General features: G+C 40.9%; 1 protein-coding gene across 1 annotated transcript; it reads right to left on the bottom strand.

The window, feature by feature from the left end:
• Positions 1 to 21325: 21325 nt before the first annotated feature.
• Positions 21326 to 36826, bottom strand: LOC130100465 (coiled-coil domain-containing protein 106-like). The gene is made up of 5 exons (XM_056265941.1): positions 36755 to 36826; positions 22576 to 22606; positions 22244 to 22381; positions 21933 to 22157; positions 21326 to 21639 (listed from the first exon to the last, which is right to left on the bottom strand). Exons 1-5 carry the CDS (start codon positions 36824 to 36826, stop codon positions 21326 to 21328), a joined length of 780 nt encoding a protein of 259 aa, XP_056121916.1.
• Positions 36827 to 72089: the final 35263 nt, after the last annotated feature.

Here is a 72089-nt window from a genome sequence, read left to right as displayed (position 1 = left end):
AGATTGGCGCTTTTGCTCACGTGTCTGGAGCTTCTGAAGTTACAGTAAAACACAACTTGGGGGCGCTCAAACACAAAACGGTCTTGCCGAGCACACATACGTAACGGCGAAGAAGATGCGCCAAGTAGCGTCTACTCTACAGTACACCATAGATATCCATAATAAAGGCTAGATGTCTCGTCCGCGCTGCTGGCCAAATATGGCCTTTATTATGGATATCTATGGTCTACACTGCCGGGAAAAAAATAAGACGAGGAAGATGCGAGGCAAGATGAATGTAGAGCTGCTGGTCTTGTTGATGTCGGAACATAAAGAACTATATGACAAACGCGACAGCGACTACAAAATAGGACTATTTCTGTTTTACATTAAGCGCCATCTAATGTCAGGGAATGAATTTGCATGTTCACTCGGCTCATCGTCAGCGAAAATCGCTTGGGTGTGAACACAAAAAACGCGTTGAAAAACGCTGACGAATAACGCGCGCCGATATTCGTCCCGGTGTGTACGGAGCTTTACGCATGGCGTTTATCGCGTCGGTGTGCACACTCACATTGGCGCCCTTTGTTTAGTCACGAGGCGTTAAACGTCGGCGAATATCGCGCGCGAAATTCGTCCCGGTGTGAACAGGCCTTAAGGGTGAGAGGATTATCCGTTACATTAATCATTCTAAAGGCTCGTACACACCGGGACGAATATCGGCGCGCGTTATTCGCCAGCGTTTTTTCAACGCGTTTTTTGTGTTCACACCCAAGCAATTTTCGCTGACGATGAGCCGAGTGAACATGCAAATTCATTCCCTGACATTAGATGGCGCCCATTTGCTCTGCAATACCACTCCATAACATTCTCTTTTATTAAGATTTAGGTGAAGTCGCTGTCGCGTTTGTCATATAGTTCTTTATGTTCCGACAGCAACGAGACCAGCAGCTCTACATTTATCTTGCCTTGCATCTTCCTCGTCTTATTTCTTCCCGGCAGTGTAGACGCTACTTGGCGTATATCTTCTTCGCCGTTACGTATGTGTGCTCGGCAAGACCGTTTTGTGTTTGAGCGCCCCCAAGTTGTGTTTTACTGTAACTTCAGAAGCTCCAGACACGTGAGCAAAAGCGCCAATCTCATTGGTCGGATAGTTTTTTGACGTTTTTAAAAAAATGACGCTTTTACGCGTGGCGTTTTTCGCGTCGGTGTGCACACTCACATTGACGCCCTTTGTTTAGTCACGAGGCGTTAAACGTCGGCGAATATCGCGCGCGAAATTCGTCCCGGTGTGAACAGGCCTTAACAGGAATAATCCCTTGCCCCACATTACAAACAACTTGAGCCACTAAAAGGTCACAGTGTTTTGATAAAGAGGAGGAGGGTTCCACCATCCCAGCTATCTGTCCTGCAAGGAGCGCTTCTACTACCCCAGAAATAATAGCTTCACTACGTGGCTGTACTAAGGACTGATACGCGGCTGTACCTTAGGCTGACAAGCATCCACTGATAAAATTAAGGGGAACTTCCTACCCATGACTGTACAGCACTTTTCCCTCAAATCAATTATTGCCCCATACTTCAGCAGAAAATCCATTCCCAACAAAATATCAGGGGTAGACATGTCAGCTACAAGAAAATCATTTATTAACGCTAGGGAACCAAACTGACAAATAGTTTGCCTCACATGCTGCAGAAGCTTCCCCAGCTGCAGAAGCTTCCCCCACATAATCGAACAACTGACAACGCCCCCTCTGTTAACTGTAACCACACGTTTAGGGATAATTGAGGCCTGCGTCCCTGTATCCAATAACAAATGTACATCAGACCCACCTATTTTAGCATTGAGATACACTCCAGAGCTGGGTTGGTTACACAGGGCCAATCTCGTGGACTTCACTAATGGCAGGCATTTCGCCCTCTGTGCCTGCCCCCTCTAGTTTCCCTCCAAATAGGGACAATTTCAACGTAAATGACGGTTACACCCACACTCCCAACAGGCTTCTCAATCACGAGATGACCGGTCCATAGCCCACCCCATCTGTCCCCGAGTCTCAAAGGAACCATTTCGCCTCCTAGATGGTGGCATCTCAACACAAGCCTGTAGTGACTGAATTGTCTGTTGCAGAGTTTTTACTTCCAGTATCAACCATTCTACCACTCCCAAAAGTGTCTCCATTTGTTTATTATCTTATTATTATTATTTTTATTTATTTTTACATTTCAAAATATGAAGGAAGAACAAAAACTTAACTTAGTTAAGGTTTTTATCTGACAAAATTATTTGGCAAAAAAAAAACTACAGTTTAGTAAAACTACAGATTACAAAACTAGTTTTGTTTAGAAAAACTAACACACACACACACACACACACACACAAACACACACACACACACACACACACACACACACACACACACACACACACACACACACACACACACACACACACACACACACACACACACGCGTATAGATCTATCAGATCCACAATTCTGTCATCTTCTGAGAAAAAGAGAACCACCTTGTCAAAGCCTAACAGCTAATTTAAGCTCTCATGTTTGAGTTTCTAAAGTGTTCATGAATATGATCAATGATGCTGCTTCTTTTCTTCTATGCTGTTCAAGCTGAACGAATAAAGACATTCTGTTATAGTTGGATCCTGTAACTGCCACAGAGATCATTTGTCATTGTCAGTTTAAGGCATCAGGAGTCATAACGTAAAACGGCCAGGGCGGGATTCTCCCGCTCATAAGTTCAACATCAATAATGAGTGTGTAATGGTCTGTGATGATGGATAAATGAGAGCAGCCTGTGGGCTGATATCATAAGAATGAAATAATCCAACTGTCAGGCCCCTGATAATCACGTGTGCAAAATCTGTTTCAAATAAACCATAAAACTGATTTTGGATCATGCTTGAAATGCAACTATTTCATGAGATTAATTGCATTTTATATTGGACACTCAAACTATATTTTTCCATTTTTGGAAGGTGTTCTGGGTGTTTTTTTAGCATGCTGTATCATCCTTAGGCGAACATTTTAAGAATGATCTTAATATCAATCATCATGCATGTCATTGCAGATTGATGCTGAAGTGTATACTGCCCTACAAAGGCTAAGAGCAGTATCTTCAATTTTTCACAAAATGTTTTTTTGCACAAATAAAAAGTGCAGGATCTGCTCTACAATCTGTTAAAATTTCATATGGCTACCTAATAAGTTTCTTATATAAATTTACATTTTTAGTTGCAGTATTGTATAGAAAAGTAGAGTAAAACCAAGGCAGAACGCAGTATCTGCCCGTACTGCAGTCTGTTTTACTATGATACTGCAGTTTGCCTTTGTGGGGCATGAGTCAGGTTTTATAGCATACTGTATATGTATATAGCTCATATTTCATTTATTGATATATTGATTCCCTGAATGATTAAACTTAAACTGTTTGTAATTACATGTGAAGACCTATCCCAAACTGAAATAAAACCAATACGTTAATGATTGCCATAAAAAAAACAGCACTTTTGTGATACAATTAAAATATATTAATCTAATAACGCGTGTTTTTTTTTTTTTTTTTTTTTTTTAAATATGATTATAATGCCAAAGGGGATGGAAAGTCACAGCTTAGCAGAAAGAATGAAGATGGAGAAAACGGTCAATAAAAAAAAAACAAGAAAACGGGGGTTTACATAATATGCCACATAATTTTAATAGTTTGGTTATAATTAACATATACTGTACTTTTGATGACTATAAGCAGCTGCTGCAGCTGTGTGCAAAGGTTTTGGTGATTTATGATTTATGATATAAGCAAGTGATTATGATCACTTGCTACACTTACTGCTATATGTTATTGTATGGCCATGTAAGTATACGCAGTAATGCAAAGGCAAAGCGCAGTATAGCCTATAAAACTACCAAATTTTGCCTGACTGTCAAAAAACGAAACGTTTAATATTCACCTCCCTTTGATCTATCTAATTGTACCCTTTGTTGTTAAATTTAATTCGATGCTTATATTTGGTGTAAGAAAAACACAAAAAGCTGTTTTTCTCAGTTTGGAGTTTTTGCTGATACTGCTCTTAGCCTTTGTAGGGCAGTATAGTAGTACTCTTGTTTATGGGGTTGTTGTTCAAATAATATACCCATATGCTTTCCTTGGCAAACACCACTAACAAATTATTTTTGAGTTGTAAGTGTTTACAGAAGCCAGTAGATGGTGCCATTGGGCCGTTTTGTTGTGGTGATGAACATCTTTCTTTTTATTCCAAATACAGAAATACCAAATTGGGAAGGATGATGCAAAGTGAATAAACAATGTATCAAGCAAAGCATAAAGTACATATGTGCAAGCTGATGATGATTTTTTGTCTTTCTTTGTGCAAACAAATATAGATACAACAAACCGGTGTAGATGAGGACAGAAGCAATAGTGAGCACAGTTTATCTCTGGAGTGACGGATGGACGCGCTGTCTGAAAATGTGATCTGGGATTCAAGTTTTTTTTTTTATATCAGAGAACATTAAGTCTAGCACTGATCTGATCTTAAAGTCAGCATGTTCATGCGACTGCATTCACGCTCTTAGGAGATGAAACACAACCTGGATCCACAAGAAAAGACAGAAAATGCTTGTTTCAATGTTAAAATTTAGGAAGTCCATTATCAGCCAGAGATAGTTCCAAAGTAATGTCCGTATGGCAGGGATATAGCTAATGTGTTAGTTAACTTATTGTATTCAGTTAAGTAAAAACAATGAATTTGTTAGGTAGCAATTACAACTTGTGTTCACAATGATTACAATATAAGGATAATATTACAATATTAGGATTATTTTTGAAAGTTTTGCATGTCAATGAAAAGTCGCCATCATCTGAAACCTTTGCAATTGTCTGTGTCGACAGAAAACATTGGAAAGGCTGGATATCCGTCATCACAGAAATTTCATCATATTATATTAGCTGCTTCTCTAGTGCCTAATAAAAATGCATAGGCCTATAAAATGCATAAGCTGTTTCAAGGAAATACTTAGGAAGTAAAATGGGTTGCAAATGCCTTTTCATGGTAACTTTAAATTGAAAGTTTCTGATTATGGAGTTTGAAGCAGGAGAATGGACATGTAGGCTGTAGTTCAAATGCTTGAATTTTGTCCTTTCCTGAAACGATCTTGGTGAAGTCAGGCATCTCTAATAGCTTAAACTCTGTGTACAGCAGCGTGTGATTGTGTTTGTAGCCCCGTATCGCGTGTTCGGGATTAGACGACCCTGTCGAGACAGATAGAGGGAACATTGTGAACTGTCTGCTCAGAATCTACTTGTCAAATCATCGACATCTGCCCAGCTGAACTCTCAACTGATTACACAGTCACTATTTCACTTGTGATAAGAACATTGCAAAAATATGAGTGGTGCTTTCAGTGTAAGTCTGAGAATTTTACTCTCAGTTTTCCAAACTTGCATCTTAAATTTCTGGATGTCTTGAGTGGTCTCTTGTTTCCCAGCAGCCTCCATGTACATACAGGTGTGAGATGGGCATTAGGTTCCTGTCCAGACTGTGAGATTGTATTCTGCTGCTCTTCTACATCAACAGCTCGCAAATCAGAGTCTCTAAAAGCATCAGGGGACAACATTTCTTAAAATGTCAATTCCAGCATCCTCAGATGTGTCTGGTTCTTACTCTGTTTGACCTTCAGGGATGCGGCTGTTTTTTAAAAAATATATTTTTAAAGATCTGCTCTGACATTTTCCTCTAGCATTGCGTCCCTTCTGGCACTGGTGTGGTTTACTGATCTCTCTTCCAGTGTACACAGACAAACCAATGGAAGAAAGTTTTCATAATGTTAAACTTTCATAAAGAAAAATTTCTGTAATAATGTATGTTTATTTTCCAGAACTGACAAAAGTATCTTGATTCTTCAGTGCAGCTGACAGAAAAAAATTGTTGTTTCACAGACAAGGCTTAAACCTAGTCCTGGACTAAAATGCATGTTTGAGCTGTATTAACTGAAAGCAACTTGCACTGACAAATCTTAAAATATATCAGTGCCATTGTTTTGTCTCAAGATCATGTTTTTTTTCTAAGGCACGTTTAAAAAAGCTACTTAACTTCCCTCGGGTCATTTTGAGTCAAGTTTTTTTATTTTTTATTGAGTGTTCATCAGAGGGGTCCAAGACCCTAGGACTTTTGTCGCACTTGAACCACGAATACAAACAAACTTTTTTAATGGATTCGAAGAGTTTTGTGGTTGAAATTTAAAAAACGAACAAATCCTTCCCTCGCAGGTCAATTTGACCCCTAAGGAGTGAATGGAATTTGAGGAATGCTTCAGTAGCCTATACACCTAGAAAAACTTATTTCATAAAAACATTAAAAACAAGTAGGGCTATAACATAACCCATTAAAAACTCAAAGTGTCAGCTCTATTACAAAAATTTTGATCGGATTGAAAGGGGTGGTTTATCGAGAGAACATGTAAACACTTGACCAATTGAAAACCGAAACTGAAAGAACGACATATGAACGAGCTGTTCTCCTGATGAATAAATTGTCATATAGCCTAAATGAGTGTCCTGTCATTCTATAATCCTCCTTTCACTGCGTCTGTGAAGTGGAGCAGGACTCACCAGTCCTTGTTTCAGATTCTCATCCACAGACGACTTTTTACTGCGTGATAAATACAAACAGCACGGCTCAACGGTTCATATGTTCATAGTCGACAACAGCGGGAAACTTTGTCTATATTTGTGCAGTGTGCGCATCATGTCAAAAAATCTATTCCGATTTGAATCTTTTGACTTGAACGCGCACATTAACCCGATCATGTATCACATCACGATGTTTAGCATTCATGTAAACTACAATACTTTCATATTCATCAATCGGAATGAATTGAGTCCGATTGAAACAAAAGTTGTGCATGTAAACATATCCAGTATTCTGGAAATCCTGCTTTTTTTGTCATTAAGGGAAATCATCTTGTCTCAGTTACAAATCTGACTGGTAAATCATAAAGAATGCCCCCTCCCCCCCAATTTCACTAAAAAATTGAAAAAAATATTTTCAACATGAAATAAAATAAGCTTTCTGGACAAAAAAAAATGTAAGTTGACCCATGAGGGAAAGATATACAAAATGCGAAGGAAGGATGAGGGTTAAATGTCCTTGTTGAATTTAGGCCTAATCTTGGCTTAATCTAAACCCTGTCTCTGAAACCAGGCCTACGGTACGTGTTTTGAGTACAACTAAAGCGGCTCATTTACACAGAACCAAAGACTAAACCTGAACTTATCTAAAACTTTAACATTATCCTTTTAATGCTTCGCAAGCAGTTTTATTTTCTTTGGGAAATGCAAATATAGTTGAAGCAGGTTTCTTGTTGGGTCTGAGTTTCTGGACAGTTTCTTGGCTCTGTGACTTTCTCTTCCTCTCAATGTCGCGTGTTTTATTGAATTTGGCCTACAGAAGAGCAAAAAAAGAGCATTATTAGCCTCTCACATTTGTTATCCCAGAACCTCTTATTCTGGCCCATTCATCATAGTTGAAATCCAAAACTGATATTTAGCATAAAGGAGACCTGAGCTGTCTGAGTTTACTTTTTAGCTGTTAATTATGAGGAGTACCTTCCTCAGAGGCACTGGCCAGGGGACAGTCATTTGTGCCAACTCTGGGAACCATGCTTGTGTTTTCCAGAGAGGAGCTACCAAGAGGACTGGGCACCCGTTCTCCTTGATCCGTCTGATAACCTGAGGGATCATAGAGACCGGTGGGAACGCATATAGCGGTAGACTGGGTGGGTCCTGTTCTTCGAAAAGAACGTCGTGCAAGAGGTCGACCTCTGCTCTGCCGAACATGCTCCAAATCAGACGAACCGTCTGTGCATTGAGAGACCACTCGCCTAGGGGAGTGTTGTCTTGTGACAGCATGTCCACGCCCACATTCTGGACTCCTGGGACATGTGAGGCTCTCAGAGAGCTCAAGTTGGTCTATGACCACAGAAGGAGCTTTCTGGCCATGACATACAGGCTGCCTGATCTGAGGCCGCCCTGTCGGTTTATGTAAGACACCACTGACATGTTGTCCGTGCGGACCAGTCTGGTAGAAAAGCTCTCAGGGCTAACCAAACTGCTCTCATTTCCAAGCAGTTGATGTGTACGCTCTTCTCCAGGCTCAACCAGAGGCCGGAGACAGGCTTGCCCTCGTGCAGCGCTCCCCAACCTTGGTTGGAGGCGTCTGTAAAAATCAGTTTTCTCCTGGAGGCCACGCCCACACTCACACCCGACTGGTACCAGTCTCAGGCTTTCCAAGGGACCAGAGCTTCCAAACAGCGCTGGTTCACCGTAATGTCCAGGCGGCCCGACCGCCATGCATGGGCTGGCATACGGCTTTTGAGCCAGTGCTGAAGAGGGCGCATAAACAGTATTCCTAGCTGGAGTACTGATGACACGGCCGCCATGAGACCGAGGAGCCTTTGAAACTTCCTGAGAGGTGCGCGCACGCCCGCTTTGAAGGAAGCCGTCAGCCGCTGGATAGAGAGCGTGCACTCCGGAGTGAGGCGCGCTCTCATCGTAACAGAGTCTATAACTGTGCCCAAAAAGGTTACATTCTGGCTGGGTGACAGTTTTCTCTTGGAATTATTGATCCTGAGACCCAGGCATTCCAAATGGCTGAGTATCATGGATCTGTGTGTTAATAACTCGGTCCTCGACTGTGACATAACGAGCCAATCGTCGAGATAGTTCAGCACGCGCACTCCCCGTTGTCTCAGGGGAGAAAGCGCTGCGTCCATGCACTTGGTGAATGTACGGGGTGCCAGGGACAGGCCGAACGGCAGGACCGTGTATTGATAAGCCCGCCCCTGGAAGGTGAATCTCAAGAATGGCCTGTGGCCGGGCATTATCTGAATGTGAAAGTAAGCATCTTTCAGATCCACTGTGAAAAACCAATCCCCCGGGCGAACCTGCGTGAGAATTTGTTTGGTAGTTATCATTCTGAACGGCCATCTCATGAGGGCTTTGTTCAAATGTCTCAGGTCTAAAATGGGGCGTATGCCGCCGTCTTTCTTTGGTACATGAAAATAGCGGCTGTAAACCCCTGACCGACTCAGCGCGGGAGGGACCGGTTCGATTGCCCCTTTTGCTAGTAAATATTTTGCGAGCGAATTGGAGCGAGTAGTCTCGCTTTATAATGTTCATAACCCAGTTCGACACATCGGGGATGGCTTGCCAGGCCTGGGTCTTTGTGGCTAGGGGCTGAACATATACTGGGGTTGGATCGCCTAACATAGGGGAGCCTAATACCCTTGTGTTGTGTCTTGTGCACACGTTCTCTTTTGGGTTGCTTTGATGAACCCGACAGAGAGATAGAGTGACAACTGGTGGGGGGGTCGCCTAATACATGGGGACCGGACACCCGTGTGTTGTGTGTTTGAAACATACTCTTTCTGTGCTTTATTTGGGTCGCTGTGAAAACAGAGTTTGATTGTAGGGTGTGTGCAATGCGACGGGCCCATTGACTACATTCATAAAAACTCCAGCCACCTGAGCTGAACAGGGAGTTGTGAGTGACAGTTTTTTCGAGGGCGGTCCGGCTAGCGCCTTGATGTCCGTGAGGTTAAGCCATAGGTGGCGCTCGAGCACAACAAGGTTCGCCATGCTTCTGCCGATCGCCTGGGCGGTAGCCTTTGTAGCGCGTAGCTCGTCATGAACTTCTGGGAAGAAAGGCGCTGGTTTGTGACGGGGGGCTTGCTGGCGCCCTGGCAGAAACCATCCGTTCAGCCGACTCCTAGGGTGCAGTCCATTCGAGACCGATGTCTGAAAGTAAATGTAAATATCTGAAAGTGAGAATATGACGCAGCGCCTGAAAATAGTTCCGTTGTGTTGACGGAAGGTGGCCTATTTTCAGGCGCTGCGTCATATCATTACGCCTGCTGCTCTCATGGTACGGCAGTGAAGTTTCTTGATTATTACGCAGGAATGAGAGTATAGTTCCTAGCCATATCAGCCTAGAAAATCGCAACTTTACATTTTCCGTCGGTCTTAGTGCACGATGTAACTACAGAAGAGTCAAGTTTTAAATAGGAAAAATATCGAAACTCTTTGGTCATTTTCTTTTTAGAAATGCTAATGGTCTTGTCCACTCCAATGACGTATGCTAAGCTATGCTAAAAGTGGTACCGCCAGAACCGGAGATCGGCTGAATGGATTCAAAAACGGTAAAACTCAACAGTTTAACTCTGGGGGAGTTGTAAAATGAGCCTATTTCCAAAAAAAGTGGAGTATCCCTTTAAAGATGTCTTGCCGGATGGAAGAAGAAGAAGAAGAGCGGCTTCCGGTGTGTTGAAGGTGCTGTCCGCTGTTGCAGTGCTTGCTCTAGCTGATGTTGGCTTGTTTTGATGGTGAGAAGCTTCGTGAGGAATCAGGGACGTGAAGTTTCGCTGAAGTTGAGTAAATCTGATGAATTGGCCGAAATGAGTGATATTTATAGGCCTAGGCCACGCCCATTTAGGCGCGCTCTGACGTATTCGGCGCCAAGTCTGTTCGATTGGTCGCGCGTTCAGAGGTGCTCGGCCATTGGATGTGCAGTTGCTGCAGCACAGCCAATGAGCGAGCTAGACGCTCTGCTGTGTCTCGCCGTGCAGCTGCAATGCTTCAATATTTCGAGGAAAAGGAGTTTCCCCACTGCGTATTAGCTACGCAATACGAAGTGACCGTTCTCGAAAGGGAACCTCTCGAAAGGGAACCGAAAGGGAAATATCTTAAAATTTATACGATGTTTCATAGAGAGCCAATGCAGTGTTGACAGAATTGGGGTAATACTTCCTGATCTAGTGAGAACTCTAGCTGCTGCGTTTTGGATCAGCTGGACTTTGTTTATTAAGCGTGCAGGGCAACCACCCAGTAGAGCATTACAATAATCTAGCCTTGAGGTCATGAACGCATGAACTAACTGTTCCGCATTTTTGATTGAAATGTCGTAATTTATATATATTTTTAAAGCTGCAGTCCGTAGCTTTTTGGGGTTAAAAATTATCTAAAATAAATTTTTGAGCAAATACATAACCAGCCAGTGTTCAAAACTATCTGCTTTCCTTAGCTCGATTCAAAACGGTAAGCTTATAATAATGTTTTTAATTTCAGTGGTACTGGTGGATTTCCATGGGAAATTCGAGCATGTCTTTGCGTCATTACGTCACATCTGTACACATAAAGAAGGAGTCTCGGCTAGTATAAGCTATATTGCGTGTGAGGATGTTGGAGGTGGAGATTTATAGCCTTTTCTCACAGCACTTGATATAATTAAACTTATCAATTTGATGGCGGATCCAGAAAGGTTCAAATGACAATCAGACTTCGGAGTGGCTACAGAAAAAAAGAGACTGCAACCGGCCCATGCGAAAACAAGGATACATCGGAAGGGCATTAAATGTAGTCATGCAATGCTGATGTTGAACATTAACAATTTGAGAACAAAGTAAAATTTGCATGGTTTTACGTGATATGATAAGCGATTGTTAGATTTAATCAGCGCGATTTACTGCAATGATTTTTTTTCCCTTAGTTGGTCAGAACCAGAACAAAAGTGGATGTTACTTGTTCAGATGACATTTTCCGGTGAAAATTATTATGTTGGTCATACTTCCAAAAAGAATAATCTGTGATTCTGAATGCCAGTAATATACACACCAGCGCAGCGACTGACAGCGCACACTCTCCTCTAACATTGGATTCATCCGCGCTGTGTTGTGTCGAGGCACAACCCACGTAAAGTTGATAATTCCGCGAATTACTGCAATTGCAGATTTCGAACAGAGATGGCGACAAAGAGGAAAAACTGCGGACTACAGCTTTAAGATGGAAGAATGCGGTTTTACAGATGCTAGAAATGTGCCTTTCAAATGAAAGATTGAAAAGTTAAACTGAGATAAACTTGAAGAGTACCCACTGAAGAGATGTATGTCTATCCCTTTACAGCCTTGCTTACATTCCCGTTAAAGGTCAAAGATGGGGGGCAGCTGTGAATAAGGTCTATAGACCTTCCCTGATGAGACATATAACCAAGTGAAACTGCTTCTGGATCAAGAACAAATGTAGGGCGGGACATGATTATGTCCATGTGGAATTGATTGGATGGTTGGATGGATCTCCTATGAGTGACAGGTTGTGCCGCCCTAGAGCCAGTAAACACATCATCAGAGAAGAGAAGTCACTGCAAGAGGGAGGGGAGTTATTTTGATTAGATATTGCGAGGCACATGAATTAAAAAAAATAATGTTGTGCATGTATAAATTATTTATAATAAATACTTCAATATTCCATAAAAAAACAAGAATTTTCCATTATCACCTTTTTCCATGGTGACCTTAAAAGAGAATAATTCGTCATCTTTTGTGTTTCATTAGCATTATGTCCTATACTGATCTTTCAGATTGAAGAGTCTCGTATAGTCTCGTAATTTGAACACATAAGCCAGTAGATGAACAAAATAATCTAAATCTCTCAGGACGGGGATTCATTTGTGCCACTGAGGCATGAAGCTCTTGTATGGAGCTTTAAGGGGACTCATGGGTAAAGATGTCAAGTGACAGGTATTAGATATAGGCTATAGCAGTCTTGACACAAGGGGGCATTAAAGGAGGATGATGGAAAGAGAGGAAGTGGAGTGGAGAAAGGGCAGGTGGAGATTCTGCTGCTGTCAGTTCATGCTTAAACCTAAGCAGACGCCACGTCCCCAGAGAACACTGGCCTGCAGCGATGCACCCTCACAAAATGACCTGAAATACTACAGCCATAAACTCACACACACAAGATGTTTTAGCATTTGAACAGAGACCTGCTGCAGGAAAAGGGGTGATTAAGGTGGAAGATTGAATAAATTCAGTGCATTGTTCATTTGCCTTCTTGTTTTCTTTTTGTCTTGTCTGTTTTGTTCTCAGTAGCATATAACATTATCTTGCTGCTTTGTTGCATGGCAGGAATATTATGGATAATGGTATGGTAGTTTGCTATTATGAATACAGCCAATGTGATGTATGAGCTGCAATTTTTCAAGTTAAAAGATTTTTTTAATTTAAAAAATTATTTTTCAAGTTAATAAGTGAGTACCATGACTTGAATTAAACATTTTGAATAAAAAATGTGTTAAACTTTATATATATCACTGATTCTTGAGAGTCGGGACAAAACACGTTTTAAAAAACTTTAAAAAAAAATACACACTATATCAATTAGAGTTGTATGTTTCTGCAGAGAAAGGTCTTAGCTATTTAACCATGTAAAGGAACAGGTTCTAAATAAAAACACATTTTTAACAAATAAACATGTTTCCCTTCAGAACTGGATTTGTGTCAACTCCATCAGACACACTAAAAAGTATACAATTTTAATTCTTCCAATCCAAAAAGAATCTAAATTTCTGAAGTATATTGTAATAGTGTTTAGTTACTCTGATATGTAAAAAAAATGCAATATATAAACTTAAGTTGTGATTTCACACTATTCTGAAAACTCAGATTTCTAAATATTTGCATTTCCAAACTTTGATTTTAATTTCAATATTGTAAAAACAAATTCCTTAAATAAATAAAACATAAGATGATGTAGATCAGATGGTCATTTATTACAAAAACAACATAAACTGAAGGAAGAACATTTTTTTCCCCAAAAAATTAACAAAAACAAAAACGCTTTAAATTACTACTAAAACTACTCCTTGTTATTAGAGTATTGAACTTACTGTAAAGCAAACTATAAGCACATACACCGTTTCCAACTATTATAAATGACACCGTTTCCAACTATAAAAAAAAAACAATAAGGGAAACCAGGGGCCCTCCTCCCCCTCTGTTTTCATCTACCTCCCCTATACCACTTCCTGCTCTCCTTTTTCTCATCCACCTCTTCTCCTCTTCCTTTCCTCCTTTGTAAGTAGCCATTTACTTTAAAGTGGTGTGTGTGTGTGTGTGTGTGTGTGTGTGTGTGTGTGTGTGTGTGTGTGTGTGTGTGTGTGTGTGTGCGTGCGTATGTGTGTGTTTGGGTGTGTTGGATGTGTGATTGCCCTGCACTGCCTACTTTATACTGGGTGTGATCTTAAATTGACATTCCTTGACAACAATACTGCAACACATAATCTGTAGCTTAGAATCAGGTTCAATTAGCTTACTTAAGATTTCATTTTTGTCTAACCTGCACTTATGCCTTGAACCGCAGGCGTCGGACATGCGTATGGTTAAATAATGTAATGCATGCTATGTATGTGCATTTATGTGTAAATAAAACCCTGAAATAACAGTTTAACCCTTCACTATATTCACAAATAATATTATATTCGCACATTAAGAGGTTATTGGTGGATTTGTCAACTCCGTCAGCTTACAGGTCAACTCCGTCAGACATAGAACCTGACGTAGTTGACGTCTGACGGAGTTGACGTAAGGGCATGTATTTTCCCGCCAAAACGTATTGTACACTGCATCTAGGTAGTTTTTCCTCAGTTGCTAGCTGTCCCAATTGTGGTGTAATCTATATTACATGTTACCACTAGAGGGCAACACGGGCATGTATGAGGGGGAGTACGGTTTGAACAAGCAAGATAGAAAGAGTGAGACACAATGTTATTGTGGCAATCTGTTAATAAAGCGGCTCAGTGAACACTCAAGGCATCTGTCTTTATTTGTAAAAGAACCCAACACAACATGGTGTCAGAAGTGGCTGTGCTTTGAGAAAGAAGTCAGCTTTGTGCCCGGCTAGCGATTATGAGTGAGGAAGAACAAGAGAGAGGAGCCTCAGCAGCGGGAGCAGCCGCGGCGGCGGGTCCAGTAATGGCGGCGGCAACCTTCACCATCAAACCACCGGAGCCGTTTGATTTTGCAAAGCCCCAAGAGTGGGAAAGGTGGAGTAGACGGTTCGAGCGTTTTAGACTGGCAAGTAACCTGAATAGCTCTTCGGAAGCAAACCAAGTCAATACTCTGGTTTATTGCATGGGAGACGAGGCTGACGATGTGCTAAGAGGGCTCGAGCTAACGGCCGCGCAGCGCCAGCAATACAATGCAGTGAAAACAGCTTTCGACAGACATTTTGTCCCAAGAAAGAATGTGATTTACGAGAGGGCAAAATTTAACAAGAGAGTGCAACAGCCATAGCAACCTGTGGACACATTTATTACAGCTCTTTATGCACTAGCAGAAAACTGTGAGTACGGTGCTCTTCATGATGATCTTTTGAGAGATAGGCTTGTAGTGGGTCTTAAAGATTCGTCTCTGTCAGAAAGAATGCAGCTTGACAAAGATCTTACCCTAGCTAAAGCTATCACTATGGCAAGACAATCTGAAGAAATAAAGAGACAGCAAACTGACCTGAGAGGCGAAGTTATCGCCAGCAAAACAGCTATGGATGCAGTACAAGTAAGAAAAGCCAAGCTGAACAAGTTCAAAACCAAAGAGCAAAAACAGTTTAAGTCTCTGAAGTTTCAGCAGACCAAACATGACAGTAAAGCATGTTCCAAGTGTGGCAAAGCACCCGCGCACGCAGCAGTACAATGCCCAGCAAAAAATGCAGAATGGCATAACTGTGGAAAACGCGGACACTATGGTAGAGTCTGTAAGTCCAGCACATCTGTGAATGAGGTTGCGGACAGTGCGGCTGGACTTTTTCTGGGTGAGGTGGATTCTGGAGAAGAACCATGGCTGGCGGACATAAATGTGGGCGGACATAAGGTAACCTTCAAGTTAGACTCCGGAGCAGATGTGTCCGCTATTTCCGAACAAACATTTGTGAGCTTCAAACTCAAAGACAAAACATTAGACAAGGCAGAAAAACCACTCTATGGACCGGGTGGGGCTGCGTTAACTGTTTTGGGGTCTACCACAGAGACTATTGTGTATGGGGACAGGAGCACTATGGAGAAGATCTATGTAGTCCGAAACCTCCGTGTAGCACTGCTGAGTAGAACAGCTTCGGTGAGACTGAAGCTTATCGCCAGAGTCGATACTATAAACGAAGAGACAGTGAATAAAGCATACCCCAAGTTATGCGAAGGACTTGGGTGGGTACAAAAGCCATACACCATAAAACTAAAACCTGATGCAAAGCCCTTTTCGCTAAAAGTGCCAAGGCGCGTGCCACTGCCGCTTATGGGCAAAGTTAGAAGAGCTGGACAGAATGGAAGGGTTGGGAGTTATTAGTCGTGTGGACGAGCCGACCGACTGGTGCTGCGGCATGGTTGTAGCTCCCAAAAAGGACAAAGAGAAGGTGGGTATCTGTGTGGACAACATGCCACCTTTAAATGAGTCCATGTGTCGTGAAAGATACATACTTCCTTCTGTAGACCAAACACTAGGCATGCTCACAGGTGCTCAGTATTTTTCAAAACTTGACGCGAATATGGGCTTTTGGCAAATACCACTATCCAAAGAGTCGGCACTCCTCACCACCTTCATTACGCCATTCGGCAGGTATCACTTCAACCGTTTACCATTTGGTATCTCCAGCGCGCCCGAACATTTCCAAAACATGATGGTGACAGAGGTTACAGCAGATCTCGAGGGAGTCGTCTGTCACATGGACGATATCCTGGTCTGGGGATCGACCGTAGACGAGCATGACACAAGACTGCATGCTGTCCTGCAGCGGGCAGAGAAAGCCGGCGTTACATTGAACATGTCGAAATGTGAGTTTACCAAACGAAAAGTCAAATTCCTTGGATTCATCGTCTCAGCAGATGGAATGAGTCCTGATCCAGACAAAACCCAAGCTGTTCAGGACATGAAGGAGCCAAGCAACGTGAGTGAGCTCAGGAGCTTTCTCGGTATGGTGAACCAACTGGGGAAGTTTATTCCAAATCTTTCTGAAAAGGATAAACCACTGAGAGACTTACTTTCAACCAAGAATATGTGGTACTGGGGGCACGACCAGCAAAAGGCGTTTCACAACCTTAAACAAGAACTGTCTTCTCCTCCTGTGTTACAGCTCTACAACCCGAATAAGCCACAGAAAATCTCCGCGGATGCCTCTTCATTTGGCCTGGGGGCAGTCATGCTGCAGAAAGAGGGAGATGTGTGGTCACCAGTTGCTTATGCTTCCCGATCATTAACACCTACAGAGCAGCGCTACGCTCAGGTGGAAAAAGAAGCGCTGGCTCTTACGTGGGCCTGTGAGAGGTTTAATGACTTTATCCTAGGCCTTCACTTTTAACTCGAAACTGACCACAAGCCACTAGTGAGTCTTCTGGGAGGACAAGCTTTGGATGCGCTTCCGCCGCGGATACAGAGATTCCGTATGCGCTTAATGAGGTACTCATACACAATAAAGCACATCCCCGGCAAAAGTCTCACCACAGAGCTGTTCTGAGTGTGCACAACGGACTACTACTTAGGGGCACAAGGTTAGTTATTCCTGCTAACATGAGAAACTCAGTTTTGGACAAAATACACGAGGGTCACCAGGGGGTGGTTAAGTGCAGAGAGCGTGCCCGTCAGGCAGTGTGGTGGCCAGGTTTAAGCAACCAGATCAGTGAACTTGTCCTCAAATGCAGACAGTGCATACAGGAAAGAGTCAATGCAAGAGAGCCTTTAATGCCCACAGATTTACCTGAAAGACCATGGCAGAAGTTAGGTGCTGACCTGTTCGCTCTGAAAGATAAAAACTATCTGTTACTAGTGGACTACTTCTCTAGGTATATAGAGATTGCTCAGCTCAGCCCAACTCGCTCTGCCAATGTCATTGTGCATTTGAAATCAATATTTGCACGTCATGGAATACCAGAGATACTGATCACGGACAACGGCCCGCAGTTTGGATGTCAGGAAATGAAAGACTTCGCAAGTGAATACTGTTTTGAGCATGTGACCAGTAGTCCCAGGTACCCCCAAAGCAACGGCGAGGCAGAGAGAGCTGTCCAAACAGTTAAAAATCTCCTCAAGAAAGCTAGTGATCCGTACAGAGCTCTATTAGCCTATAGGACCACAGCGCTGGCAAACGGCTACAGCCCTGCACAGCTACTCATGGGGCGTCGACTTCGTACCACCCTGCCGATGCTACCAGAGGCCTTACAGCCTTGTGTGCCAAATCTTCGACAACTTCGTCATGTGGAGAGGGAGAGTAGGATGAGACAAACACAGAACAAGAGATCTGGATAAACTGATACCCGGGAACCCTGTTTGGATTGCAAATGCAAAAGCAACAGGCACAGTGACATCTGTCCACCCAACTCCACGGTCCTATGTCATCAGTGGACCGCAGGGAACTATCAGAAGGAATCGCAGTCATCTTGTGCCTTTGCCGATATCAGAGACTCATACTGAATCACAACTGACCCAGTCTGATGAAAGAAACACTCCTGCAGAGATAGTTTCTGAGCCACAAGCACATCAAGCACCAGATGTTGTTCGAACCCGGTCTGGTAGAGAAGTGGTAAAACCAAAAAGACTGGATCTGTAAAAGAATGCATTAACATTTCTTTTATGCTTTGAATAAGTTCTGAATATGCCTTAATCTAATACGAGTTTTTGCATAGAAAATGTTCTAATGTTTTAATAACTGTTTGATAAGGGAAAAGAAAATGCTAATGGTTTGAGTTACAGCTAAGAGTAGTTAACTTACCTTCAGTAAGGGGGATGTGGTGTAATCTATATTACATGTTACCACTAGAGGGCAACACAGGCATGTATGAGGGGGAGTACGGTTTGAACAAGCAAGATAGAAAGAGTGAGACACAATGTTATTGTGGCAGTCTGTTAATAAAGCGGCTCAGTGAACACTCAAGGCATCGGTCTTTATTTGTAAAAGAACCCAACACAACACCAATAACCTCACTAAAATGCTTAAATTCAATCCACTATGGTTTAAAAAAAGTATCTTAACAGAAAGATGGTATTGACATGGTGCAGCTGTGACCATAGGAATATTGACATTGTTTGTCTAAAATATAAAAAAATGTAAAACGTACCAGAGCATGTGTGGTAGTGCTGCATTCACCACAGACAGGGAGATGAAAAGGGGTCCTCAAGGATATACCTGACCATGCTATTTCCTGATTTAAAGAGCTTTATGAAAAAATCTGACGGAGTTGACAGAAACTGAGGACACAACTTTAATAGGCAGATATTTATGGAAAATATTGTTTGATGTTCACTTCATGCATTGTTTTTTATATTTATACCCCTTATTTTTTATTTTATATATATGTTTTCACAATTGTAGAGCTTTTTAAAAGTTTTTTGGGATGGTTAATATTGTAACCTCTTGCTGAGAATAAGTGCAATAACATGGACCATCTAACCACAGACCATACATTTAAACAACTTTTCCCCAAAAAGATAAAAAAGTTTATTCTAAAAATCAGATACAATTCCTTTAGATTTAACTTTGTAAGTATGTCATACAAGATGAATTTCTTAATTTTTGCTATAAATTAGACTTTTCTTTGTGGGACATGTTTTGTCCTGACTCTCAAGAAGCAGTGATATATATATATATACAATCAATTCCACATTACTGTTGTTCTTTCAGATGTTGGCTTGTGAAACAGGAGCAGTGCAGTGTGGGTAATCACCGAACACGGTCAGGACACACACTTGGGTTCATGTTTTGGTTTCTTGGTTTCTTCGCCTCTGGGCCTCTTGACAGCCTCAGTGACACAACTAATAGATTCATTCGTTTTTCAAATGCAGTTGATGCATCACCTTAAATTGATGGTCCAGATCAAGTCATTTTTACTGCACCAGAGTGTCTTTTTGAGGCGAGATTGCGTAATGGTTGTTTTATTAGGAGAAAGGGTAACACTTTACGGTAAGGGTACATGAATTATCATGAATTCATGCATGAATTCATGCATGAATTAGGCATTAATTCATGCATTAATATCTCATGAATCATCAGAAATCATCACGAGTTCAACGTTTTTCATTCATGACTTCATCGATGAACAACACCTTAATTAAAACATTAACTAAGATGAGTACATCATCATGAATTATGATTTATTACGCATGATCATGATGTTTTCTTTGTTCACAAAAAAAAATTGTCTTTACTATCCATTGTGGATAAAGCTAGTTATGGTACCTGAATCATCATGAACTCATGCATAACAAAAAAGCATTAATTCATGCATGCAAGACTAGTCTTCGAATGATTCGTTTCAAAGCATGTTCATGTCTTCTTCATAGTCTGCAGGTAAATGGACAGACCCCAAAATTGGCCCATCACAGCAAATAGCGCACGAATTCTGTTGACATTCAAATACCGGTCATCATTAACTACGCATAATCTTTTAATGACTTCATCATGTGTGTGGCCCCTCAACTAAAGTGATGACTTGGTCCTTTGAAACGCTGATAAACAATGTGTTTTCATTGTGATCTGAGTTATCCAGCATGTTCATGTCTTCATAATAGCCTGCAGGTAAATGGACAGACCCCAAAATAGACCAATCACAGCTCATAGCACATACATTCTGTTGACATTCAAATACAGTAGTCATCATTAACTAAGCATTATCTTTAAATGACTTCATCATGTGTGTGGCCCCTCAACTAAAGTGATGACTTGGTCCTTTGAAACACTGATGAACAATGTGCTATTAATGGTGGCATAACTGTGAAATGACATGAATATGAACAAGAAAGTTCAAGCCTTTGCAAACAATGTACTGTGGACACAAATGGAGTTTGATCTGAACTTTACTGCTTTATTCTGAAACCAGATAAATCCACAGCAATACCTGGGAAGAGCTGAGGAGGAATTCAGTACATACACCATGAACTTTATTTTAAGTGCCTGTATATCTCTTTACAAAACCATGAAGCTGTTTTTCAAAAAAAGAAAAGAAAAAAAAGGTTTTAGGGTAAGGAGTCACCTTTTAATGTACAGGTGAAACTCAAAATTTGAATATCGTGCAAAAGGTAATATATTTCAATAATTCAATGTAAAATGTGAAACTAATATATTATATAGACTCATTACATGCAAAGTGAGCCTTTATTTGTTATAATTTTGATGATTATGGATTACAGCTTATGAAAACCCCAAATTCAAAATTAGAATATTGTGAAAAGGTTTGCATAGCTGTAAGCCATAATCATCAAAATTATAACAAATAAAGGCTTGAAATATCTCACTTCGCATGTAATGAGTCTATATAATATATTAGTTTCACATTTTAAATTGAATTATTGAAATAAATGAACTTTTGCACGATATTCAAATTTTTTGAGTTTCACCTGTATAAAGCTACAGCTGGACTACCCCATATCATGAAATATTTAATTCTGAACAAAACTAAACTAAACAAATACATGGCACAAACACATGGCAGTACAAACAAACTACTTGTAAAACTTGTTTACAACTACTTCTTGTAAATATCCAGTAAGGATCCATCATCCTTTTTCTTTAGGATAGCTGAAGCTGTAGGCTCCTGCTCACAAAATCCCCTGCAAGTTTCAGCAAACCTTTTCAGACTGTCCTTTCTTTTAAAAGTGGACCTCAATGTATGGAACAGATCTGGGTTAGTCGCTGCAAGTTCTGCAATCGGAGCCTGAAACACAATAGTATTCCGATCCACCCCAAGCCTTGTATATGCTTCGGCTTTGCTGATGCGTTCCTTTTTAATCTTTTCCAACACCATGTTGTAGCGGCGGATGGAGTCGTCAGGGGTTTTGACTGTAGAACAAGAGAAAGCGTTAATGGTTGAATCCAATTAAATCGAACCAGCCTAGTAATAGTGCTGTACTACAGTTCACCGTTCACAATTCCAAACCAGTTAGTTGGGAGTGGAACTAGATCTATGGCCATTTGTTTTTTAATTTTTAAAAATAAAACATGGTGTACTGTGGAATCAACTAGAGTACTTAGTGTTTGAAAAGTGCGTTAAAAGTGCTTATATAAATTTTTTTACCTACTGCACAATTAGAGACTGACCACTGATTCAATTTGAGTACGACTTTACTGCATACCTCTTAGTTTTTTGCCCATTTTCTTGGCCTTTTTGGGCTGGATCTTTGACTTCTTCTTGGCTTTCTTGGGCTCTGGGGACTCAGAATCAGGCTCAGAATCCGATGAGGAATCAGAGGATGAGGAATCGGTTACATCTGACACCTGTTTCCTCTTTCCAGGTGCCTGCTCTATTGGTGGGATATTACTGGCCACATCTACCCCCTTGTCACTTCTTACGGCAAGAGCTGAGAAAAGATAATAGGAATTGTTTGACAATTGTGTTATGACAATCAACATTTTTGAAGCTGTAATGTCCTCAAATCAGTTTTACCCTCTTTAAGTCTCTCCCGGAGGAAATCTCGATCCTCTTTCAAGATATCAACCCATTCTTTTAAGGCGGCAATCTCTGTCTTTTGGCCTTCAATGGTTTGCTTAGCCTCCTGCAGAGCTGTTTGCAGAGTGGGGGCTTCTATAATAAATTAAGACCTCATAATTAGATATGGTAATGCAGATTAACACATTTTAAAATATTAACACTTTCCATCTATAGAGTTAAATAGCAAGTGAACAAAGCAGCATAAAGGCACATGAAAAGCAATACTGAGATAAAAAAAAATCACATACTTCAAAGTTATGTTAAATGTAGTTGACTGTGAAACTTACCAGTTTCTTTAGCCTTTTCATCTACAGAGGCCTGTGGATGGTCCCACAGAGGTGAAAGCACTGTGAAGTTTCAATGACAGATGTACAATTTAATTTAGCTACAGATGTCAGTATTCTTTTTAGCAAAAAATGTATGCTAATGTCTGAGGGCTTGAGCAAGTTGCTTGACACTCAAGTCAAGTAAAGTCACCTTCATTGGTAACACTTTACTTGAAGGGGTGTGCTTAAGACTGACATGACACCTTCATAATCATGACATGGCAGATGTCATAAATATGAATGAGGTCTTATGCATGTTTATGACAACTGTCATTCGCTCAATTATGACATTTTTAATGCAAACATGACATTGTTTGAGATGTCTTTGTTATGACAACTTGACATAAAACAAAACATTATAACCTGTCAGTGTCTTTGTCATGACAACTTGACATTACCAAGACAACATGAATTGTCATAAACATGACATAGCAGATGAATTATCAAACTTAAGAAACTACTTAGCTTTTATGGGTTAACATTACATTAAACTGTCATGTGGTTGGTTTTGACATTGGCTGTCATGAGGCATTATAACTGTGTCATGAATGTATTCCTTGACCTCAACTACAGTGGTACAAATGTAATTTGTCATTAAAATGTCATAATGGCTTCATGACAGCCAATGTCAAAACCAACCACATGACAGTTTAATGACATGTTAACCCATAAAGCTAAGTGGTTTCTTAAGTTTGATAATTAATCTACTATGTCATGTTTATGACATATTTATGACAGGTTGTGTTGTCTTGGTAATGTAAAAGTTGTCATAACAAAGACATCTCACACAATGTCATATTTGCATTAAAAATGTCATAATTGAGCGAATGACACTTAATGACAGTTGTCATAAACATGCATAAAACCTCCTTCATATTCATAACATGTGTCATGTCATGATTATGACGGTGTCATGTCAGTCTTATGCACACCCCTTCATTTATATAGCGATTTTTACAATACAGATTGTTTCAAAGCAGCAAAACTAAACACACAAAACAGCTATAACTTTACATTTATGAGAGGTACAAAATTAGCAACCATTACTATCACCATCACACATCCAACCACCTCTTCTTATCGTATAATGCTGTGTGGTGGGGATAAACTAAAGATGCAACCACCATCACGTAAACAATTTTTTTTAATTCAGTATAAGACAAGCCATGTAATATTGAAAAAAGGCAGTAACATTACACACATCCTTACCAGGTTCTTTGGCTTTTTCTGTTGCAGAGGTCTGTGGATGGTTCCACAGAGGTGAAAGCACTGTTTAAATGACAGATGAAAAATTTAATTTAGTTACATATGTCTGTATTCTTTTTAGCAAGTGATGTCCGAGGGCTGGGAAAGTCAACTGCTTAACACTCAACTAAACACACAAAACAGCTGTATTTTTTCATTTGTTTAAATCTCCAACATTACTTAGGACTGAGGCACTGGAAATTTTGAGAGGTACAAAACTAAAGATACAACCACCATCATGTAAACTTTTTATTTTATTTAGTAGCCTATAAGACAACCCAAATAATACTGAGAAAAGGCAGGACCATTACATAAAACATACATTACAGCCAAATTTGTATTCCTAAAAGCGAAAAAATTGTATGTCACTTCTTTCAATATATAATGATAGGAGGTAATAGAGTAAAGTTAACCTTGTACTAATGCAAGTATGACCACAATGGCAATGTAAAAAAGCAAATATACCCTTTTCACTTTTCTTGGTCCGTGAAGATATCTTTTGTTGATTCTGCAGAGGCTGATGCACAAACAGGCCTGTATAAAATATAATTATTAAATATTAAATATTAGAACAATATATTTAAAGAGGATATGGCTTTCATTTAAACAAGGTGTAGGTGTCTCATCAGGGGTGAAAATTCATCCAATTACAACCATTTCTTTGCACAGAAATTATTATTTATCATTGACATACCTGAACATGACTGCTTCACTGAAGGTTATTCGTTTTGTTAAATATTTGATGCAAAATTTAGGATGGTAATGAAAATGAAAATGAAAATACCAAGACACAGGCTACCTTAATATTGAGAAACCACCTATGACTGTTTAACTTGTAAGCTAAATCAACATCACTTTCAACATCAGATATCGTAAATAAGTAAGTCACACAACTCTAAATGTTAATTTCAACAGTTAATGAGAGTTGTAGCCCCTTTTTGGCAAGAAATACCTTCATATCAGCACTGCTCTAGATTTCTATGCATAGAAGTATTACTGTTGTCACAATTTTTATAATAATACATTGAAACAAAGCCAAAAAGTCTTGGGCCAAAAAAAAACAAAAAACTTAATTAGTAAACCCACCTTTTTCAGCCTTCTTGACACTTGCAGATTTATTTGGCATGTCTTGTGGAGACTGCTGCACGGACGGGTCTGGTTGGAAAATTAAAGAAGATGAAGAGAACAATATCAAAACAGCACTTTATAACATAAGTTAACACTTTTCTTTTTGTTGGTGAAAGGGAAAGGAGAAAGCGTTGGAGGAACATTTTCTAACAGCTTAGAAGATGCAATTTAAATGTCACTCAATGAACTGGTACTTACAATCTATTGTAAGTAATTACATTGCTGATATATTCTTTTCTATGATCACTCCCAAAATAATAATTTCATCTATAAATTTCAGCTTATTACCATGGTATAGTTAACATGCATAAGAATCTTATCCAGATTTGTAGACTAATGCCAAGTTCACATTAACTTACATGATTTAAGCCCGGTTTGCAAGTCAACGACAAAAGCCCTTGATCAGAGGCAAATCGGCAAATCTGCATGGTACCAAATTAATTATTTCATTATAATTATATTAAATAGGTCTTATTGATAAAATAAAAAATCATTGATATCGATATCTTTGTTATTGGTATCGTTGTTAAAAAAAAAAAAATCTTATATTTGGCTAACACTGAAACAGTTAACATTATACAGGTGAAACTCGAAAAATTTGAATATTGTGCTAGTCACCTGTACCAGTAAGTTACCATAGCTAATTGTAGCTTAATCTAAATTATTACGTATAATGTTGTAACAGTCTATGGTCAGGACTAAGGTAACTAGCAAACCTAAAAGGTAGGTATCATCCTAAAAGGTAGGCTAATGATATAACCATTAGCCTAACCTAAATATTAAAAAGGTTATTCACCATAGACTAATGCTGCCAGGCAGAAAGCTGGCTAATAATGTTCATTAACTGTATAGATGAGCGCAAACACTTTTGCAGCCGATTATTAAACTGGCATTAAAGAAAGGCTAACGACAAAGAAGAACATTAATCAATCAGCTAGCTAGTAGTTACTTGCGAGCCAGCTTTCTAGCTATGAAGTAACTTAGTGGACATACATTTCAGACAAAAAAAAACTTAATGCATAACGGAACATCAATTGACACATTTGAGGTTGTCAGTCCACATACCAATGCAATTGATCTTTCTTTTGCCTCTTCGCATAGCCACAGAGTCCATGTTAACAGTACTGCTAAGGTGATTGCCTCGATGTGTGTTTTTGGACTTGGCGCGCCCCTCTTCCTCCTCCTCCTCTTCTCTTCTGACTGGTTCAAGTCGTATGACTGCAGAGGTTGTTCTCGTTCGTAGCCTCATTTCCAAAAGGAGCTCTCTAGGGGCCTGGATTTCCAGTGTATTGTCAAAGTATGATATCTCTGTCAGAGTAAAGCGGGCTCCAAATAGTTGAGTAGCCTCTCGCTGCATCCTGCGGTGGACATCCAACCCAGCCACATCCAAGTGTGACGTCAGAACCCACCACGCCCATGGCCAAATTGGACACATTCTCATTAACATTTAAAAACAGGAAGAAGCATCGAGAAGAGAAGACTAGAAGACGAAGGTAACTGCGAAACAAAATGCACAAAACACACTTGCGGTTTTAGTATAAACACTGTTCAACATAATACGAATGAGTTGTATGAGAATGAGATGTTACCTGTTGAAAGCAGCTCTTATCACTTTAATAATAGTTTGTAATGAGGTCAGTGCGGTGCGGCTGATCACTTGACTAGCATTGTCAAAATATCGATGTAATTCGAATCAATAAGGTTTGATGATGTTGTTTTAGAGCTATGAATTATCTTCAACTTACATATTTGGTCATTTAACTCCCCTGTAATGTCTCAACTGAGTTGTGTGTTACATTTGGCTGAGTGAATTTCGTATCAGTAACTACGTTAGATTCTCAACTGAGAATTTTGTTTTGTATACTATTACTATTATGCTATACTAACTGCATTATTATATCACCAATTTCATGTTGTTATTTGGATTAAGGGTAAATAGGAAAAAATATATTTTTTCAGTGCTTATGTGTGACGTTACATCCTGTAAATCTTATTCTGCTTGTAAAGAATATGAGATTTGATTGTCACACTGTCCGTTGTAAATACTCCATATTGAAAAAGTTTGAAGTTGTTCAGTCATTGCTATGCAAAGAAGTTATACATGTTTAGATAATGTAATGTGACGATAAACTGTTGTAATATGAATAAGTGTTATTATTGATTCATAGTAAATATAGTGACGGCAAGCCAGCCATCACATCAGCAGTCTTTCCTAACTATATTATACTTATTTTCAGAAGTACTACAATTTTGAAAGCAAGTGATTGTTTGCCATGTCGGTAAGTAAAAATAAACTTTGGTTTGTATCCTAATCAAGTTAGCGTACTGTTAACTGTCAGGCCAAAGGTTTGTCTGAATTGTAATTAACAACTTAACGATAGCTAGGTTAAAACGTTTTGGTCTGATCACTTATCACTTACAACCCTTGCAAAGTAACTTGGTTGAGCAACCGAATCATTTCACTACATCTTACTTGATAACTCTGTGTATGTGGCAAACTCTCTATGTATCCTTCTATCTATTCTAGATTAATGGAAAGATCACATAATTATTGTCATTGTCATGTTTTACAGCATCCTACACATTTTCAGTTCAAGCCTGATGCAGATCAATTCTGCCTGGATGGGTGGTTCGAATGTCCCTGCTGCAGTTTTATGACTAAAGAGAAATTCTCATTTTCTATTCATCCATTGCAGCTCAGAGTAGATTATTAATTATTTTTGCACAATGCCCAGTGCACCCTTTTGTTACTGATATTTCTGTTAACACAACAGTGACTGTTCTCTGAAAACTATTTCAGTGAAGTGGAAGATTTTAACCGACAAATTGACAAACAATTGAGGAAAGAAGGGAGACCATTCAATTGATAGGTGTTGCTCTTACATTTACACATTTGGAGTTTGGAATTAGACGTCAGTAACATGAATATTCTATTTGACTTTCTCTCTCTACAACATTTCATAAGTGTTAAGTGTTAATTCAGAAATAGACATTTGTTTAACATGTTCAACTGAAATATATATTTCTCTCTCTCTCTCTCTCTCTCTCTCTCTCTCTCTCTCTCTCTCTCTCTCTCAGAGTTGAAGCCATTCTTGCAGCAACTGGTGGAAAAGGGGATCTTTTTGGTGCTTTTGTTGGAGCACAAATAATTTTGTTCTTTCATATAAAATAAATAAATACATGTGTATATATAAATAAATTCATGCTTGAATCATTCTCGAGTTTTGCCTTCTGATATCTGGCCATATCATTTAGTGACTGCATATGCTGATTCCATCGTTATTTTACCTGATAATGAGCAAATTAGTTAAACTTAAGGAGGTTAATCAATATACAGTATAATTCAAGAAACTAAGACTCACTCCACTTTTTCAGTTGTGTTGATATACATTTTTAATTTGTTTTGTGTAAATTTAAAATTTTTAAAATGCCTCTGATACATTTTGAATAAAAAAACACATTTTATAAAAATACTCCTGAGATTAAATGTCTTTCGAACTATGTATGTACAAACTAAAAAACTAGGGTCCTGTACCCGGGGTCCTAAAGCTGCAGCCTTTCGATTGTGCAGGAATATACTATTGATTTTAAGTAGTATAGTGAATGTGTTGCTCTGAACAACTGTGACATTGGTTATTTTAACAAAAAGTTATCACACTTGCATAGATGGGTCATTTTAGACCCATGTGTGTAAACTTGATGTGTTAACACAAAATATTAAATAAAAAATTAATTTGTGACCAAGATATTTTAAACTATGATGATATTTTGATATGTTAATCTCATAAAACCTGTACAGTAGGTGAAGCGAGAGATTAACTGTTTTTTATGTATTAGAATATTGTCCAAAAGTTCATTTATTTCAGTAATTCAACATAGCTGTAAACCATAATCATCAAATTTATAACACATAAAGGCTTGAAATGAGCATGTAATGAGTCTATATTATATATTAGTATCGGCTTTTAGTTGAATTACTGAAATAAATGAACTTTTGCACGATATTCTAATTTTTCTAGTTTCACCATATTGGTTCTTTAAGGTTTACATAAATTCCATTCTGCTGTTTTATTATTTGATTTCAAAGTCATTTGCTATAACAGGCATTAACTAATAAGTGAATTCTTAATTTGGTTGTAAAAATGCAATATTTCTATAACCACATAGAAAGAAATGTAAAAAAAAGTTTACATTTATTTTTTTTTATTTAGAAGGGGTAACTATAAGTGCAGTTTGGATCCCATATAATTAAGAAAGTGACAAAAACTCGTTTTAGTTTAAGTATAGATGCTCCCTTATACGTTTATAATAGCAAAACCATGATTATTGATTACCAGTTGTGTAACAGAAATACAAGAGAAATACAAAAATATCGTTTTAAGGTACATTGTTTACTTGTACTACCATGTCATTAACTTACAAAACCAGTGAGCAAATGCTCACTGTTAAGGGAGTGATTGTGATTTAGACCATTCCAAGCCTGCCAAAGCGTCACAATTTAACTGTACCAATAATCTGTAGCGTCACACCTCTATACAAATAACCTCATCTTTATTATAAACCAATAACTATGATAACAGCCGTAAACATATTTCCGACAGAGGCAGCATCATTTGCGCATGCGTACAACAAATCGAGTCACGTGCCGTATTTGGACATGGGCGAGGCTTCTGACGTCACACATGGATGTGGGCCGGGTTGGATATCCACCGCAGGATGCAGCGAGCTGTACTTGAAATAGTTTGATGTCATTAAGAAATTGTATAATGTTTTTGTTTGGAATCATGATGCCAACCACAGACGTAATGTGGGTGGGTGGTGGTAATAAACGCCCCATCCAGATGACGTCAAAGGAAAGTTTTTTTTGTTTTCAACCTTATAAGGGCAACTGAGACGAATGAGCCAGTTAAGAGAAATCGCTCACAAATAGATACATTTTAATTACTTCAAATCATACATGGAAGTTAAGTAGCCTACACGATAATTATTCCCTGGACTCGAGGACCGTGTGTAGTTCAGTTAACGTATGCGCGTTAACGTATGCGCGTGCACACTCGGACCACGTTTGGGCGTATCCTCAAAATTAGCGCCCAAATCTTTTTTCTTCTTCGTTATTTTAATCAGCGCCCAACTCCACACAGTCCCAAAGATGCAAGTGGAAGTTGCATGATTGGTAACTTTAAATTGAGAGAAAATCTAACATAAAACCATGCATTTAGGAAATAAAATATTGTCTTTAACGGAGGGAAAGATAACCAAGAGGAAGACAGTCAAACTAATTAAATGGTTACAGAAAAAGAAGCTGTTGAAAAATAGAATAAGATGCAGGTTGTGTCAGAACAAGATGAAGTTAAAGAAGAAAGGCAACTCAACAGACATCTACAGGTGGTAAGTTATGTGCATGGTTAAGTTAATTCATGAATGTTAGTTTTATAAAAATGAGATTATGTCCAGCTGTTTGAAATAATTTGATGGCGTTAATTTATCTAAGTTACGCGAATACCAAAGATTATACAGCAGCTCTCCCTGCTGTAGAATCTTTCTTTGCAGGCATAATTTGTCTGTCATAATTTACTCACCCTTAAGTTGTTCCAAACCTGTATGAGTTTTCTTGTTCTGCTGAACACAAAGAAAGATATTTGGAGGAATGTTTGTAACCAAGCAGATGTCATCCCCCATTGACTTCCATAGTATATTTTTTTCCTACTATGGTAGTCAATAAGGGGTGAGATCTGCTTGGTTACAAACATTCCTCCAAATATCTTTCTTTGTGTTCAGCAGAACAAGAAAACTCATACAGGTTTGGAACAACTTAAGGGTGAGTAAATTATGACAGACAACTTTGGGTGAACTATCCATTTAATGTTAGCCAAGACATTTAAGCCTTCAACCAACCGCATACCATTTCTTATTGAATTTATATTTGCTAAACACCTATTATTTTTTCAATTTAGTGCTGCAATGTAGGCTGAACATAATTTGTTTTTGTTTTTTTGGTTTCCTCAAGGGTGTGCCGATATAATAGCCACAGAGGCAAAAGAAGCACCAAGACTGTCAGATCAGGATCAATCTTTGAGAAGTCAAGATGCAGCCTATTTTCATGGATGACATTTTTTTACAGGTAATCCAAATCATACATTCAGATAAGTAATGCAATTGTACTTACTGTAGTCTCTCTCTCTCTCTCTCTCTCTCTCTCTCTCTCTCTCTCTCTCTCTCTCTCTCTCTCTCTATCTATCTCCCACTCTATCTCTATCTCCCTCTCCCCCTCTCTCTCTCTGTCTCTATACACACACACACACACACACACAATATATATATATATATATATATATAAAACACATAGACACACATGGATTTGGAAGGCTTTGGTTCTTTAACCCACAAAACCCTGCAATGTTTGGACCTCGCTAAATAGCATGATCAGTAAAACTGTTAGGCATGCAGTGGATGGTGGTGTTCTGCAGTGGTCCATATATTAAGGCACAGTCAATGATAGACTCAATCATTTTATTTTTTAGTCAATAACATTTCTATGCTGCTCGGTATTTGTTTAATATTCAAGTAAATGTTCTTCTTTGTCAGGTTTTCTCAAGGCTTGCGAATGAGGCAGGTTGATATGAAGGCAGATGGTATTGCTAAAAGTTCAGCAACACTCTCAAAGATGTCATCCCGTGTAAGAAGAGTGTGCAGACATGCAATGAGGCGATATGAAAATAAAACAGGACAACGACTTGGAGATGAAATGGAGTCTGTTGTCATTGATGAGAGCAACTTCCGCCATAAACGAAAGGTATTCTATAAGTATTAAGATGAAACTAGGGCTGTCGCGGTGAAGTAATTTCCCTTGCGGTAATTTTGAGTTTCATTGTTACGGCAACGGACTGTCTTAGAGTGAGTCATTTAACCGTTCATTCAACGAACACGTTCAAAAACGCAGATTCATTAAAAGATAGATGTAAAGGTGCTAATTATTTTTTAACTTTGAGCTCCACTTTTCAAGGCTCAGCTGACCAGCAATGCGTTGCATCAACTTGCATGGGTAACTCTGAAGCGGAGGCTTCCCTCAATAGAGATCAATGATTGATTCAATGCGTGACTCGCTGATTTTTTTTCCTCGTGCTGTGGATGCTGACCAGCGCGACTATTCATGGTAACCTTAAACGTTAAATGAAAGATACAACAAATGTTTCGCTTTCCTTGGACACGGCAACCTTTTCACGAATATATGACCTAAAGACAGACGCAGGTAATCAAACGCGCTCAGTCCATCTCTCATTCACTGTCTGTTTCATGCAAATCTACAAAGCCTCTGTACAAATCACCATGATACAGTCTTGTTTTCATTATTAACTTATTTAACATTCAATAAACATGCACAAAGTTCAAAACAAGAAGGATAGCCTTATGAAAAAAGAAAAAACGCAAATATCGCGGTTCCTGCGGTTACTTGCATTCCTCTGCGGTTGGCTTGTCATTAGCGCGGTACTACAATATTGCGGTTATCGCGACAGCCCTAGATGAAACTATCTTATTTTGTTGTGTTGCGTTCTGCTACTAGAATGTGTATCAGCCCTACACTCAAAAAAATGATATGTTGGCTTTACTTAACTTTTTTTTGTAAACAGGTTCCACCGGTTCCACATAACTTTGTTTCGTTAAACAAACATAATATGTTCATGTAACTTCAACATCATGGAATTTGGTCATTTTAAGCGACCCAATTAAACTCTGAGCTAATGAGATAATTAAGTGAATAATTGAGTGATGATTGAGCATTATTGAAGACACCTGATGTTAACAAGCAGAATCTCTGAAGGAGAAAACGGGAATGTTTAAGTCACCATTATGGAGATAAGTGTGTGTTTTAGTTGGGCTCTTGACCATTAACTTATTAACTTTAGATTTTGTTTGGTTGCTGTACATGAGTTATAACAGCCGGATGAACAATAAACAAAGGTCATCTGATGGTATTGGTTGTGTTTTAACATAATCATTATTTCACAATCATTTGACCTGAGTCACTGAACTTATATTAAACCGAATTTCTGAGTTAAGTTTACCTTATGGATAATAGCAGCACTGTCATTGTAGAGCATACTATTTTTTTTTACTTTTCAATGAAATTCAAATGATCAAATCAATAAATAAAAAAAGAAACTTCCTAAAAAATATCTTTAGTAGACACACACAGACATCAAGAATCAGCCTGTAAATCTCACCAATGGTGACAATTATAAAGCATGTTGTAGTGCATTCTGGGTGCCACCAATCAAAACTCATTCATGGCTCCCATCATGCATTGCTGCATGAATAAATAATGAGCTTATGATCTGTTTGTCACCATTGCTGAGATTCATATGCTGATTCTTGATGTCTGTGTGTGCCTACTCTAAATATTTTTTAGGAAGTTTCTTTTTTATTTCTTGATTTGGTCATTTGAATTTCATTGAAAAATCTAAAATGATTGTGAAATAATTGCAAATGATTGTGAAATAATGATTATGTTAAAACACAACCAATACCATCAGATGACCTTTGTTTATTGTTCATTCGGCTGTTATAACTCATGTACAGCAACCAAACAAAATCTAAAGTTAATAAGTTAATGGTCAAGAGCCCAACTAAAACGAATACTTATCTCCATAATGGTGACTTAAACATTCCGGTTTTCTCCTTCAGAGATTCTGCTTGTTAACATCAGGTGTCTTCAATAATGCTCAATCATCACTCAATTATTCACTTAATTAACTCATTAGCTCAGAGTTTAATTGGGTCGCTTAAAATGACCCAAATTCCATGATGTTGAAGTTACATGAACATATTATGTTTGTTTAACGAAACATAGTTATGTGGAACCGGTGGAACCTGTTTACAAAAAAAAGTTAAGTAAAGCCAACATATCATTTTTTTGAGTGTAACTTCCTATTTGCCAACTCAAATGCAAATAGTATGCTCTACAGGTGAAACTCGGGAATTTCCTGTAAAAGTTCATTTATTTCAGTAATTGAACTGAAAATAATATATTATATAGATTCATTACATGCAAAGTGAGATATTTCCAAGGGGGTAATCCACCAGCCGGAAACTGAAGCCTCCACTGTAGCAGAACATCACCTGCTGTTAGCATTCCATTGACTCCCATTCATTTTTACGTCACTTTGACAGCGAATAACTTTACATCTGAGGTGTCCAAAGACTCCATTCGTCCATTATTTATTTCTAAAGAAACACGACAATGTATAATAGGCTCCATTACATTGTATCTTACGTTATGGCCCCGTAGAAGCAGTTTTTGTAAAAATAGGCTAACGATTGCGTCATAACCACGCCACACTCCGTCGCACAGTCGAGAAATTACCGTATAGACAGGCGGAGAAGCTCGCCGACAATCGGGGGGACGTGGAGGCATAAAGTCTAATTAAGTCAAGGGAGAAGCCCATAGAGAGTCATAAAGTGGCTCCTGCTGCTAGCTCACGGACAGCTAATGCTCACGCTCTACGTCTCTGCGAGATTCGGAAGGGAATTATTTATATATATAAATATATCAGATTTCTCTCGGCACAGCTACTAGAAGACATACAGGATGCTCACGTGACATTACGTCGTCCAGCTCAGTGTGAGCCGGCGCAGTCGCTCAGCCATCAGGAAGTGAGTGTTTCTGATTGGCTTCACTTTTCTCTGTTGAAATCTATGGGGTCGCTGTGTCCATATATTTTACTGTCTATGGATATTTCAAGCCTTTATTTGTTATAATTTTGATGATTATGGCTTACAGCTATGAAAACCTTTTCACAATATTCTAAATTTGACTTTGGGGTTTTCATAAGCTGTAAGCCATAATCATCACAATTATAACAAATAAAGGCTTGAAATATCTCACTTCGCATGTAATGAGTCTATGTAATATATTAGTTTCATGTTAAGAAAATATGTTTTTTTTTTTACAGTATGCTCGTGGGAGAATATCCAACACCTGGAGACGCAAAAAGTGGGTTTTTGGGATGCTTGGAGTAAAAGGAAGGCATCGAAGACCTATCCTGAGGCTGGTCAAGAAGAGGTCCCGCCACCATCTGATTCCCTTAGTGGTGAAGCATGTGCAGCCTGGGACATTAATTCTTAGTGACGAGTGGAGAGCATATAGGGGTGTTCTCAGCAATTTGGGCTACAGGCATTTCACCGTGAATCATTCAAGGTGGTTTGTTGATCCTGTAAGTGGAGCTCACACTCAGCACTTGGAGAGGGCATGGTTAACATACAAATCGACAATTTGGCGATTGAGGGGAAACCGAACTGCCAAGCTTTTGAAAGAGCATCTTGCAGTAATAGAATGGACCTACTGGCTTGGAAACAAGCATAAGAAAGGGTTACTTGGTCGTTTATTTAAGGACATTCGGGACCAGTTTCCCTGTTAGCCAATAATTGTGATTAATTTATAAAACTTTATACATTAAAAGGTGACTCCTTACCCTAAAACCTTTTTTTTCTTTCTTTTTTTGAAAAACAGCTTCATGGTTTTGTAAAGAGATATACAGGCACTTAAAATAAAGTTCATGGTGTATGTACTGAATTCCTCCTCAGCTCTTCCCAGGTATTGCTGTGGATTTATCTGGTTTCAGAATAAAGCAGTAAAGTTCAGATCAAACTCCATTTGTGTCCACAGTACATTGTTTGCAAAGGCTTGAACTTTCTTGTTCATATTCATGTCATTTCACAGTTATGCCACCATTAATAGCACATTGTTCATCAGTGTTTCAAAGGACCAAGTCATCACTTTAGTTGAGGGGCCACACACATGATGAAGTCATTTAAAGATAATGCTTAGTTAATGATGACTACTGTATTTGAATGTCAACAGAATTTATGTGCTATGAGCTGTGATTGGTCTATTTTGGGGTCTGTCCATTTACCTGCAGGCTATTATGAAGACATGAACATGCTGGATAACTCAGATCACAATGAAAACACATTGTTTATCAGCGTTTCAAAGGACCAAGTCATCACTTTAGTTGAGGGGCCACACACATGATGAAGTCATTAAAAGATTATGCGTAGTTAATGATGACCGGTATTTGAATGTCAACAGAATTCGTGCGCTATTTGCTGTGATGGGCCAATTTTGGGGTCTGTCCATTTACCTGCAGACTATGAAGAAGACATGAACATGCTTTGAAACGAATCATTCGAAGACTAGTCTTGCATGCATGAATTAATGCTTTTTTGTTATGCATGAGTTCATGATGATTCAGGTACCATAACTAGCTTTATCCACAATGGATAGTAAAGACAATTTTTTTTTGTGAACAAAGAAAACATCATGATCATGCGTAATAAATCATAATTCATGATGATGTACTCATCTTAGTTAATGTTTTAATTAAGGTGTTGTTCATCGATGAAGTCATGAATGAAAAACGTTGAACTCGTGATGATTTCTGATGATTCATGAGATATTAATGCATGAATTAATGCCTAATTCATGCATGAATTCATGCATGAATTCATGATAATTCATGTACCCTTACCGTAAAGTGTTACCGGAGAAAGAAAACAACAGAGAGCAGTAAAAAAAAAAGAAAAAAAAGAGCAGTTTCACAGCTTCAGGGGAACAGAATGTCTGTCGTGCCTCAGTTTGTGCTTTTGAAATAAAAGTTTCTCATAAAATCACATTTGAGACCAAAGTTCGAAACAATTAGATGGTAAAAAAGGGCTTAAAAATACATCAACGGTGCAGGTAGATCAGGCCAAGAGCAGGTGCATTTCTGACCATGTGATTCCAGGAACTCTTCTCATAGGGCAAGGACAAATGCCTCCTCCAATCAAAGTCATCATCATTCATTGTTCAAGCTAAATGTAGAAGGTTTTGCTCGTTGGCATCGGCTAGTTTTCCCCTGTTGGTAGATGTCGTAACTACACCTTCTGGTTGTTAAAAAAGCACTTTTTTCCAAGCAACATTTTAAAATAAAATTAATAAAATGTATTAACCCTTTATAGGGCACTCATTGAAATACTTGGAAATTCTAAATTTCAACCATAGAGTGTTATTGGAGGATATTATAAGACTTCTAAACATTTGTGAGTTTTTAAAAAAATATATTTTTTTAGGTTGGAAATCAAGGGCAATGAAGTTACCATATATGGTTCCTCGCCAGTCTAGGGTAATTTTTTTCCCTTAAAAAGTGTATATATAAAAAATCAAATAAAAACACATAAACTTGTTTGAAACATAAAAATATTTATTTAGGAACATTTTAAATTATTATTAGGAACATTTTATATTAAATTATTATTAGGAACATTTTTAATTATTATTAGAAACATTTTAAATTATTATTAGGAACATTTTTTAAATTATTATTAGGAACATTTTAAATTATTATTAGGAACATTTTAAATTATTATTAACATTTTTTTTTTTTCAAGTCCAGTGAATTAGGCCACTGCTTCGTGGTACTTAAGGAAGCAGTTGCGGTCAGCATTGAGGCACAGATGGACCTTGCAGACCCTGCAGACCACGTTCGACCTCATGATATTCCCCTTCCGGCTGCAGTACTTGCAGGTCTGGCGGTTTGTGTAGACAGGGGCGTGGAACAGGGACATGTCAAACCGCACATGGATTGCTGGATTTGTGCTGCGGTGTCCCCGGACAGGTATGGGGATGGCAACAGAAGTGCTGAGGCTGCCTGAAGATGCTGAGCTCCTTCGGAGATGCGATGTGGGAGACCTCTGGCTGCTAGCTTCCCTGAACACCTGGATTCTAAAATTTTTTACAGACAGGCCATCCAGAAAGCCAATAGCCTTGCAGTCCCGCCTGTAGAAAACCCAGGCATTCGTGAGGCTGACATCCACAGAGTAGGCAAACATGCGCATATACCACCTCTTTGATTTCATGGGGGTGCGGTAGAGATGGACCAGCATGTCACTCTTGTCAATGCCCCCCATGTTGGCATTGTAGCTTTTGATGACAGCAGGGCAGCTCACTTGTTCCTTCCTCTTGGTTTCACTGCAGTACCTGTAGACTGAGGAAATGGGCTCTGCCCCCATGTCGGTTGACAGCAGAGTGACAATCCTATTGTCCTTCCACCTGAGGGCCAGGATCCCATCGTCACTGGTGACGTAGTCATACGTACCACGAGGGACAGCCTTATTCTCCATCTCCTTGATGATTTTGAGTGGAGGCTTGCCTATTCTGTTGTCCCTGGCTGTCCCTGTGTACCTGCAGTTTTTGTCCTTGAGGTACCGCACTATCTCCAGGCTGGTAAAAAAGTTGTCCGCAAAGATGGCTGTGGTGGTGGAGGAGGACATGGTGCTGGCTAGGACGGAGACGATCTGGCTGGTGACACCCATCGCTGTTTGTTCAGGTGTCAGGGGAACACCGTGGGCCTCCAGCGTACTCTTACCTTGATACAACACCATGTCATGGATGAAGCCATCCTCAGAAGCCCTAGCAAACAACTTGAATCCCCATTTGTCTGGCTTGTTCTTAATGTACTGCCTCAGGTTGCCAGCTGTCTTGCCTTTGTAGGCAATCATGACCTCATCCACAGACTGCTTGGGGGTCTGTGGCTCACTCCTGAAGGCATCATTCAGATGACTGAACAGTGGCCGCACCTTGAAGAATCGATCGATGGTGCCAGTGATCTGGGTGTTGTCGTTGAAGTGGACAAGCCTCTTCATCAGCCTGAACCTCTTCGATGACATGAGGGTTGCGACTTGAGGGACCCTGGTCTCCATTGCCCAGTAGTCTTCAACGGCAGGCAGCTCAGCAATCCCCATGTACATCAGGATAGCCACAAAGTTCATCATCTCGTCTTCAGTGGTGGTGAAGGAGGTGTTGATGTTCTTCTGGTTTGCATACAAATTGGTCTGGTACGTTATGTGCTTGATGACTTGGGGGCTGAAGTACCTGCTGAAGTACTGAAATGGAGTCTCAATGAAGTCTGGGGGACAGTGCTGGTACTCAGGCAGGGTGGCGTTGTCCAGGTCATCCTTCCTCCAGGTGGTTAGCCTGGCTGCTGGCTTCCCCTTTTTAGTTGGCCTCTTTGCTTGTGGTGCTGGTTCTTCATCATCGTCATCGTCGTCATCATCATCAACAAGAACCTCAACTGCAGGCTGCACACACTTCCTCTTGGCAGAGGGGCCTGGAGTGTCTAGGTTGTGGGTGGATGGGAGGAAGTCAGGATCTAAAACATCATCATCTTCCTCCTCAGAGCCCTCATCATCACTGATGCTGGGGTTGGCTGGCACAACTGTCTCCCTCTTGCCATAAAAGATTCGCGTAGATAGCTGCAAAAAACAGAGAGAACATTTTTGAGTCAATATCAAGCCCAGTTTGAGTTATTTGTTGAGTAACAGTGAAGTGCAGATCTACTGAAATATAAATAATAAGAAAAATAAGAGAGTAACATTGGACTGGTCTGTCATAACACTTAAGTGCTAAAAATATAAATCCTTTGAAATATTACTCAAATAATTAAAAATGTTTATTTTAATACATTAACATAATTTGAAACCAAATTAATGAATAGGGTTTTCATTTATGGTTTGTGCTCCTAAGAATGTTTTATAAATGCACATTTGTGCATATTTTATAAATAAATGTTATAAATAAATGTATACATTTATAAAAGATCTGTACTACTGATCTTTGGTATGGTCAAGTACTGGTGGTACCACTTATTTTAGCAGTAATAAGTCTCACAGTAAAAAAAAAACACCAGTACATGGCATTTAACTATGATAAAAACTGTTTCAAGGGCATAAAACTTACACATAAAGTGTATATATATAATAAGAAGTGCAAAAAATCATTATAAGTATTAAAAACTGTTATAAAGGTCATAAAACTGACCAAAACCACACATATTTCAATATCTATGGCTTGAAAATGTCTATAAATGTGTTACGTTTCCGACTGAATCACTTTATAATGTTATACAAACCTGTGATAACATCCAAAGCACTAGTAAATACTATTGTCCTACGTTACAATCATAGACTGTGGTTATAATGCATTATTTGTAGAAAAAATACCCTAGTACGGCTTTTCTATACGCATAGGGCGTATGTCTAAATATGGTCTTCCTATCACTTGCGCTAATCTTACGTGAACAGGGCGTATGATCAAATATGGTCACACCATTTTTCAAGCCACAAATGTCACTGCTTTCAAGAAATCTATGCAAACAACACCTATCTCAACATGTTGCACAACTATTCAACCATAGAATGTGTGAGTTTCATCAACTTACCATTTTTTGTTGTAAAGTTATTAGCGCTGATGTGGGAGTAGGAAGTAGCGCATATCCTCACTTTGCAATATCCGGAACGGCACTGAAGTTTGAAATGCTCCGCGCAACTTCTGATTGGTCAGATGCCATGGTGTGACTATCAGTGACGTAGCCTGATCTTCGCTGATTGGCTTGGAGAAATCTATGCGCTCATACGACAATGCAAACAGGCAGGGGAGAGTCAGTTTGAATGCGCGATTAAGTTACCAAATATGGTTCCTCGCCCGATAAAGGGTTAAAAGTGATACATAGTAGCCTACAATCAATTTCACATTACTGTTAACATAATGAGTTTATTGATTAACATTATGAGTGAACACAAAGAACAAATATGTCATGACCCATTTAAATAGCAAAATAGGCACTGAGCCCTTGAGGGAAACAATAGGTTACTGACATAACCCCGGTTCTCTGATAACATGAAGTGAGGTATCTCACTATGGGAACGCCTCTGGACGTGTCCGATCGCGGAAGCACCAATTACACCACGTCTGCCAACTAGTGCAGACCAATCGCTGCAGCGATCAGGGAGTCCCGGCTCCCTGTATATAAACGCAGCTACCTGCCATTTCGTCATTTTCCGCATATCTCTTCTCCATGCGAATAGGCAAGGAAGGCAATGTTGTGAGATACCTCACTTCATGTTATCAGAGAACCGGGGTTACGTCAGTAACCTACCGTTCTCTTTCTAACATTCATTCGGTATCTCACTATGGGATATAGACAACTCCCGTATTGCCGATATGCTGACGAAGCAGACTGAAGAAGAGGGGATATAAATTATACTGAATCATTGTCCCAGTCTGTTAAAACAGGATAATATGGGGACAGGTGCCCCCTTTATTAAAACCATCTTATACCCCCTGACTACTTACTCCCAGAACTGAGTGTGCCAGAGAGTGTTCCGTAACATCCAGTCTATAAAAACGGATAAATGTGTGCGGAGAGGACCAGCTGGCCGCCGCGCAAATTTCTTGGATAGAAATACCCTTAAATAGAGCCCAGGATGTAGACATCCCCCTAGTAGAATGCGCTCTTAGTCCTACTGGGGGCTCTATATTCATGCTCTTGTAACATAACACGATAGCCTCCACCACCTAGTGGGAAAGGCGTTGACGGGAGATAGGTTTTCCCTTGTAAGAGTCAGCCCATGAGACAAATAGCTGGTTGCTCTTACGCAATGTGTGGGTTCTCTGTACATAACTGTACAGCGTGCGAACCGGACATAAACAGTGTAACCTCTCCTCTTCTGGAGAAGAAAAAGGAGGAGGATGAAAAGCTGGCAAGTCCACTGCTCTTACGGTATCCGCGCGATCATATACTTTGGGCACGAACGCCGGGTTAGTTCTAAAATTAGCTCTTTGACCACCCGGAGCGAACTTCATACATGAAGGGTGAACTGATAACGCCTGTAGTACCCTCTTTGCAGTTGTAAGAGCAAGTAACAGAGCCGTTTTTAAAGCGAGCAGCTTTAAGGCAATGCTATCAATGGGCTCGAACGGGGCTTTTGAGAGCGCGCTCAGGACCACAGACAAATCCCATGGCGGGACCAGCATCTTTGATACTGGGTGTAGCCTACGTGCACCTCTCATAAAACGACAGACTAGAGGGTGTTGGCCAATGGTACCCGAATCAATACCCACATGACATGCCTATATAGCGGACAGATAAACCTTCACCGTGGAAAAAGCTCTGCCTTTATCCAGAAGGTCTTGAAGAAAACACAGCACATCCGAAACAGAGCACAAGAACAGAACAATGTTCTTATCTGCGCACCATTCCTCAAAGACTCTCCATTTGAGGTTATATAAAGAACGAGTCGAGGCCGCCCTCGCGTTCTGAATCGTCTCAATAACTTTTGGAGGTAGTCCGGCTGCACTCAGATTCAACCTCTCACGGGCCAGGCCCAGAGAGCTAACTTCTGAGGGGAGGGATGGAATATTTCTCCCCGTGCTTGTGAGAGGAGATCCCTGCGCGCTGGTAACTGCCAAGGCTGGTCGTAGAGCAGTTGCGCAATCTCCGCAACCCACAGTCTCCCCGGCCAGTACGGCGCGATCAGAATCATCACATGTCTGCGCTCCCGAACCCTCCGTAGTGCTGGCTCGATCAAGCTCATCGGAGGGAACGCGTACAGTAACACGTCTGGCCACTCGTGGGCTAGAGCATCCACACCCAATGGTGCATCGTCGCCAACCAGAGAGAAGAACAGGGGACATTGTGCGTCTTCGCGCGATGCGTAGAGATCTACGGCAGCCTGGCCGAATCTCTGCCACAACATGAGGATCACCTGGGGGTGGAGTCGCCACTCCCCGTACAGGGGATTCCCTCTGGACAATAGATCCGCTCCCCTGTTCATTATCCCCGGGACATGCGTCGCGCGTAATGACAGGAAGGTCCTGTTGCTCCACATAATCAGTTTTTTCGCTACCATGTGAAGCGTCTGAGAACGCACTCCTCCCTGCCGATTTATGCAGGCTATCACCGTTGCATTGTCTGTCCTGACCAATACGTGATGATCCTTTAGAAAATGCACGAAATGTCTCAGAGCTAGAAACACTGTCAGTAGCTCTAGAAAATGTATGTGCTTCTCTCTCAGTGCGGGAGACCAAACTCCTCTCACTGTCCTGCCCTCGAGCACTGCGCCCCAGCCTGTGAGAGATGCCTCTGTCGTCACCACTTTTCTCAGTACGATCGGACCCAGAGGGCATCCTGTCCTGAGAAAAGACGGGACTCTCCAATGACAGAGAGCGCTCGTGCATTCTGGTGAGACGCGCACTCGTAACAGCCCCAGGGGAACCACGGACACAGTTGAGGCCATCAGTCCTAGTAGCCGAAGACACATCCTGAAAGAGACTGATCTCCCTCGTTGGAAAAGAGAGAGGCAGCTGTGAAAAGTCTTGATGCGATCCTCTGATAGGAACGCTCGAAACGTCACAGAATTCAACCTGAGACTCAAGTAGACTATTTCCTGAGACGGAGATAGACAACTCTTCGCTTGGTTTATCTTGAAACCTAATCTCTCCAGATGCGTGACTAGCGTCACTGTGTGTATCGCTCTCTGCCTGCTGTCGGCATGGCGCGCAGATAAGCAGATCGTCCAGATATGATGAAATTCTGATCCCTGATCTCCTCAACGGAGTCAGGGCTCCTTCTACACCCTTGCTGAATACCCGAGGAGCTAAAGCTAGGCCAAATGGTATTCTCGTATACTCGTATGCTGTGCCCTGATAGGCGAACCTCAGATATTTCCTGTGCGCAGGAAAAATATCTATGTGAAAATATGCGTCCTGGAGATCCACCGAGGTGAACCAGTCTCCTTGCCGAATATTTTGACACAACGTTCTGATAGACAGCATTTTGAATTTGTATTTTCTGAGGTGTCTGTTGAGGACCCGTAAATCCAGAATGGGACGGAGACCTCCCCCTCTCTTGGGAATCACAAAATAACGGGAGTAGAAACCCTTGTGGCTCTCTTCTGTTGGAATCACTCTTATCACTCCCTTTTTCATTAAAGAGGCTATTTCTTCCTCTAAAACCAGAGCTGCTTCCCCTTTGGCCACTGAAATTACCACTCCGTTGAACAGAGGAGGTTTTACAGCGAATTGAAGCCTGTATCCCCTCTCTACGGTGGTTAATACCCAGGGATGAACTGCGCATGCACGCCAGTTCACTGTCTGAGCAGCAAGTGGGCCCTTCCCGTCTTCGCTCACTAGAGGTGCCGCAGCACACTCTAGCGGCAAAGGGGGGGAAGACCGCTCCAGTGACGGAGTTATATTGGTCTTTATTTGTGATTGTTTTATTCTTTTGTGATCTTTTTCTCTTTTTTTCACATTCTGCGCCCTCGGTCTTTGACCTGGATGCGTCAGAGGAAAATTTATTTTTGAAAAACTGCTTGTGAACGTTAGACCTTCTTCCCTCATAACAGACCTCGAAGGTGGAGGGGGAGACGATCTCTTGGGGGGCACTCGGAGAACGGTGGCCACATTCCCGCACACATTGGACTCTGAACTGTCCACACAAACACATTTCACCTCTGAATTCCTTCTCCTTTTCCCCGCGGGAGGGAGAGAGGAATCGTTCTGAAGGGATGGGACAGAGAAACCCTGGGTGCTGTCTCCCAACCCTTCCTGATGCTGAACTGACGTATCAGGTCGACCGCCTCTTCTTGTTCCCCTGGGGGGCGGGCGATCGGTGTTTCGCTGCTGCGGCCGCGAAAGACTGTTTTGGTCTAACGAAACCGGGTTTTGGCTGTGGGGCCGCGTTGCCCGGCTGTTGTGGTGGAGCAGAGCGGGAAGGCTGATAATCTGAATGCCCTCCTCTGTCTTAAGGTCTGAAATTCGGCCGGTTCAGGTGATAAGGCCGAGCCGCCGGCTTTCTAGGGAGACAGACCTTGAAAGCTTCTCCCTCCCTCTTCCGCAGGTCACACTGCTGCCGCATCGCCGTTACCGTCGCGCCGAACATGGCTTTTGGATCTATAGGGGCATCCAGAAACTCTGCTTTCTCCTTTTCAAAGAGCCCTGACAAACCCAGCCACAGCGATCTCTCACCCACAACTGCTAAGCCCATACTCTGTCCGCAACTTTGAACTGCTCCGCGGGACGTGCGCAGGTTCAAATCTGCGATGACGCATATCTCCTCCCAGAGCACTGGGTTGGGAGATCCGGAGTCCAGTTGACGACCCATCTCCTCTAATAGCTCCGCTTGATAGGCTGTAAGGAGGGACGTCGCGTTCAAAGCACGGACGGACAGTGCATTTGATCAGCGACGCTCCGGTTGAAGAGAGTGCCGCCCTGCGGCCCGGGTGCAAGTGATTTGCAACCGAAGTTTCCACCGGGGGAGGATCCGCCATCCCTAGATCCTCCATTCCCTGAACATCAAGCCTCGAGAAACCCTTGACGGGCACTCAATGTGAAAAAGGCTTGTCCCAAAACTTCTTCATCTCCGTCACACAGGCCGGGACGGCCGGAATGAACTGCCTTGCTGGCGGGAGACGTGACGGAAGTCTCTTTCCATCGTACAGGTCTCTTTCAGCCCCTTGACCTACCTGTTGGGATGGCCAGTCGATCGATAATCTAGCCGCGGCTCTGCGACAGACCTCGATTAGATCTGAATCCGTCTGTACAGGGGAGGGTGAACTCTCATCCTGTGCACTCGGCGGCCTGGACTGGTTCGGGGGAAGAATGGCATCTTCATCGTCGTCGTCCTCGAGGATGTTCGACAACACTTCATCATCGTCATCTTCCTCACCCGCTAATGGATCTTCGAACAGCGGGGGAAGGATGGGTGACACCTTCTCCATCATCTCTGCCCATGAGGTGGTGGTCCGGGGACAATCCATGGGTTCCTCACTGGGTTAAGCAGAGAGGCATGGGTCCGATTTTCCACCGACTGCCACGTGGAGCCTTCTTTCTCGGATCGTAGTCGAGAACGTAGCGCAGTACGGGCATCCCTCGGGGTTGGACAGCGCTGCCTGCGCGTGTTTAGCGCCCAGACAGGAGATGCAGAGGCCGTGTGCATCCTTAGCAGAAATCCACATTCCACAAGCACACGGATGTGGAGGGCGACCTTTTCCTCTGGGGCTCTCCGGTTCTATCACGGTGGCCATGATGGAGCTAGCACTCTCTTTGTACGGTGAGTTCTCACCCAACGAGACAACTGGTACGGAGCTCTGCTGCGATTAGAGAGCTATCGTTTTCCTTGTCCTTTTGGTGCATGGTAAGCGCCCAGAAAAACTTGGAAAAAGGTTAAAACTCGTCTTGACACGTTAGTTATCGTACTCTTAAGTGACAAAGTCACTCAACGACCTAAGGAAAATATAGCGTTTGGGACGTTACCTGTCGGCTCCGTCTGAAAACTGTTAAGCAAATAGTTCCCAAAGTCTGCTGAGGACAGCTTCCGAAATATTCCACGGGGAAGAGAGCGAGAATGACGAAACAGCAGGTAGCTGCGTTTATATACAGGGAGCCGGGGACTCCCTGATCGCTGCAGCGATTGGTCTGCCATAGTTGGCAGACGTGGTGTAATTGGTGCTTCCGCGATCGGACACGCCCAGAGGTGTTCCCATAGTGAGATATCGAACGAATGTTAGAAAGAGAACACTTGATGTTTTAGTACTGTCCCTCAGACGACTCAGCCAGCGCAGCTTCTCAAGAGCGGCTGCACAAGCTCTGATGACGACACAGCTGTTCCAGGATTAGCCGGAATTCACCTCATGAAAACGATCACGTGTGTTTGGTGTTTATTCTCACACCGTTAGTTCCACTAAAGCTCACAAATCAGTTTTTTTATAACAGTAAACACTCTTTTCATGTAGTCGCAATGTTATATTGTGTCATGTTTATCATAATAAAACTGATTAAAAAATGTCGACTCCTCTTCATTGACAGTCGATGTCGAACACACCTGGTGTCTCGGCTACTAGGCGATATTGCGTGTGAGGATGTTGGAGGTGGAGATTTATAGCCTTTTCTCACAGCACTTGATATAATTAAACTTATCAATTTGATGGCGGATCCAGAAAGGTTCAAACGACAATCACCAGTGACAACTGGAGATTCACCAGTTGTAAAATGCAAAAGAATTTGGAGTGGCTACAGAAAAAAAGAGACTGCAAGCAGGCCCATGCGAAACAAGGATAATATCGGAAGGGCATGAAATGTAGTCACGCAATGCTGATGTTGTTAACATTAACAATTTGAGAACAAAGTATAATTTGCATAATTTGCGATCGTTAGATTTAATCAGCGCGATTTACTGCAATGCTTTTTTCCCCTTAGTTGGTCAGAACAAAAGTGGATATTACTTACTTGTTCAGATGACATTTTCTGGTGAAAATTCTTATGTTGGTCATACTTCCAAAAAGTAGAATCTGTGATTGCGAATGACAGTATCCACCCCGGCGAGGTGACTGAAACCCGCACATTCTCCTCAAAACATTGGATTCATCCGCGCTGTGCCGTGCCGAGGCACAACCCACGTAAAGTTGATAATTCCGCGAATAACTGCAATTGCAGATTTCAAACAGAGATGGCGACAAAGAGGAAAAACTACGGACTGCAGCTTTAAAGTTTTATAATTTTTTGTAATAATATATAATTTAATTTCTATAATTTATTAATATAATTTAATAATATATATATTATATACATATTAGTGCTGTCAAATCGATTAATAGCGAATTATTGTTATTATAATATTATACCACTTGCGATTATCAATCTATTATAGTTATGCAGTCAAATTATTGTCACTATTTAACTTATTATTTAACTTTTATTGTCTATATTCTGTAATTAATATTTAATATTCTATTGCTATTATTATAGTATTATACATAAACTACATGCTATTATCAATATATTATTATTATATTATTGTACTTATGATATCTTATCCACGAATAAAAAGCCAAATACATGACAAGCCGGAGCTTTGACAATTCCTTATTAAAAAAATATTTTATAAGTTTAACTATCGAGATTTTAAATAACTAGAGATGGAACGTTTTGTACACCACGACCACGTACAAACCACTGAAATCGGTTGATAAATGTAATTGCTATTTTTGTTTTTATCCAGAAAAACTGCAGCTCACCCGTTTACTTGCATTTGTTTACATCGCAGTCTTGCCCTCAGCAATATGGCGGACACGTTGACGTATTGCAGCAACGTTCCAAAACGGCCAATAGGGCGTTTATGTATTTATTATGTCTATGGTTAATACTACGGGGCTGTTGAATGCTTGAATCTGATTGGTTTACAAACTTTCTAAGTTGTGCAATTCTTTTCAGGGAAACACACGCCTAAAGAAATTCCTGGCACGCCTTGACCGCATTACGGTTCCATTTCACTTTGCCAAATAATTGCAGTTATTTCAAAGGTCCTTACAGTATAAATAAAAGTGACTTGACTTCAGAGTGTTGTTTCGATGTGTTGCTGTGAAGTTGCTAGGGTGTTCCAGGTGGTTGCTTAAATGAATAGTTCACTTCAAAATGAAAATTCTGTCATCATTTACTATTGAGTTTTTGAGTATTTGTTTTCCTACTATGGAAGTCAATAGGGGAGGGGTACATTAACTGTCTGGTTATCAACATTCTTCAAAATATCTTCCTTTGGGTTCAGCGGAAGAAAGAAACTTATATAGGTTTGAAACAACTTGAGCGTGAGTAAATGATGACAAAATTTCATTTTGTGTGTGTGTTCTGTTCTGCTCTGTCACAGGATGGATGAACAGTATGTTTCAGATCTTAGGAGAAAAGTGCACCCGCCAGTACATGTCCAGTCCTGTGTTTCAGTCAGAGCAATAATTGAGCCTCTAGAGACCCAATGTTACTCAGCTACAGATCGTTTCATGTACAGAAACAGAGTGACCCTATGCTTCTGTAGATATTGTGCACATGGCGTGTTTTAATGGTTATTTTGATCCGTTTCATGTGCACAGATTGAATTCTTTACTTGATGTTTCTCTGAAGCTTGTCTGCTCTTCAATGTCAGCGTTCGAGAGTCACTGCTGCAGTAATCCTGTCAGTAATCCTGAATCCACATACACATGATGCATGAACACACAAGCTTAAAGTAATCGTATACATGTCATGTTTGTGTGTGTGTGTGTGCGTGTGTGTAGAATAGTTTAAGAGAGCACATGCTTCTCATCACATACAGAAGTCTGAGAGCACTAGTGAAAGTGTTTCTGTTTTGCATTTTTCTAATTACAAAAGCTTTCAGCATAACAATGAGTGACAAAAATAAGATGTCTTTTAAACTTCCTAACATGTATGACTCTAGTTGATATTCACAAAAAAAAAAAAAAAAAAATTTTGTATTAAAAACACCATGAACAGTCTGCCTGATATCTGCTTTTTTGGTTCCAAGAGGGGAATAAATGTCATGCAGGTTGGAAGAACATGAGGGGGAGTAAGTGTTTTATTTGTATTTTTTGTTATTCATAAAAATAAAAATAAAGTTAATTAACCTTACCACATTGTCAGTCTTTAGTTTAAATGGTTGCAAATGCAAATGCAGAAGGATTGTTTTGATTTCTAGGAAAATAATCTGCTTTTGTGTTGGTCACCAGGTGGCAGTAAAGTCCTTATGTACATTAAACATGCAGAATCCGCGGATACTGAATTTTTCACCTACAGACACACAGAGCCACTCCCTTCAGATTCATTTTATTTGGCAGATGCTTTTGTCATTCAGAGCAGTTTGCAGTGGTCTTTCCAGCAGAGCCGATCCTGACCTCCCAGGGGCCCTAAGCAAAACTATGTTAAGGGGCCCTCCTACCTGACCCCTGAGCCATGTAGACAATTTGCCATTGCCATACAGTCACACCTGACACCCCAGTTCTCCCACTACAATCCTCCCTCCTTAAACTAGTACTAATGAAAATGTAATTCCTGATATCAGAAATAGACATTGTTACTAAAGTACGTTCTTAATATCAAGAATTCACATTTTAAATAGTACAAATTTAATTATTGATATCAAAAATGCATCCTGTGAATGAATAAAATCTAAATTGGCTTGCCATAGCATGTCACTGTGTTTTAAATGATAAAAGCAATGATACTTGATACTATGATACATTTAAATGATACTTGATGGCTATTATTTACTGAGGGATGTGCATCCATATTGACCAGTATGTCCAGCCAATCAACATTTTAAATGCAATATAGCCTATAAATCAATAGTCAATGTGCATTGCTTTCCATATTGCTTTATTGCAGAGTTGTAACTAAACTGACTTGGAGACTAGATAATCATTGTCTTGTTTTAAAAGTATGTGCGCCTATAATGAGGAGTGCCATCACGCCTATATTGTACTGGTCCCCACATATGGTTTGCTGGAAAGTGCACGTTTCATTTTGTGCACGCGCATATGAACGTCTTGGTTACGTATGTAACCGTATGTAACCCTCGTTCCCTGAGTAGGGAACGGAGACTGACTACGAATGGGGTTTCACTTAGAAAGCCTATCAACTTCGAGTATAACAAAACGAGCCAATGGCAAGGAAATGCCATGGGTCTGCGGAATTTGCATAGTGTAACTCCGCCCCACCTCGTGGGTATATAAGGAAGTCCGCTGGCAACACGCAGTTATGTTACCTGCTGAGGAGCCGAGACTGAACTCAGTCTATTCCAGCGGTACAGCGGAAGTGGCAGGGAGACGTAACGTCACCGTTCCCTACTCAGGGAACGAGGGTTCTACCAGAAAGACTCGGGAGAATAATGCCGTTACCAGTAAACATTTATTAAAAGAAATGATACGAAAGAGAGGTGAAAAGAGCATCCGGTTTGAGGCGAGCGCCTGGTTTTGGGATTCCAAATCTCTTTCTCTACATAAACTCTACGTGACTCCATACATCGACACATCACCGATTCATTGCCTGTATTTCTCTGGCTCTTCCTTTAGTGTGGCACACAGCAGAAACCTCTGATGGTTCAGTCACTTATGATTCATGAGATTGTGGTTTAATGTGACATGTGCTGTGTGCTTTGATGGAGCTGCTGCATGTGATTGTGGCATGCATTTATTCAGAACATATCAGTTTCTTTACAGTTAAACGGTCTGGAAAGAAAGCCAGTTGTGGCTGTGACTTAGTCTGTGTTTGTTTGAGCATCTCAACCAATGTGAGTTTAGGACTGTTTGGCTATCAGTTTACACTATCTGTCTTTACTTTTTTTTGTTTACAAAAGTGGTGCAAAACATTGCACACTTATTTTCTTGAAAATAGTTTCCAGTTAGATGAAAGTTCTCGCTGCTCATCTTCCTGTGACAGTGAAACTACATTTGATTGATTCTCTTGACAGCTGAGTCTGTGAAGCTGTCAAAGCAATTATCTGTCGTTTGGTTAAAGAGGCTGGTGGGTCAGTTAGTTCAGGTTCTGGAGGGGATTGAATGTCAGAAGGGTAAAAAAAAGATCTACACCATTTCATTAGTGATGTATCTTGATGAAGATTTAGAGATTAATTTATTAATATGGTACAGGTTGCTATACAGAGATAGCATAGACAAAAACAGCGTCATTCCCAGGAAACTTCTGTTTATAATAATACTATTATATAATTTGAAAACATTTTAATTTCAAGAATTCATTCAATTCACATATTTGTGGTCAAAAATATGAATTTGTTCAGTGGTTATTTAAAGGGATAGTTCACCCAAAAATGAAAATTAGACCATGATTTACTCACCCTCAAGTCATCCTAGGTGTATATGACTTTCTTCTTTCAGACGAATACAATCGGAGTTGTATTAAAAAATGTCCTGGCTCTTCCAAGCTTTATAATGGCAGTGAATTGCTGTCCATAAAAGTGCATCTATCGATCATAAAAGTGCTCCACACGGCTCCGGGGGGTTAATAAAGGCCTTCTGAAGTGAAGCGATGCGTTTGTGTAAGAAAAATATTCATATTTCAAACTTTATAACTAGCTTCCAGCCAAACGAACATACGGATTCCACTTAAGTGCAAAGTTAACTTACGCGAGCAATGCAACGTACTGCTGATATTTCCGCTACGCCATGACGCACTACGCTACTTCCGACGTCACAAGTTGCGTAAGTTGCGCATTAGGCGTAAGTGGAATCCATATGTTCGTTTTACCGGAAGCTAGTTATTTTACTTTATAAAGTTTTAAATAAAAAAGGATAATATAAAAGGATATTTTTCTTACACAAAATGCATCGCTTTGCTTTGAAGGCCTTTATTAACTCCCCGGAGCCGTGTGGATTACTTTCATGATGGATAGATGCACTTTTATGGACTTTCAGAAATAGCCATTCACTGCCATTATAAAGCTTGGAAGAGCCAGGACATTTTTTAATACAACTCCGATTGTATTCGGCTGAAAAAAAGAATGTTACAGTTTTTTCTGAATGCTTAAGCGCTAATCGTGATTATTGTAGCACAATTTCTAAAACTATTAATACGTATAGCAAAACCACTCACTGAGTTTGCAAAACTAAAAGCACAAACACTGCTTTGCACTCAGTTTGCAATTTTGTAACACACACTTTGCAAAACTGTAGGCACAATTCACTGCACAACACTCTTTTTGCAGAACTTTAAACACAACTCACTGCATACACTCAATTACCAAATTTCCAACACACTCCTAGCAAAATTATACACATGTATGGCTATCATTAACACTATTTTGCCAACTGTCTGGCACACTTTCACATGTGAAAACTGTTTTAGATAATTAGTTCACTTTGCAATCAGCCTAAGCACTATAAATAAGCCACAGGTAAGCTGTCTGTGTGGAGTACAATGGAAGGAGCAGTAAGAGTGAGAAGAGTGAGAATCAGAGGAGGCCGAGGGAGAGGACGTGGAGGTGAAGAAGTTGGAGGAAGAGGACGTGGAGGTGAAGAAGTTGGAGGAAGAGGACGTGGAGGTGAAGAAGTTGGAGGAAGAGGACGTGGAGGTCAAGAAGCGAGAGGGTTAGAGGAAGTTAGAGGAAGAGGACAAGGAGGAGCAAGAAGAGGACGAGGAGGCCGAGGGAGAGGACGTGGAGTTGAAGAAGTTGGAGGAAGAGGACGTGGAGGTGAAGAAGTTGGAGGAAGAGGACGTGGAGGTGAAGAAGTTGGAGGAAGAGGACGTGGAGGTGAAGAAGTTGGAGGAAGAGGACGTGGAGGTGAAGAAGTTGGTGGAAGAGGACGTGGAGTTGAAGAAGCGAGAAGGTTAGAGGAAGTTAGAGGAAGAGGACAAGGAGGAGCAAGAAGAGGACGAGGAGGCCGAGGGAGAGGACGTGGAGTTGAAGAAGCGAGAGGGTTAGAGGAAGTTAGAGGAAGAGGACAAGGAGGAGCAAGAAGAGGATGAGGAGGGGAAAGAGGAAGGGTAAGAAGAGTAAGAAATAGAATAACTGATGACATCAGAGGTACAATAGTGGACCATGTCATCAACCATGGGATGACCCTGAGGGAAGCTGGCCAACGGGTTCAGCCTAATTTGAGCCGCTACACTGTGGCAAGCATCATTAGGACATTTCGAAATGAGAATCGGTAAGTACTTTGTAGCACTGCCATACTCTAATGAGAAACACAACAGTACCATACATGCAAAAATACTGAAATTGTTACTTTACAGAATCGCTAGACGTCCAGATGTTGGGGGCAGAGGAAGAATGTTCACTCCAGAGCAAGAGACCCATATAGTGAACATGGTGATTGCCAATAATGCAATAAGACTGCGCGAAATACAGCAGCGCATAATTGATAATGACACCATCTTTCAAAATATACACAGTGTAAGCATTTCTGCACTAAGTCGTGTACTTGCGCGCCACAGAATAAGAATGAAGCAAATTTACCGAGTTCCTTTCGAGAGAAACACAGAACGTGTAAAGCAACTGCGATATGACTATGTGCAGGTAAGCTATAGTGTCATTGGTTCTGAATTTGGAAGTGCATACTGTAGTGCTGTGCATGGGCCTGATGTGTTGCATTTGTTTTGTCTTGTCCAGAGAGTGATGGAACTAGAAGCAGATGCCATGGGACATGAGCTACTTTTTGTAGATGAGGCCGGTTTTAACCTCAGTAAAACCAGGAGACGTGGCAGGAACATTATTGGACACCGTGCCATCATCATTGTCCCAGGACAACGTGGTGGTAACATAACCATGTGTGCAGCTATAAGCCAAAATGGTGTTGTTCACCATCATGCAACCATAGGCCTATACAACACTGCACACATTATTGCATTCCTGGACACCTTACATGACATGCTCACTGTTCAGAGACCAGAGCATACCCGATATTTCATCATATGGGACAATGTTAGTTTCCATAGGGCTGCTTTGGTCCGCAACTGGTTTACAGACCACCCATTCTTCATGGCACTCAACCTCCCTCCATACTCTCCATTCTTAAATCCCATCGAGGAGTTCTTCTCTGCCTGGTGCTGGAAAGTGTACGACGGTCATCCTCATCAACAGGTAGCCCTTTTACAGGCAATGGAGGAGGCATGTGGAGATATTGACCAGGCATCATGTCAGGCCTGGATACGGCATTCAAGGAGATATTTTCCCCGGTGCCTTGGACTGGAGGATATCGCATGCGATGTGGACGAAATTTTGTGGCCGGACCCAGAAAGACGACATGATGTAGGCTGATTGTTTTTTTTTTTTGTTTTTTTTTTGTGAAATTACTATTTTGTGTTCTGACTTTGTCTTGGTTTGATGAGTGTGAATAAACACCAATACTTGAAGTTTGGATCCTTGTATGTTTACATGACACTATGACAAAAGTATGACCTCAAATTGACATCTGTACACAGAGAAAGCAAAAGCCAGATGTGTTTTGTATTCATACCATCAGTGTGTAGTTGGCACATTGTGTGCTTAGTAGATGATGGCTTGTGTTTACTGTTTGATACGAAAACACCATTTTTACGAAGGTGTGAAGAGTTAATCTAGCTGTGTTCGCTTTTGCAAGAGAACTACAATGTTTTGATAATTGGGTGAAAGGTTTTCTTATTTGTGTGTAGAGTTTTGCAAAAAATAGCCAATAGTTACAAAAAATGTGCTTAAGCAATCAGAAAAAACTGTAATATACACCTAGGGGGACTTGAAGGTGAGTAATTCATGGTCTTATTTTCATTTTTGGGTGAACTATCCCTTTAAACTATATTACTCCCAATAATAAATGTGTGGTTACAATCTTGAAATGTTTCAATCTAGTTATTTATCAGTACAAACACTAAGCCAAGCCTTAATGCAATTTCATCCCCACGTTATTTATTTTTATATTTTCAGTTTTCACTTTAATTTAATTTAATTAAATTTATTTCTTTTTTTAATTACTGTTTAGGTTTAATTTATTTTCATTCATTTTGGTTAGGTTGTAGTTTTTCTTTCATCATCATCATCAGCATCAGCATCATGTCCCATAACCCCCCTTAGGAGGTCGTTGGCCACAACAGACAATCTATTGACAGCTCTCTCCACTTCTCACTGTCCTCTGCGGTTCTCCTGGCTTGGCTAAGCTTCAATTCAGTCCACGCGGATATTATCTCTTTTTCTGTCTCCCTAACTTCCTACTACCTTGTACAGTGCCTTTTTATTTATTTCAATTTAATAAATTTAGTACACCAACTTAATCTTATTCCAGTTTGTTACCAAGGCATCATTTCTAATTTTCACTTAAAGGGATACTTCAGGATTTAGCATTAAGCTTTGTATCAGTAGAAAACCAGGAGTATTTTCGAATTACCGTGCTTCCCCCCCCCTCATATCCCCCTGATATGAGAGAAAAATAAATATTTAGTCTGGAAAAAATCATTCGATGACGCAAAAGATTCTTGTGTAGAAAGTTTGTATAGTAGGCTAATCACGACGGCGGAAGGTAGTTTTGAAGTTGAAAAGGCAGAAGGGGATTTCGAAGATCTGTTGCGAAAATCTGATGCTCGCGGCTACCTGTACGAGCCGCAATACAGCGATAAACAGTTGCGGGAGATGGAGGAACAAGAGCCGGAGCAGCTGCCTGCAGCAGGGGAGCGAGACCTGAGCCAGGCCAGACTCGAGCTGGGGCGGACTGGTGGTGTCAGTGCTCTCGCTGTGCGCCTATGGAAACAGATATAGAGTCCTATTGCTGTCGCGAATCTCAGCGATGCCATTTTCTTCATTTTAGCTGAATCCGCAGAGCTTTGAGTGTAAAAGTGTTAATATTAATTTATTTTATTTTTTATTAAAAGTTATAACTCACATTGGTTGTGGTTCTTTATATAAACCTTTGTGGTGTGTTCACACCGAACGCGAATTTAATTATTTGCGCGAGTAGATTACATACAAAGTCAATGCAAAGACGCGAATAGACGCATCATTCGCGCCGCATTTGCCGCGAACGTCTTCTGTGCAAGTTGAAAAATTTGAACTCGAGCGGAAGATTCAAGTGTCTAACTAGACGCGTATTTGACGCTCTATTCGCGTTCGGTGTGAACACACAGTGTTACTAGAGCATGGATTAGCCTAGATAATGTATTAGCTTAGGGAAATAGTGATTTCAATTGGAGGAAAACAGTTCATATGCAGAGCTACTAAGCTACTCTGTTGACATGGTCCTGCCTTGCATTGCAATTTGCATCATATTTTTAATGTGAAAGTCTAAGTTGTGTTTTATACATTAGGCTAGTACATCTCGGTACAACCAATTTAGCACCATTTCGATGAAAATTTATCAAATAACTCACGATGTATCAAAGCAAGCCTAGTTGTATCCATTTTTCGGATTCTGCCGCCTGTAACCGGTAGGCGTGGTTTGGGAGTGGCCTCGTAAGGGCAGCAAAGCAAGTGCATTCTGGGAGTTGTTGTCTTACAGCCATATGAGTAAAAAATACATTTTCTGCCTTTTCTCAGTCTAGAATGCTTCAATTTAAAAAATAATTTCACATTTCTACTACATGAATGACCAATATTAAATACACATTCATCTTCCCAGAGGTGAAGTATCCCTTTAATTTCATCTAATTGAAGCATTTATTAAAAATTTCTCACATCAAACCCTGTTATAGTCTAAGTATTTTGGGGTTGAATGTCTGTGAAAAAAATCTAATATTTGACATCTAAAGCAGTTATCACATGCATATCGCTTGATATTTCTAAGAAAAATATGCATTTATAAATAAATGATCTAAGACTAAGTCATAGAAACACACACAAATGGCACTGTTTTCTGAGAATGACCCAGACAGACAGACGTTGCAGCTCAGATCCACTCTGAGCTGCAACGTCTAAAGCACAGATCCACTCACTGACCCCATGCACAATTCGTCTAAAGCACAGATCCACTCACTGACCCCATGCACAATTCATTCCAGAATACAGATAAGCTCAGCTTATGAAATCTCCCATCACTGCTGGTTTCTTTGAGCAAATACATTCCAAGCCGACCAAGCGCACTATATAGATCCTGTTGGGTTTCTTCTGGATGTTTGTTTCTTTGTGGTAATTACGGCCCATCAGGGGCATGCCCATTCAAACGCTCACGTCAGCATTTCTCTGGACCGCTTAACAAGCCCCTGATAAATGGAAGCAAACCCTGTCAAAGTCGTTCAGATGTAAATGTCCCTGCCTGAGGCTCATATGCGTCATGGAATTTAGACTTAAAAACCAGCTTTGGATAAGTGGCATCACTTATAAGTGAGTGAAATGCTTGAAAGTGTTTGTAGGAAATTTCCTTCCCTGGACAGCATCAGTATTGGCAGTGCAGATTAATCATTCTTTAAGGTGAAGAGTGAAGTCAAACAGAAGCAGATGAAATGATGTTACAGTAAAGTATCTTCATTATATCACATTGTAGATTTAAAACCTTGAATTGCTGATCCATAAATAAGAGTTTGTGTTTGTGCCTTTAAGTGACAGTTCGCCCCAAAATGACAATTCATCATTTACACCCCCTCATGTCATTACAAAACCTGTATGGCTTACTTTCTTCTGTGGAACATCTTTTATCCATACAACGAAAGCATAAGTGATCAGGTGTTGTTAAGCTGCATAAAAGCACAATAAAAAAAGTATGACCCATGCATCATTTTCATTGTTTTCTGAATTCGTATTCACCTTATTTTCCACGACAACAAGGGTGACGCCATTACGTTCGTTTTGTCATCTTACTTCCGGCTGAGAGGGACTTCAACTTCCGGCTGAAAGGAACTGGGCTAGTTTATAGACGTAATTCTATAGTTGAAATGGCAAAATATGTAATTTTTTTAACAATTGAATTAAGAGGATAGAAAAATTTAATAAACGGTGTTACAAACACAATGTAAAGCGATCGGAATGTTGTGGTGTACTTCACGATTTACACCCACACCACCTAAAGACGAGGAGCACCTGAGGCCATGGCGGAAAGCGATAAGCTTGAAGTGCCCGTGTTCGTACCATTTTATGGACGGGAAGCCGACTGACGAACACCCTTACCCCGAGTAAAGGCTCGGCTACGATGTTCTGGTAAAGATCATCGCCGGGTGCTGAACAGGTTGTCAGATTCAGGTAAGCTAACTTGCATAACTGTTGTTACCTAACTTAACGTTACCTATGTGCTTGTTTATGTTAGCCTAACATTAGATTCGTGAAGTCCGATCTATGAATACATTTAAGATTAGTAACGAGCCGTTAACAAAATACAACGATTCTTGCATGATTACCATTGGCCACCTATATATGTATGTCATATTTCTTATATTTCGTTTACTTTGAGTTATGGACCTAAAGGTCTGAAATAAAGAATGAATTAATGAATATTCACGATAGTAGTACAATATATTATGGTACTATATAATAAAACTACAATATAATATTTATATTACAGTCTTATAATAGCTCACATTATTCCTGTAAGGAGGCCAGCTAGCTACATCTCTCATTCAGATATTGATATTGACCTACGGCGAGTTAGGAGATTGTGTGTATACTGTCTCGTTTTTAATGCATCTCTCTTTTTCACACTGTTCTAAGTATGAATGCCATCATAAATTAATTCTCATTATCTATTTTAAGTAACTGTTACTAATGTAAAAATGTTTATGGTTATAATATTTCCTTAGATCATCAATGAGCGTCAGTGTTGCAGTGGACAACTGTGAGGAGGATCACAGCCACATGCCCCAGACCTGTGATGCAGAAACACAATGGGAGGATCCATCTGTCTCTGACCACAACTACGCTTCAATATCTCAACTCAACCTGAAGCCACCTACATCTGAAATGGGAACACAATGCGTTGAGCCAGTGCTATAGTACATAACTCTGCTGAGAAACGACCACCTTTGTCAGCGGGTCGACATTAGATGCATTCCATTCAGTTGCCGAGCACCTTACCAGTTCATACACCAACAGCTTTCAGCTACACACTTGAGATCAGCTCCTAATGACTCTGATGAATCTGCGTCTTAATTTATTGCAGGGTGATCTTGCTGTAAGGTTTGGTGTTTCTCAGTCCATTGTAAGCAAGGTGATTTCGCGTTGGCTTGACATCATGGAGGAGAAGTGTTTCCAAACACAACATGTAGGGCTGCACAATATATCAAAATATCACAAATGTATATATCGCAATATGCATAACTTTTTTAGCTTTAATAAGAATCAGTGTGTATATATATATATATATATATATAGCCTATATATATATTTAATTCATACAGTGAAAACTAAGCAGTGTTTTATTTTTACATTTGATTATTCAGTTTCTGTTGTTAAATAGACCTAATGTAAGATAACCTGAACCCCTTAACCCCGTGGTTTACACTGATGTTAAAATAACACTTCTTATGCTACAGTAAAACACTGGTCTTCACTTTCACAAGTTGTAGGGATGTTTTCTTGTCACAAAAAAAAAATGTGAAACACGTATGTAGGTTATATAATTGTAAATCTAATTTAAGTTAATTTTATACATTTTAAGCATAATCGTGTCGCATATCGAATATCGCATTGTTTAATGAGTTATCACATATCGCATTTTTCTTCAATATCGTGCACTTAATAACTTCGTCCAGGCGATGAAGTAATGGCAGACAGAGGCTTCACCATTACTGATCTCTTCTATGAAAGGAAGGTGAAACTTGTCCTTCTTGTAAACCTGTACAATGTGCCCAGATTTGACCTGTTATGAAGTTATTTTTACAAACCTTTACAATGTGCCCAGTTATGAAGTTATTTTTATAAACCTTTACAATGTGACCAGATTTTACCTGTTATGAAGTTATTTTTACAAACCTTTACAATGTGACCAGATTTTACCTGTCAGTCATTTATTATTAAACCTATGTGAGCTCTGTAGATTCCATTTAAAACTTAAATGAATTAAGTCTTCTAGTTAGAACTGGCCACGTTAACAATGACGATGGATGACACAATGTGAGACCAACTGATCGTTTTCTCCGTGCTCCCAATTTAAAACATTTACGGTATTAACGTTATTTGACATTTTGCTAAAGTTTTGTCTAACTAAAAAACAATCTTCTATCGATTGAACTAGCTACCGGATGTGCCGTGCCAGTTTAGCGGAAGTCGGATGACAAAATGCTGAAGCGCGAAGTATTAAAAGTGGGCGGGGCGGAATAAGGTGAATAAGCTTTGTGCGAGAGACAAACTGCAGAATATATGTGTCAAGCATGAATATCTGCAAATTATATTTGAATTATATTTGAATTAAATTTTGTTGCATTTTTATTCGTTTTTTAAATTACTATTTTGGATTAATTTATTTAAAATTTTGTTTTAGTTGTTTTTATTTATTTCCAGTTTGTAATTTTAGTGCTTCAACTTAAACTTCTTTCAGTTTGTTGCCAATGCAGCATTTCTAATTTTTGTTTAGTTTAAAGGGTCAGTTCACCCAAAAATGAAAATTCGGTCATAATTTACTCACCCTTATGTCGTTCCAAAAACGTAAGACTTTTGTTCATCTTCAAAACACAACTGTTTTTATGAAATCTGAGAGATTTCTGTCCCTCCAGAAATTCTGCACCTCTCTGACAGCTACGCAACTACCACTCTGACGCTTCAAAATGTTCATAAAGAGATCGTAAAACTAATTGAGCGGTTTAGTCATTTTCTGAGGAGACACGATCACTTTATATGATATACACAGTGCCCTCCACTCAAATTGGTACCCTTGGTAAATATGAGCAAAGGCGGCTGTGAAAATAAATCTGCATTGTCTTTCATTAAAAAAATTCTCAAAATTATGTTATATTAACAAAGCACGTTCAGATAATTAACATAATTAACACGAGTGGAGAGCATTCAGTTAATCATATTTACAGCAGATTTACCTCTGATCGTTGACAGTTTATCAGCATCCCTCCACCACCCCTTCTCCACACTTCTAGTTCCAACACAGTCTCATGAAAGTGCGTATCTATACCACGAATGTCATTTCTCGTGCCATTTATACGCCAAAAATGTTTTTTGCGTGCATATGCTACGCACTGTAAACCCCTTGGGTAGGTTTAGGGGGGTGGGGAGTGCGTGCGTATTACACGCCATAAAGTGCGTATCATATGCACGCGAAAACTGCGTATCAAATAGACGCAAAAACTATTTTTGGCGTATAAATGGCACGAGAAATAACATTCGTTGTATAGATACGCACTTTCATGAGATCGGGGTGCTAGTTCTAACCACTCTTATACACGGGGGAGTACTCTGGGTTCAGGCCAAATCCCGAGCTCGGAGCCCTCCCCCCGGACAGCACGCCAAATATGCATAAAGCTTTACTCCATCTAATTGTAAGTGTGAACTAGTGAAATTCTAACCTTTCATTGAAGTAAAACAATTGAAAGTGGGAGAAAACTCACATTATTAAATAAATGTTTTTTCTCCAATGCATGTTGGCCACAATTATTGGCACCCCTAGAAATTCTTCTGAGTAAAATATCTCTGAAGAATATTCCCATTTAAGTTTTTTTTTTTTTTTTTAGCACACCAGGGTGACTAGAACATGAAATTGTCCAGCCATAAGTTCCTGTTCCACTGGAGTATATGAGGAAACACAAAGGCCAAATCCCTTAATCATTCATCACAATGAGTAAAACCAAAGAATATAGTTCTGCTGTGCAGCAAAATATAGTTGAGCTTCACAAAATAGAAAGTGGCCATAACAAAATAGCTACAAAATTGAAAATCCCCATTTCCACCATCAGGGCAATAATTAAGAAGTTCCAATCAACAAAAGATTAAAAAAAAATCTGCCAGGAAGAGGACGTGTGTCTATCGTCCTAATGCACTGTGAGGAGGATAGTTTGAGTGGCCAAAGACTTTATCAAAAAAAAAAAATGATCAAACAGCACCTACATCACCACAAGTTGTTTGGGAGGGTTTCAAGAAAAATCCTCCTCGCTCATCCAAAAACAAACTCCAGCATATTCAGTTGTTAGACACGACTGGAACTTCAAAAGGGACCGGATTCTGTGGTCAAATGAAACTAAAAAAAGCCATCAGGACAATGATCCAAAACAAACATCAATATCAACACAAAAATGAAGCTTCTGCCATGGCCGTCCCAGTTCCCTGATCTGAACCCTAAAATGAGTACGGTGAACTGAAGAGAAGCACCAACATGGAGCTGGGAATCTGAAGGATCTGGAGAGATTCTGTATGGAGGAATTGTCTCTGATCTCTTGTCAGTTGGTCTCCATACTCATCAGACAGCATTATAGAAGAAGACTCAGAGCTCTTATCTTGGGGGAAAAAAACAATTGGTACCCAATTGTATTATTGATACCCAATTGCAATAGTTTGGTACCAATAATTGTGGCCAACGTGAACAGAATTTTGAGCATTTTTTCAATGAAAGTTCAATGCAGATTTAAACAATGCAGATTTATTTTCATAGCCACATTTGCTCATACCAATGGTGCCAATATTAGTAGAGGGCACTGTATTTAATAGATAAATTAAATACTTATTTAATTTAGGCTTTTATTTGCATTTAAACATTCATCACAGCACACAGTTATGGTAAAAGGACGCTCAAGCATGCTTGACGTGAGGTTCAATGAGGTTCATTCTCGTGTGTTATGCAGTACGTTTGAGCTTCCAGAACAATGAGGTTTGTTCTCACGTGTCAAGCAAGTACGGTTGAGCATCTGTTTATGTTTGCTGATCAATGTCAAGTTTTGAGTTTGTCTTTTGATCTGTTTCTCTGTACTGTTCATGTTTAAGTTTCTTTTTTTAATCTTCTAGTCTGTTAATTAGTTCAATTCCCCTCCGTTCTCTCCCTGTTTGTCTCCATGGTTTTCTATTGGATTGGGTACCACAGTTCAGGTGTGTCTATTTAGTTTCTCCCTTTGTCTGCTGCGTATATAAGCCCTCAGTTTGCGTTAGTTCTTTGTTCCGGTATTAGTCATGTTAAGTTGTTATGTGGTGCCTTACGAATTACTGTATTTTGGTTGGTTTAATAAAATAAACTATCTCTGGATCTTGATTCCTGCTTCCTGCAAGTGTCTGAACTACACAGCGTGACATAATGTTTATACAGGTATGTGAATAAAAGCCATAATCTTGGGTGAACTAACCCTTTAAGTTTGTCATCTAATATTTTATATTTCATTTTAATCCATTATGTTTTGTAATAGCTTTAGTTAACAATAAAAAGCCTGGAAAGCTACAGGAGTTGGAATTGTTGCACAAGTCATAAGGACTTAAATAAAGTATGCTAAAATAAAATATGCTTTTAAAGTAAAGAAAAACAAATTTATTGTCATATGCAATGAGTAATGGTTATACCATACAATGAAAAGCTTACTTTTCTGTCCTCACCTCACCTTACCAAAAAAAAAAAAAAAAAAAGATGCATCAAATAAAGTTTGACAGCCTCAGGTCATTGTATTTTTTTTCAAGTGCCTTCTTCAAAACACCTTGAGAATGTAAAGAAAATTATACATATACAGAAAGATTATGCAAATTTAATTTCACTCACCAAGCCTATCACTTGAAGCAAATATCCATCCCTTCTTAAATGTCAGCGCCAGCAAGCGCGTTGGCCTGTTTAGTGAAACTGACGGCATAACGGCAGATGAAGTAAAACCATAAATCTTCTTTATGAGTCCTAATCATAAATACAGTGCATGTTCACAATAACAGTTTAAATAAATTAAAGAATGATTTAAATATGTTTTACTTTTGATATAAACATTTAGATTAAATATGCCATTCTCATTAATGGAGTTAAATTAGGCTACATGAAATCATTACTGAGAAGTTACAACATTTTTTATATTCAATAAATAGAAATATAGGTAGTGGATGCGATGCTTTTGAGCACTTTTCCTGTGGCGTGCTGTGTTTTAATGTTTTAACTACAGAGATAATTCCTTATCATGATAATAGCATTTTCGTGCAAATAATGCACAACAAGGCCTATCTCAGGCTATCTGTTTCCATTAAAAATATAAATCAATTAAAAATACAATTTAGCCAGTGGAAAAGATTGAGAAAATCTTTCTCTGAAATGTATTTTATATAAGCCTACTATTTGATTTATTTATTCAAAAACAAGGCAAGGATAGGTTACTAAATGATTTTTATCAATGTAATGTGACGGCACATCCGTATCTCATGTTTTCCAAATGTCTTGTCCCGTTAAACATGTTATCACTTGGATGAATATGCATATGCAAATGATATGCAGATGAGGATATGCATAGTAAAACTAGGCGTTGTACCTGTATATGGTTATTTCGGGGTGGAGACGCATGTGCGCACAATCTTCCACTGACTGGGATTTATAAAGAGAATTTTGCGCAGGTTCTGGCGTACTTTTATAAGTCTGAATATTTTTTGGCTTTCGGGCGAACGTACACTTTTAGTATGGATCCTACGCACAGTTTTATAAATGAGACCCCAGGTTTCCCCTGGATTTATTCCATCTGTTTATAGGATTCAGAAAAGTCCAATAGTTTGACTTTCTCTTTAACATGCTGCTCAAGTATAGACTACAGTGCTCTAATGCTGAATCTCCTGAGTGCTTGTGTTTGTGTGAGTGAGCGTGCATGCATGGCTACCTGTGTGTAAAGTTGGATGGTAAAAGTCTTAGTCTTTAATTCTCTTCTCAGACTGGAAGTGTAATGAAAGGCCTGTCAGTCGGGTGTCCTGTAGTTGTGCAGCCATCAGTAATGAAAGCAGTGGTGGCGGAGAGAAGAGAGATTAGAGGATCAATGCTTTCAAATGAAAGGATAAACAGCGCTGCCGGTTTAGCAGCCTCTAGTGTCCAGATCCCATGCAGGAAATACAGCTGAGAGATGCTGACAAAGAAATACACATGTGAAAAGCATGAATCGATTAGCTCACATCTTCTATTTTGAACGGAGGATTTGACCAGGTTAGTGGCTTCAGTTCTTTGAAAGATACTCAGACTTCTGCTTTTTTGTTGTCTGTGAAATAGTCTACACATATTATTTTAAAATGGAAAGACATTGCAGTTTAAAAGTATAGCCGCTAACCCCGCTATTAGGGAAATAACTAGACGAATAACAAAGTGTAGTAAACAGTCAAACAACCAAAAAAACAGTGTGTTGAAAAATATGAGGGACTACTAATTTTAGAGGGACTACTCAGCACTCGTTAAGAGTTGTTTGAAATGGTTAGATGCATTTAAAAAAGCTGACTAAGGCGAAGCCGGAGTGACGAGGGAGCCCATTGGAGACACAAGGACGATGGTATCTGGTGGAGCCAAGGAGGAGCCGACAGGTCGACAGACCAAGCTGGAGTGATGGGATCAATGGCTGGAGGCGAAGCTGGGGGATCCTCATCGGAGCTAGAGACCGGAAGACCAGAGGCAGGTCCGCACAATATTAGAGGAGAAGTCGAGGGGCTGAAGGGAACCAGTGGAGACAGGGCTGGAGAGGAAAGCTGGGCAGGAACTTTGGGGACACAGGAGACTTTGAGCTGGGCGGAAAAGTAGGAAGAAACCAGTTCGAGATGATTTGAGCTTTGTGACATTATCCTGCTGGAAGTAGTCATCAGAATATGGTACACTATGGTCATAAAGGGATGGACATGGTCAGCAACAATACTCAGGTAGGCTGTGGCATTTTGGTGCTCAACTGGTACTAAGGGGCCAATTGCTTAAAGTATGCCAAGAAAATATCACCCACACCATTACACCACCAGCAGCCTGAACCGTTGATACAAGGCAGGATGGATCCAAGCATTCATGTTGTTAATGCCAAATTCTGAACCTATGGTCAGATGAAACAAAAAAAAAGAGCTTTTTGGCAGGTGCAAACAGGGTTAAAAGTACCCCATGCCCACGGTTAAATATGCTGCTGGATCTTTATTTTTGTGGGCATTTTATTGTTGGAGGTCCTTGACATCTTGTTCAGATATCATGCATTCTAGTAAATACCAACAGATAAAAAATCAAAACCTGACCGCTTCTGCTAGAAATCTTATAATGGGCCATGGTCAGATCTTCCATCAGGATAATGATCCAAGACAAACATCAATATCAACACAAAAATGTGTTGATTACACCACCAGCAGCCTGAACCGTTGATACAGGCTGGATGGATCCAAGCTTTTATGTTGTTTATGCCAAATATGACCCTACCATCAGCAGAAATCGAGAATCATCATCATTCAACTAAATTCCAATCTTCTATTGTCCAATTTTGGTGAGCCTGTGCAAGTTTTTGTCGCCCACATAACTGCATCTTACTGGATATTTTCTCTTTTTCAGACATTCTCAGAAAAGGTTGCGTGTGAAAATCCCAGTGATCATCAGTTTCTAAAATACCAAAAACCATGCCATGGTCAAAGTCACTTAAATCACATTTCAAACATATTTCTGCAACATTCTTTTGCTAAACATTAAAAATTGGAATCTTGCTTGTAATCCTATTATTTATATATTTATTTATTTAAATTAAATGAATTTCACATTTATTTGTATAACGCTTTCCACAATACAGTACATATTGTTTGAAAGCAAGCTTTACAGAAAAGGCATGTTTACATTACAAAGTAGAGTAATCTGTTATCAGATGTGACTGTGTTCAAAGTAATGTTCATATGTCAGAAATGTACAGCAATGAAATATATAACTGAGTATAATCAGCATAAAAGTGGAAACTAGTTCCATGTTTTCTAATAATATTACCAAGGGGCAGCATATATATTAAAAATAGCAGAGGCCTAAAACAGACCCTTGCGGCACCCCATAATTTACTGATATTGACGTGGATAATTCCCAGTTTAAATAAACAAAATGGTAAGAATCAGATAGGTATCACCTTAATGCCTGTCCCTGAATATAAGTTTAATTTAGTAATCAATCTAAGAATATGTCATGATCAATTGAACACAGCACTAAGATCAATTAAAACTAGCAGAAACAGCAGTGCACAATATGAAAAGACAATGCAGAAAAGCAGAGCGCAAGTGGCGGAAGACAAAACTTGTAGTCCATTATAACATCTACAAAGAGAGGGGGGGGGGGGGGGGGGGGGGCACAGTAACTTGTGTGAATGCCCTTGGCGCCGACCCAAGTGTTACTAAGTGCTAATGTGGATTTCTGTCTAGATATGTAATAAACATTTAGCAAAGGAAAACCTCAAGATGTTTATTTTATATAAAGTAAGACAGTAACTTTTTTCTCAGCTGCGCAAGCGCGTTTCAAATCAGTGCTTCTCCCGGGAGACTAGCACTAAATTCATCCCCTATTTTAGCGCCATCTACTGTTTTAGAAGAGGAAGTTACTCATCTGCATTTGTGAGAAAATCTGCCTGGACGCATTTGTGAGAAAATCTGCCCGGACGCATTTGTGAGAAAATCGAGCAGAGAGTTCTCACAATCATAACAGACAGATATGCATGATTTGTATGCACTAGATTTGGTATTTGTTCAAAGGTTACATGCAATATGTAGGATGGTTTGTATTATTTGTGAAATATTATCAAGGATCATTTATTTATATTTGTAAAACACAATATTGGTTACTCCACTGCATTTTCGCTCAAACTGACCTTTGTTTTTGCAAATTGCTTTCTGTTTGTTTGCGAGTCGAGTTCTCTTACGAGAGGTTCTCTCGTATTGCGTAAGTTTAGCTTACCCTACGGGAAAGATTCATCTTCTCGAGATATTGAAGCCAAAAATTATCCTTAATTTTGTATATGTTGTCAACGCAATGCAGCAGCTAGCAGACATGGAGCGGGCATTCTAGCGCGCTCATAGGCTGCTCTGCGGGAACTGCACAGCCTACCAGTGAGCCCGACGTGACGTCACGTCCAATCGCGCCCTCGCCGCGTCCTAGCCCGCCAGAATGGGCGTGGCTTAGCGGATATAAGCGGGGTTCGGAGGCTGATTCTCTGATTTTCATCTCTTCAGCGAAGCTGCTCGCATCGCTGGACCTTGAGAAGCCGCCGCCGTTGAAACAGCGACAAGCCAGCTAGGACAGTGACTGAGGAAGCCGGCCGCCTTCGCCACCTTCAGCCTTCCGAAGCGAGCAACGCTATCCGGCTGCGTATCCTTTTTTCTCATTGCAAACGAGCATCTAAAAGAGCACTTTTTAAAGATGCCTCGTTCCACTTGCGGCTCGTGCAGAGCCCCTCTCAGCGTCGGAGACCGCCACGTTATTTGCGCTCTCTGCCTGGGCCAGGAACATGCTGCTCTTGCCCTCTCTTCGGGAGGATGTGAGCACTGTGAGGATCTTCCGATGTCGACCGCGCGGGCTCGACTCGAAGCCTTCCAGGACGAAGCTATCTCTCCGCCCTTTGCTGCACCGCGCAGGAAAAAGAAGCGCCGTTCACAAAGGCCGCAGGAGCCTGCTGCCGCCGCGATGCGCTCGCCGGAGTCCCTCCCTCGAGCCTCGCCGACGCCCTCCCTGCTTCTTCTCACCGACGCGCAGCCGCCGGCTACGGCCCGCCCTGCCGTCGAGTCTGAGGTAGACGCGGATGGACCCGCCGCAGGAGATAGCTGTTCCATCCTAGCTGTGGAGTGGTCGAGCTCCCAACGCTCCACCTCCTCTTCTATTCAGGAGTCTGGGAGAACACGTGCTGGAGCGGAAGCCGAACTGATGCGCCTCCTTTCGCAGGCCGTCGACCGCCTCGGGCTCGAGTGGTCACCGCCTCAGGAGTCCGCCCCCAACAGGCTTGATGGCTGCTTTCTTCAGAGTCACCGCCGTCAAGCGCCCGCTTCCAGGCCCGCGCCCTTCCTCCCTGAGCTGCACTCGGAACTGGCTAGATCGTGGAATGCCCCTTTCTCCGCGAGGCTTCATTCCTCTTTCTCCGCGTCGCTCTCCTCTCAAGGCGCCGCTCGCGCATCACAATGTGATCACAAAGCTCCCCCATTCACAGTAATCGGGAAGCTGCATATAAAACAGCCTGTCACTGTTTTCAGCGAGCCGCCCCATATAAGCACACCATATAAGCGCTGCGCCCGCTCCTCCGATTCAGTCTCTCGAGCCCGCACAGCGCGGCGACCAGAGCCCGGAGTCCATTCTACCCTTAGCTGCACATATAAAAGCATGGGAAAACATCCCAGGGGTATCAAAGTGGGTGCTAAGCACTATAAAGCAGGGTTATGCGTTACAGTTCGCTCGCCGCCCCCCTCGATTTCGAGCGAGGACCGCGACGACAGTGAAAGCAGAAGTAGCACACCTACTTCGCTCGGAAATAACAAAACTGCTGTGCAAAGGGGCCATAGAACCGGTACCGCCTTCTCTGAGCGAGTCAGGCTTTTACAGCCGTTATTTTCTCGTGCCCAAGAAGGACGGGGGACTCAGACCCATACTGGATTTGAGGCATGTGAACAAAGCTCTTATGAAAAGACCGTTCAAAATGCTTACAACCAGACAACCAGACAACTGGCACATTCGCCAGGGGGACTGGTTTATATCTCTCGATCTGAAAGATGCCTATTTCCAGATTCAGATAATACCCCGTGTCACAGGCCATTCTTGAGATTCGCCTTCGACGATCGGGTTTATCAATACACCGTCCTGCCGTTCGGCCTGTCCTTAGCACCCCGTACATTCACGAAGTGCATGGACGCGGCTCTCGCCCCCTTGAGAACTCAGGGCGTGCGAATTTTGAACTATCTGGACGATTGGTTGATTCTAGCACAGTCAGAGACAGAGCTATTATCTCACAGAACTGCGCTTCTCAGCCATCTGAAATGCCTAGGTCTCACGGTCAACTGGACCAAGAGCTCATTACTGCCCAGTCAGTCAATTTCCTTTTTAGGAATAGAACTGGACTCAGTGACCATGACGGCTCGCCTGTCTACACAGCTACAGCACTGGCTGGCCGCGCGTGTGCCACACCGAGCTTGGAGGTCGGGTCGCGAGCGGATCAGAGTGACTCAGAGCTGTATCACAGCTCTGCAGCCCTGGTCAGCGGCCGACTGGTACCAGAGGGGAGTGACTATGGGGGCGGTCTCATACAGGAAGGTCATCTCGACGGACGCGTCCAACTCAGGTTGGGGCGCCACCCTTGAGGGCAGACCAGTCTTCGGCCTGTGGTCAGACCGGGAAAAACTCCTCCATATAAACTGTCTGGAAATGATAGCGGTCGAGAACGCGCTGAAACGCTTCCTCCCGCTCATTCAGGACCACCATGTTCTAGTCCGCTCGGAAAACATGTCTGTGGTGTCCTGTTTAAATCGCCAGGGCGGCGTCAGATCCAGGAACCTCTGCAATCTGGCGAAACGCCTCCTCGTTTGGTCTCAGCACCATCTGCGCTCACTGAGAGCTGCACATGTGCCGGGTCACCTGAACGACGGCCCAGACAGACTGTCCAGGGACAACGTTCCCCCGGGAGAATGGTCCCTGCACCCCCAAACAGTCCAGTTATTATGGCGCCTTTTCGGCAAAGCGGAAGTCGACCTTTTTGCGTCACAAGACAACGCTCACTGCCCGACGTTCTTTTCGAAGGACAGGGACGCGCTTGCCCGGACGTGGCCCAGCCGTCTGCTATATGCATTTCCTCCGGTATCTCTGTTACCACAGGAGATCAAGAGAATCAGGGAAACGCGCCATTCAGTGCTCCTCATAGCCCCGCGATGGGAGAACCAGACTTGGTTCCCAGAGCTAATGCGGCTGTCACAGTCCCATGGCCTGTCCCGCTGAGAGCAGACCTCCTCTCTCAAGCGCGCGGCTCGATCTGGCATCCCCACCCGGAGCGTTGGTTGCTACACGTGTGGGTGATCAACGGGTATCCCTGCCAGACGCAGTAATGAACACAATCTCGCAGTCTCGAGCACCTTCTACCAGAAGGCTCTACGCGTCCAAATGGTCTGTGTTCTCTAAGTGGTGCACTAACAAAAACCTGGATCCGCGAACGTGTGGGGTCCCGCGGCTGCTCAGTTTCCTTCAAGAGCTGCTGGATAGGGGCAAATCCCCCTCCACGCTCAAAGTCTATGTGGCGGCTGTCGCAGCATTCTCTGAATCAATGCACGGCCAGTCAATAGGCAGAAACGAGCTTATCATCCGCTTCCTCAGAGGAGCCAGAAGGATGAACCCCCCGCGCCCCCCCTCGGTTCCTATGTGGGACCTTTCACTGGTCCTAGAGGCCCTGAAAGCATTCCCCTTTGAACCCCTGGACACAGCGGACCTGAAATACCTGTCGCTCAAAGCTGTTTTTCTGATCGCACTGTCATCAGTCAAACGCGTGGGGGATTTACACGCGCTGTCTGTAAGCGGGTCGTGTCTTGAGTTTGGCCCGAATTACTCTAAAGTCATCCTCTAGCCTAGATATGGTTACGTTCCCAAAGTGGTTGGCACCCCATTCAGAGCACAGGTCATTTCTCTATTGGCTCTGCCAGCATCCGATAGTGAAAGTGATGTTAATCTCCTCTGCCCAGTCAGAGCTCTGAGATTGTATATTACGCGCTCCGCCCCATTCAGGCGCTCTGAGCAGCTGTTTGTTTCGTTCGGTGGGCGCACTAAAGGTCTCGCCTCCTCGAAACACAGCCTGTCCAGGTGGATAGTAGATGCAATCGCAGCCGCTTACACGGCAAAAGGTCTGCAGTGCCCCTTGGGCATCAGGGATCATTCCACTAGAGGCGTGGCCTCGTCGTGGGCATGGTCAAGTGGAATTTCCATTCAAGACATATGTGTGGCGGCGGGCTGGTCCTCTCCGTCCACCTTTGTCAGGTTTTATAACCTAGAAGTTCCCGCCAGGCGAAACTGCTGTCTGTTTAAGTGAGAGGCTAGCCCTGTCCAGATACTATCATGCGCAGACTACCCTCACGTGAATTCAGCTCTTCTGGTTGAGCTGCACTGTTTCAGGTTATGTGCTATATATGCCTATACACCAGCCACACACGGGTGCTCTGTATTGCCTGTCAGTGCTTGTTTACACGCGCTTATAC

Source organism: Rhinichthys klamathensis, unplaced genomic scaffold (genome assembly GCF_029890125.1).
Source record: "Rhinichthys klamathensis goyatoka isolate OS25496 unplaced genomic scaffold, OSU_Roscu_1.1 h1tg000242l_1, whole genome shotgun sequence".
In the NCBI taxonomy this organism is placed as follows: Eukaryota; Metazoa; Chordata; class Actinopteri; order Cypriniformes; family Leuciscidae; genus Rhinichthys; species Rhinichthys klamathensis.
The sequence above is the reverse complement of the archived record's forward strand: the minus strand, read 5'-3'. Positions and strand labels throughout refer to the sequence as shown.

What these genes read in the sequence shown, in the direction of transcription:
- LOC130100465 (XM_056265941.1), bottom strand. Translation starts at nt 36,826, where the DNA reads ATGAATGATGATGACTTTGATTGGAGGAGGCATTTGTCCTTGCCCTAT. An exon ending in TGAAAAGGCTAAAGAAACTG is followed by an intron (nt 22,382 to 22,575) that starts GTAAGTTTCACA and finishes AATTTATTATAG; the next exon opens with AAGCCCCCACTCTGCAAACA. An exon ending in CCGGGAGAGACTTAAAGAGG is followed by an intron (nt 22,158 to 22,243) that starts GTAAAACTGATT and finishes ATCTTTTCTCAG; the next exon opens with CTCTTGCCGTAAGAAGTGAC.